Here is a 58,128-nt window from a genome sequence, read left to right on the forward strand (position 1 = left end):
ATTATGAAACAGTAAGAAATACAGAAGTTACCAAAGTTTGTCACTTGTCTATTAAAACATTGTTGTTTTTTTATGATTAATTCAGTGTTGTCTGACCAGAGAGAACATAAAATAATGTTTTAAGAAGCCACTGGGGCCACAACGCCTTGTAATATTTTCCTTTTAAAGGTACTCCTATGTGACTGCTATCCGTGAGCTTTTGAGGAGACAGGCATACATGATTTTGAAGCTTAATTCTGCATAAGACTAAGTGAGAAACGTCAGAATAATTTCCCACAACACAAAAAAAAGTACCATGAACTTCATGTTTGATGTTTGTTGCTGTATAATGATTGAATAATTGTTGAGAATTGGTGAAATCAACCTCTCAATACAAACATGTTTTTTCTGTATTGCATTCTTCTGTTCTTAACGTGAAGTACCTGTATCCCATGCTTAGATTTGAATTTAAGCGTGGAATAAAAGTGATTAAAAACATTCACAAGTTTGATTACATTTGGAAGCTTTCTGTAAATCTTATGCACCCCTGGATTCAGTTTCTTCTGAAGATTATTAGTCATACGTTCCTTTCTCAAGTGAAAAGTCAACTCATCTGAGTGAATTTTCTCATCGTCTGGGGAAACACAGCATGGGGCCGATTGGAAATTATCCTTACTGGCGTTACTGCTAAGGTGCCTTAACAACCCTGAACTAACTCAGTCCTATATGCCACACTCATTAACAACACTGAATAAACCTTTGCTTACGTTTTCCATAGCTGCTCTCTCAATGTTGGCAGTTTATTGCAACTGCTCCCCCAGCTTTTTCTTCATTTGTCAATTGATTTGTCTATTTCAAAAATGAACTATATCCACATTATCTTCCTTCAAATAACTGAAAAAGGTCAAACTTGAGGACTCATTGTACTGACCTATACAATGCTGACAGCTGTGCGCTTCAGTAATGGAGCTAAATGTTTGTTCACATTATTAGGGCAGGGCAAATTGTGCAGTCAATTAGAATTTACACCGGTCCCAGCTTACCCTGGGTGGAGGTACGTTAGGCCCCACACAGGAGGACAAACACAGAGAGACAGCCCCATACATTCACACCTATACTATAAAGCAAGAGCAATAACCACCATGTCACTCTCAGGCCTTCTGTGATTCGGTAACTCCATAATTATTCCAACAAATAATCCATTAGTAATTATTTCTCATTTATAGAGCACTTGCTATAATCTCTGTTATTGCACCTCACTAAATGGCTGTGAGATCAGCTTATTCAACAAGCCAAGAAGAAGTGACGTTCTCGTGCCATCCAAAGGAAGTGAAGGAGCCGAACCTTGTTGTTTATAAACTGATGCCACTCCTGGAGTTTGGTGGTTTTATTGTACACCATCACATCATCTCACCTGCGTCGTGCTTCATGAGCGTAAGAGCTGTGACCAGTTAGTACAGATGTATACTTGTGGTCTTACCTCCAGATCTATTTTCCATCGCCTACTCAATCTTCTCTTTAAAACGCTTTCCCCCCCCTCTTCATTTCAGCCTCAAGTTCGACGGTTTACAACTAGTTTATTGTTATGCACCGCCCTCTAGAGACGGCTGGCTGCATTTATCATGTCCTGCTCCCAGGTCTCAGAGTTCGTTGCTCCTCTACGTTGTTGTCACACAGCTACGTCTTGCCTGGTCTAAATCCACATATCCTCAGGGTCTGTGTGGTCTAATTTGGAAGTTACACTGGTATGTTAAAAAGGAGGCGATGGCAGCACAGTTTATCAACAATGTAAGACGAGATGGGACCTATTGCAGCATAATGACAGTCAGGAGCCTCAGCAGCAGCTGACGGAAACTTGGGCAAGGATGAGTCGACCAAGTGGTTATTCAGATACAGTGCCAGCTGTGGTTTGTGACAGCTTAAAGCCTGAGCATGAGAAATTGAATGGAAATCTTGCTCTACCCATCTGTGCTGTGCCAGTCTAATTTAGATAGAGTAAACTTATTTGAGCATGCAGACTCATCCAAAAACACAGTCAATGTTTTAGCAGAATACAAATAATCTATAAATGACTTTTTATTCTAGAAAAAAAACTGCAGATTTCCTTTCATCAATGTGAAATTAAGTGCATGCATCTTTTTTTTTTTAAATTACAATCTGAAGACATGCAACAAAGGAAACACTTTCAATATTTTACTCCACACTTAAAAAAATTAAAAGTGAACACTGATTAAACTCTTACAAACAAAAAGTTTAAGTTATTTTAATTCAGTATTACAAATGTTTTCATAAGAGCAGGGAGTTTCTGAATTATACACAGTTATGCTGCACATTTTCGCCAAACATACGCCGACTCTCAGGCACCACCCGACCTAATGTTTCCAATCCAGCATCCACAGTCCGCTGTACGCACTGCTGAGGCTCGCTCTCAGTCGCATGAGCAGTGGGTCCTGCAGGCAGTCCCAGGTCACCCACAATCTCTCCACCAGACTGTACTGGCAGTAGCCCATGGCCAATCCAAAGCCCACATCTGTCACATAGTGTCTGGCAAGCAGCAGTCTGGCCAGGCTGACCATGGCGGCCCAACCTACCACCAGGACCCTCATGGAGTCTGTATCCACCAGCTGGGCGAGAAAGAACCGGGCGCACAAGGCCGCCCTGGACGCGTGGCCAGAGGGAAAGGAGTAGCGCTCCACAAAGAAAGTGGAGAGGATTTCAGAGCGGTTTTGTGCAGGCCTGCGACGTCTGACCATGGTCTTCACAATCCTGACCAGCAGCAGGTCCAACATCAGAGCTGGAAAGAGAGAAAAGGAAAAACAATCTTCATTTTCATTTTGAAATACTAACCAAACTCGTTATGCTCAAAAAACAACTCAGATTCTTATTGATCTTGCTGGATTTGAGGTCTGTAGCACACAGTCTCAAATTTAAAACACACGTAAAGATTGCAACAACAATTAGAATCTGTAATACAAGTCTTAAAATGCAATGTATGGAGCCTTTCTCAGCTAACATATTAAAAAGTCTAGAAATGTGTTCAACCAATATCAAACACGTTACAATTTCTAACTTAAAAACTAAAACATCAGTTGGATACCTTTCCCACTATGTTTCTATAAACAGACATTCACACATCATTGTAACACAAAATGTATACATATATTAAAACAGTATCCATAATGTGATTTTTCTTATTTAAAAAGTGTTGGTAGAGTCACTTGCACTAGTTGCATGTGCACAGTGCATACATCAATGTATAACATCAACATATCTCACATTGTTTAGCATGACTATATGATATGTATTGTGTGATTCTTATCAATTTAACATTAGCTCAGTAAATAGAGGGTTAAGAATGCCCAAGTACATCTTTGGATCATGGAAAGAAGTTGAGGCACCTAAAGAACTAAAGGCCACTGAAAACATGCAAACTCCCTTTAGGAAAATTCCCTCTACAGGGATTAAACATGGGAAGCAAAAAAGTTATTTTTTTGGAGTAACATTGGAGTTGGAGTAACATTTCAACTCTTCTTTCAGCATTCTGTAATTTAACGATTCTTGCATATACCTGCATTTTTTTAAATCCATCTTGGCTCTGTATTCACAGAACAACTGCAAGTCTCTTCAGGGAGAGCAGGTCAGATGATGTACATTTTTGTCCATCACAAAAGCTAATAAACCTGAATTATTTTGGAGAGAAAAATCCTAGAGAAATCTTAGATTGAACAGCTAACAGAAACAGTCCCAGAGGCCCTTTCTGCTCCACGCCTGTGGAAAAGGATTAGCTGTCACTGGACAAGAATCCTGAACATCTGATATCCAGTTGAGCTTTGCAAAAGTCTGAATACATTTCCAAGGTGGATGTGATAGAGGATCCAGGGAGGAGGGAAGGTTAAGCATTGTATAGAGCAGGAGCATCATTTGAGGCTGAACTGTCTCTCTTACAAACCTAAACTTAAATACAAGCATGGTGAGACAACTGCAGAGGAGAGCTTTATTTTGCAGTTTCTGGCATTTATTTACCTCGTGCAGGAGAATGTCTAAAACTACAATGACACGCTGATGCACAAGTAAAGAGCATGTTGTTTTTTAAAACAACAGTCCGATTGATCGAGTTTGTGTGTTTTTGTACTCAACTGTATCATTAATTGCTTCACGTAAAGACTCTGGAGTTTTTCTAATGTATCTGGCTGAACACTTATTTCTACATCTGAAACAATTAAGCAAGAACAATATACAAAAGGAAAGGTTGCACCAAATGTGTTGTCCTTGGGCTCTTATAGAATGACATTTTACTAACACCCTTGACCTCATTAGTTTCTAAATTGTCTACAACAATAAGCAGTGGTACACTATCTATAGTATTTCCAAAACAGAGTGCCATTCTATAGGCTATTACAGGCCAAGAATAGCTCTGGTATTTCCCCCCCAGTACAATACAGAATATCAGCACACCACAAAGCTGCCAGTCAACGAATGTAATCTACGCCTGCAAATAAATCGTCAACTATGTCACGTGCATCACTGACAGACACCATCAACTCAAAACAGAAAACTTTCCATTGCTGTTCCCGGTTCTGGGACACGGGGGTCGCGCAATCATCCATAGGCTTTTTTTTTTTTTTTTTAATCTAACGGAGGAGGCAACACGTCTTTGACCTGCTGAGTGGAGCTTATTCAGGGGCGTCATTAGATGCGCTCTCAGTTTAACGGGAGACTACAGACTCGGAACACTGCCAAAAGTTGAATTGAATTTGGCAAGAATGTGCGTTATTACGCAGTGCCGATACACCTGCCGCCATTGGAGTGATCGATATGAATATCCCAATACAGCAAATGTGAAAACATCAAATTGAAAGCTGTGCAATTTGCTAACCCCCCCCCCCCCTGCATACAGTTGTGCTTTAATAGCTTTAAATGAATACACATAAAACCAGATGATGAACGTGTTCGGTTAAACGGAATAATAGGACAATTGATCCTGCAAACGTTATGAAAGAACATTTTCGTTTTCGTTGAAATGATAACTGATGATGCACACTGAGTGTAGAAACTCACCAAGAGCCAGGTTGAGCATGGTCTCTTGCTCCGCCGCGCTCCCTCCTCGGAGCATAGTGTACACGGTGCCGATGAGCCAGGGCGCGACGTGTCCGGAGAATTCCACCAGGCGCACCAGGGGCCGTATGCTGCCCCATGGTGACTCCTCACAGGCGCACACCCCGAGCCGCTTGGACAGCCACAGATCTATGGCCAGCAGAAAGCGCAGTGTTATAGTAAATATCGGCTGGCTCAGGCTGACTGTGAAGTCTTCCGTTTGCACTCCGGGGGAAAAGTAGGAGCAACTGGAGCTCCGGCGGCGGACATGGCACTCAGAAGGTGCCCGGCTTCCACACACAACTCCGCGGCAACTATTCCGTCTGGATGCCGCTGAGGACATTTTCATGTGACACAGTGTGTGTCCCCAGTAATTTATCCGCCCTCCTTCCTTATCGGCTACCTAAACAGTCCTGCGCTCAGACTCAACCCATCCTTCAGAGAGGAGACTCTGGTGGCACTGAAATGATGCCAGTTTACAACTGGGCTGCACTTGTCATGTGACTAAAATACCTGCAAAATTATTCATGATAGAAGTTTATTAATCTAACTGAGAGGAATGTAATCTTTTTTGTCCATATGTATATTTTATCACCGATAGTAGACATGCAAATTGCAGGTTTGATAGTGAAACATTTACTCTGTGCAGTTATTTAACTGCGGCGCTGCGACAAAGGCCATGTGTGCGTATCCGCAGCCTGCGTGCGCAACAACAACAAAAAAAAGTGTGGTTTAGAACAGTAGCGCTACTCCACACTTCACAAGAATGTTTTTTTCGTTTGTTGGTGTCTGAGGGAAGTTTCCGCCCTCTCGTCAGCCCAGTAGCCATCAGAGGTGCTGAACAAACACACACACACGCACACACACACACACACACACACATACCTCCACCTTTCACATCATGCCGGGAATCCTGCTTGGAGAGCTATTTCCTGATTTCGAGGCAGAAACCACTGCTGGGATAATTAAACTCCACGAATATATCGGCGATTCGTAAGTTAACTTTAATATTATTGGATATTTTTTTCAAGTCAGGAATCAGACTTATTGAGAACATCAGGGAAGCAAGAGAGAGAGAGAGAGAGAGAGAGAGGGGTGACAGAGGTGACAGAGGGAACTTGTACACAGTTCCTGTCACCTTTATTATGACGTCTGCTTTTAGAACATCCTGCACACGTAGCTTTTAAATCTTCACACACAACTGCACATTTGTACCATATAGGATCTAAGGCAACGCAAATGATACTTTATGATGCGGTGATGAAGAAAGTGATAAAATACGGTCTAGTGCAGAGCTGTTCAGTCGGGCTAATAATGAAACCTGCATACTGAACAAAACAGGTCAAATCTTAAAACCAATACACCACAGAGTTGTTTCACACAATCGCTCTGCTGGCCTCATGAAAAAATATCTGGCCTGTCATCATTTCAAAAATTAAAGGAAGCACTTTCAGTGTCAAGTGCATATGAATTAGTATCTTCTTACACAAAATCCAAGAAATCAGTATGATATATTATTGCAAAACCTCTCTCTTCTAAAAAAAGAAAAAAAGCATCTTCCTTCTTAAAGACGTGACAAATCCAGACTTAATCTCTTTTTATACCAGATGGGGAATCCTCTTCTCCCATCCGAGAGACTACACTCCAGTGTGCACCACGGAGCTGGGTCAAGTTGCCAGACTGAGTGGAGAGTTCACAAAACGCAATGTCAAGATGATCGGCCTGTCCATCGACTGCCTGGACGACCACCACGGCTGGGCCAAGGTGTTATCTGCAAACTGTAACCGGCTTTAAGGCAAAAGGAATTTTCTCTGCATCTCTGCATCTCTCTGGTGCTTATTCATACTAGATGTTTTGTTCGGTCTTTGAATCACAAACACAACTGAATGACTTGGAAATAAGAAAGAAAGATGAATGTTATAACACAAAGTGAAGACTACGTTCAGCTTTGAGAATGAATTTTATTCTATTCATCCGACTTTGATAATGGTTGATGTAACTCAGGGACAATTACAGCCTGGACAGGTCACCAGTCCATCACAGGGCAAAAACAGAGAGAGACAGTCACATGCACTCACTCATATAAAGGCAATTTCAAGTCACCACTTAATCTAAGATGCATGTTTTTCTTTAAACTGTGGAGAACAAAGGCCAAACGCACTGGGAGAACGTGCAACATTTTCACTAAAAGTCCCAAAAACCTCCAAATATAGTTTATGAATGTCCTGACATTGTATATTTGACCCTTTTTGAGAGAAATCCCAGGTCATAGTTTGCTGAACAAACGTTTTCATGAATAAAAGAATAAAAGAATTGCTTTTGGATGCTTTTTAGTACAGTTGACTCTCTTTACTGTGGTCAGATGAGTAAATGTATCACAGTCTCATGTTTGCAGCAGTAGCTTATTTTGAATGTTTCAGGTTTGACACCAGTCTTGTATCTGACTAGGATATCCTCGCATACAACTGTGAGGAGGCCGCCTGTTGTTCGCTGCCCTTTCCCATCATAGCGGACAGCAAACGGGAGCTGGCAGTTGCCCTGGGCATGTTGGACCCAGATGAGAAGGACAAAAATGGCATGCCGCTCACTGCCCGCTGCGTGAGTTACAAACATTTCATTTGCTTGATTTAGAAAGACTATCTTGCGTCCACATTTATTCGAAGAGAGAGAAAAATGTCACTCGTCAACCGTCCCATCTTCCTCAGGTCTTTATAATTGGTCCTGACAAGCGGCTGAAGCTGTCACTGCTTTACCCAGCCACCACAGGACGCAATTTTGCTGAGATCCTGCGTGTGGTGGACTCGCTCCAGCTGACAGCAGGGAAGCGCGTGGCCACGCCCGCCAACTGGCAGGTATTTCACAAATCAGGACTCTTCTTGGCACTAATAATTCCTGCAGTTGGTTGTACAAATAGGAGACATGGCGCTTGACAGATAGTCCCTTTATCATGTGACCCTCTTCCTTCAGCCTGGAGACTGTGTCATGGTGCCTCCCAGCATGTCTGAGGAAGAAGCTGCGTCTTTGTTCCCAGCTGGCATCTACACCAAAACCCTGCCCTCCGGGAAGAAGTACCTACGCTACACACCTCACCCATAACCTCAGTGAGAGTGCATTGATATACTACACTTACCCCCCCCCCATCCCACAGGCTGTACATGTACTGCTGTATGCAGTAGTTCTCACTCAAGCCAGGGCATGTAGTTAAAGAGACATCTCCGGGTAAAGTAAATTGATAGAATAGTAGTGTCTTGTGATAAAGAATCATTGTCATTTGACATGGTGGTACGCTGCCTTCACCAAAAGTTGCAAAAACTTCCCGCTTTCTTTTTCCGACGCGATGATGACAAAGGAATGAAATGGCCAGATTTATTTAATTTTTAAGTATTTAAATGTTTCTTATCTAGAGGGTGTCAGGATAAGGGTTTCACCAAGTGTACTTGTAGAATAACCTGTCACAAATAAAGACATTCTTTCCCTGAGTGGCAATAGACAATTTTGTGAAACCCCCCCCCCCAAAAAAAAACAAACCCTCAACCAAAAGTTGATTTTACTCAGCCATGACTTCCAGCAACAACTGCTCGGGAGCTCCTCTGTAACTTTGTTATTTTGAGCCAGCGGCAATCTCCCACCTCCTGCCCTGTTTGATCAGAAGTTAGTTTGAAGTGTTAACTCAGCTGTGCAGGATTTTGCGTCCCCCTCCCTCCCCTCACTGGGTTTACAGCATCAGTGAAGAGCTTATCAACTTTGATCTCACGTACGCCGGCAACACGCTACTCATGTGAGCAGAAGACCAGAGGACTTAAGGACAGCGGCAGAGGTGATACAAACAGGAAGGGGAAGGATGAAATACAGTCGAGAGAGGACAAAGAGGAACAGATTAAAAATGTATGTCACTATATGATTGAGGCACATTGAATTATGTATCATGACGTGTTGGGGTCGAGTGACAGGCGCACCTTTTTTTTTTCAGTTTAAAAATGTATTAGGAATGCATTTAAAAAGGACGGCGTACTTGATGGGATTTGACTTTAGAAAGGGCCGTGGAGCCATGGGCAAATCCAACAACAAAACAACTGTTGTTGCTCCAGCAAAAAACGATTCAACCTGAGTACATCGAGCCTCAGAAGCTGAACATCCTTTTGGTTCTTGAGGAAATTACAATAAAATCTGCCATACAATGAGCAGCAGCAAGGTTAATATGTTGGTTTTGTCACTCCAATGCCTGGATTTGTCATCACAGTTACGTCACAGAGAGTCATTTCCAGCTCTGTCTCCTCCCAGCAGTGCCGTCATCTCTGCTTCATGAGATCCTGGTACTCCCTCTGGTGGGAGAACAGTCGCAGGAACACCTTGTACTTTCTCTCATAGAAGCTGTTAAAAGAAAAAAAAAATTCAGAAAGTAACATAATACAATATTTCTGCGTGGATCAAAATGTCAGAGAACTAGTGTTGACTTAAGAAATGTGAGCTTAACATTGTACATTTTGGTTTCACTTTGGACTTTCAGAAAATTTAACGAAAACACTTTAACTTGTCTTTATCTTTGTTTCTGAAAAGCACATAATATACTCTACAAAATGAAGAAACTTGTCATAAAAGTGTCGTCAAAATGCATTTTTAGTGTATCAGCATGTTGATATCTGGTTATTTCCTTGAATAGATCAATTTCTCACCTCTGGAGTTCATGGGCAGGCTGAATGACTTTTCCTACTTTAGCCATTGTCTCCATTGCCTCCTAAAGAAAAGAAAAATCCTAAGGTTACTTAATAAATCATAAAGTGCATTTTCGGTTTCAGATCAGCCATGACCTAGTTATGGTATGAGTCAAAGCCAACTGCAGCAGCGCTGGTGTGGCAGACTTTATGATTAATGCATCGTGGGGCCTCTCCATTGTCTAAACCTACAAAATCCAGGCAGTTGACTATGTGCAGCTCAGAGGATCAGACACAACAACTGCCCGCTGTACTTGTGGCTCAAAGTGGGATGACAGGTGTAGCCTAGTCCAAATAATAACATTGTATATTTAGTATATCTGGCTTAGAGTCCTCGTGCTGAAAGAGATGATAATTTGACCCCACAAAAGATTAACCTACACTTCACATTTTATACAGACAGCACTCCTAAACTCATTCCTGTAAAAAGCCAGTGGAGCCATGCATGTCATACTTTATACGTCGGTTGATTGCACTCATTGTGACAGTGATTATACGATATGCCCTCTGTCATGTCTAAAAAGATTTTTTGTACTGCACTACTAAATAGCACAATTGGATTACGGACTCACATAAGTTCTGTGGCTCAGAATCTGAACAAATCAATGCATTAATTTGAGATTTGTTTTTGGGAGGATTATTTTTTTTTTTTGTAAAACTGCCTAGAAATGACTCATATTTGCTTCTATACAAATAAAATCGATCTGATAAACGCTCTTAAATTTGTGAAAAAATTCAAAGTCATCAACTAATAATGCAACACATTTTGTGTTCATAATATGCAACCATTGTCGCTTTAAAGTAATTGTCGCACAACTTTTCAATTTCTTTCCTGACACGTATGTAGCATAAATACAAAGATTTGTTTTTTTCGTCTCTCGCTTTCACTGTTACAACAGTGACTTATTTTATGTTTGGCCTTTCTTTACATCAGTAACTGAGACACGTTAAGCTTTTGGGAGGCCCGCTGTCCAACATAACATGCACAAATCACAGGGCTGTCAGAAATACAAAACCGAGAGAAAGGGCCTACTCTCTTGCAACACAGGCTTTTTTTTTTTTTTTTCTTTAGCACTGGAGGAATATAAGATTTTTATTTTACCTGCATAAATCAGCAAATACAAAAATCCACTGTGATTCTACCGATCTAGTGCCGGGATCAACAACCTTTTCCACGCTGACGGCTACTTCACGTTCACAGTTTTATTTATAATTTCTAAGAAAATCAGTAACTCTCATTCTCAAATCATGTTTTCTGTTTTATTTTCTGAGAAAATGTCCCGAGGACGTCTCACAAGGCCCCAGGCTGCCAGTTGCCTCAGGGCACCACGTTGTCTGCCACTGTTCTTAAATCCAAAATTTAAGGCAAAGCATTATTTAAAAAAATATTATTTAATGATCAAGCATCTGAATGACTTTTATGAGAGAAGTTTTGGAAGTGCATGAAAATGATACACAATCGGTGCACTTATTCCTACAGTGACAAACACTCAACAACTGCACTCACATTTGAATGTTTTGGGGAATGCTACAACATATTGCACACAATGCAGATTGCATTATAGCAATAAACTTCTTTTAACCTAAAAACTCAACAATTGAAAGAAAAAAATAAGGTTCAATTTTATGTCAGTTACAGATGTGCCACTCTACCTGTATATTGTTATGGTCTTGTGATGCACATGCACCCAGGACTGCTGCCCCCACTAACACAGCCTCCATCTGGTCTGGCAACACTACAGGCAATCCTGAGAAAGAAAAGAAGAAAAAAAAAAGACAAGGAAATAATTCATATTTTCATGTCTCATGGCCTGTTTTCAAGACTCAATGGAAGAATCTTGATATCTTCTATTTAGGTGGAAAATGCTTGGAGGTCATCAAGAAATATGTGTATCTAGTGTTCTTTTTCTACCTGTAGCATTGGCGTGAACCTGTACAAACAGAGAGTTTTTGCTCAATCCTCCACACAGAAAGAGCGTCCTGATGTCATGTCCAGCTTCTTTCATGGCCTCCAGAATATGAAGTGTCCCGAGCTGAAACCAGAAACGACGACACAAGAAGAGTTCGGGTTACAAGAAATCAAATACAACCTTCCTTTGTACTTACAGTCTCCAGGATATCAGTTTAAGTGCGGAGGAAGTCATTTGAAACACAACACAACACATCTGACTTACAGCGAGGGCTTGAACAGTGGCCAAATAGAGCAGGGCCAAGTCATCCAGCGTTTGTGAGAGGGACAATCCCACCACCTGAAAAACAGCAATCACTCAATTAACTGAAAACAGGTCAAGAGATGAAGAATCAGGAGCCTGTGATTAATTAAACATTAATTAGCCTACACAGCCCAGCTATCAATGACTTTGTTAAAATCTCCAACCATAGCGTATTTAATTCAACAACACAACAATCCCTTTCGCTTGTTAACAAGAAATTTGTATTTTCGGAAAAGTTGAAAAAACAAACACATTGTCAAAACCTACGTTGAGATGGAGCTGAATTATAATTGTGAGAATCATAGATCATGACAAACCCTTACCATGCCCTTCAAAGTGGGATCAGCCAGCGGCGACCTGTTCCCGTGGAAGTCTGGCCAGACATGAATATTTGATCCCAGCAGGTCAACGGCAGAGGCCGAGTCGGCCATCAAACTCAAGTGGTTATTCAGGTAGCTGGAGATGTTCTCACCAGTAAAGGGTAATCTGGGAAGGCAAAGCATAAAATGTAAATACAAAGCACAGACATTATTAAAAAAGATTAATAATAGCTTGTCAGTGCTGCATTGTGACCAGACAGCAAGTGTACAGTACGTTCAGTTATTAAAATAAATTACTTACACATTCTCCTCACAGACAGAATGAGGAAATTGAGCAGGGTGAACATTAACTAGGCTTTTAATCTCTCTAAAGCTCACTTAACATTATTGTGTTGGCTGATGGGAATGACAGCTGTGCAAATTATTTTTTGGTGAAGCGCGATGCTGAAAGTATCCGCTGACCTCTGCTGCGCCTGCTCCTGGAGCTGAGAGTACGCAGCGTGGCCTCTCACCACGTGGTCGATCTGAGGTCAGAGGCACAACACATGACACAGGTAATGACACAAAGGCTGCTGGTGCTGATGAATATTGTATGGATTCAATTAACTGAGTAATAATTTAATCTATAATAAGTCAAAGAATTTGATTATTCTGTCAAACCAACCATTTGGAAGGTATTAATTGTGGGAAGTCGTTTTAAAAAAAAGAACACTCTTTTTTTTTTTTTTTTTAAATAAAAGTCACATTCAGAGCAGTTTCTCTGTAGCAGATTCGACTATTTTTGGATGTACACATCAACATTCTGCAGCATTTATCAACAGATTTGTGTTTTTGTGGTAAAAAGATAAAAGTGTTAAAGGTAAACTGACCAGGCGTCCCGTGGCACTCTGCCCCCCTTCGTTGAGCCACATGCCGGGCACCATGGCAGACAGACAGGGACCCCACACCCCGGGCACAAACAGCGGCTGCTCACTGATCTATTTTTCAAATAATCAGTGAGAAGTACAACAAGACGCATTTTAAAAAGAATGGAAAAGCACTAAATAACATTTATCCAGGTATTTGCATGAATTCCCATCATTGCCACTAATGGAAACAGGGTAAGTTCAGTCTGTGTGCAATTTAAATATAAACTGACAATTTGATATATGTTGAAATGACATACAGAGCAGCTTTGAAAGATCTGATTTATCAGAGGGCTTTTAATAGACTCCATAGCTGCGTATTAATATTGTAGTTTGATTAAGTTCCACTGATGACACAAAAGCTGTCAGTATGGGATTAATCACGGCAAGGCAAGTCTGTCATGGGTTTATATTTCCAGCAAATGTGTGTAAGAGTCACAAAGGTCATAATGGACTTTATATTTGCTGTAACAACAGCAAACTTCGTAGCTAAATATGACAAACCAGGTGAACTGAATCTCACTGACCGCCATATGACAAGACGATGTCCCACAGATCATCGCCATGCGCGAGCTGATAGGCCGACCCTCACAAGGTAAGTGAAAACCTTTAACATCAGCACCGATCACGCCTGCAGAGAGACAGAAAGAAAGAAAAAAGTCACATTTATGTTTCTTCGTAAAGAGGATCCACGTTGTTATTGAAGCCCCATCAGGGAATAACTGAAGCAAACTGCAGATGAGAAGCACTAAATCCTCCTGAAGTGCTTGTGTGAACTTTGCCTGAGATTCAGAAGTGACACTAACTGCTCGAATAATGTTTGTCAAGCTGGTTTGAGTTTGAGGTGGCAGGGTAGTCGACATCCTGAGCCCAGCGTGTATATCATTGTGACACAGACAACAACCAGCAGTGCAGAGCGATTTAACCTCTGGCTGATACAGCCCTGTGTGATTGGCAGAGGTCACAGCCACTGGTCACAGGGCAGAGTTCACGAGCAGTTTAGCGCTCAGAACAAAACCAGATGGTTGGGATTTCTGTGGCCCTGATTCCACACAATGTGCTGATAAAGTGCTTTCTTAAAATGCACAGATGCATTTTAACAAATATCACAGAGGGTTTGTCTGAACATGGCAGCAGTCTATCACCCGTCTTTCTAGGCAACCCCAATTTTTTTGTATTACTTGGTGAAATCTGCTTCAAGGACTTTGTTTATCATATAGTTTGTTTGCTTTCACAACAAGATATTCCCAAAATGAGCGATCAGAGAGTCATTCAAACTTCAGCGTCTCCTATCACTCATGTTTAAGAGTTTTTGAGCAAAATAAATAAATAAATAAACATACTTAAATATGGTTAATAATGGGGATATATATTCTGTGATGAGTTTTTATATAGTCTTTATATTCTTCTGCAGGTACTACAGTTTCCTTCCTCGGTCAAAAACATGTGTTAGAGACTCACTGGCGATTTCAAATTGCCCACTGATGTGCAAGTGAGTGCATGTGATTATCTGCTTCTGTATTTGCCCTGAGATGGACTGGTGACATGTCCAGCATTGGCCCTCCGATTATACGATTAAACCATTAAAAAAACCTGTCTCACAATAATGCAAATCCTTATGCTCAACAGTTATCCATATGAATAGTTTCCTTGTGTGTTTAAATAAAAAAAAATAGTCCAATCACATCATTGCGCAGCACTGAACGATGGGATTTGTTGTCCTTTTTGTTAAACAGCCTCCATCTGAAATTACTCAGATACAAAATTAATTAGCCATCACTCTTGCGATAACAATATGTTGGTTTTTTTAAATGAGGTGCAGATCTAAAACATTGACACATAATCATTAGCATATAAAATTAGTGAGCCACCAACAAGCGATGTGAGTCAACACATCATCGCTACTCTATTTCCCTGTAGCATCTCAGGAGGAGCCGTTAAGCCTGCGTTCATGTCAAGTAGACAAGATGAAGCAGACATATTACATTTTCTTATCATTTCGTTAAATTGTTTCCGCGTTAGAATAAGTAAACAACACAAAATGTTTAATACAGAGCGCAAAACGCCAGTATAGTATTGCCAGTAAAGACCTAATGCCTTCTTTTTTTTTTTAAATGTCTTCTGAGGGATTGATCACAAATATTTGAACCCTATCATATCAAGTCATTCCGCAACGCTATTTGTATCCTGGTGACCTGAGTTCATTGTGCAATACCTAGACCTCCAGCGTGGGCGTCGATGAGGGAAGCACCAACTGCAGTTCCTGGGTTCAAACCCAGATCGTCAGCGGCCTCTTGGCTCAGGCCACGTCCCAGAGGACTTCCTGGAGAGCATGTCTCACTCCCTGGAAGACAATAGTAAAACAGAAGAAAATTATTGCCAAATCAAAACGTAAATATCCAAAGTAAAAACATGGTTTGGTGTAATATGGATTTTTGTTTAAAAACCTATTTTTGAAAAGTTGTTTTCCAGAAGGTCATCCAGTCCAATGGTAGTCCAAAAGCTGGGATCCCATCCTTCAGGAGGACAGTATGTCCATTTACACACCAGAGTGCATAAAGACCTGAACAAGATTGCAGAATAATTTAGTATGCATCTCAAGACAAACATTTGATAGAAATAAATTTTAAAAAATCAACATTTTGTTTAACATACATTTAGTTTAAAGATACCCTGTGAATGTCAAGCATTTCAATTTACTTTTAACATCTCATATGAAAAGAATGTTTCTACATATCTATGACATTATTGATATCAGCCAAATCTATTTCTTAAGAAATGTGCAACATTTTCTTTTTTACAGGTTTACAGTAATAAAACGTAAAGGTTTAAATAATCTATCATAGTCAAAACCGTAATAAAAGCTCACCTTGTTAAAGAGCCTGTTGCCTTCCAAGAGAGGAAGTCCGGCAGATCAAAAAAGTGAGCAGCTTTGCTCCAACACCTTTCTGTAAGAGTCTGAGGAAGAGACAGGAAATGTGAAATAATGGCCTTGAGATTAATTAACAGTAAAAGCAGGTAGCGTGTCCTTAAAAACAGTACACTAGTACCAGGCTTTACAACTTTCCTGCTACAAACCAAACTAACCTGAGGACATTCTGACCAACAACCGGTACAAAAGATGACAATAAAACACAGAGATGGGTGGTGGAGTGTTGACCTCGCTCACCTCTAACCTCTCACCTCTTTGAGCCAGAGGAGCTTAGGGGGTTGCATCTCTGGTGACATGACCCCTCCCACCCTGCTCAGGACCCTGTGGCCGGTGTTTGTTATACGAGCCGCCTGCTCGGCGGCGCGGTGGTCCATCCACATCACCACATTTCTTTGTGCCTCACCTGGAAAACCAGAAAAGAAAGCTAAAGATCAAACATTAATTACATATATCAAGAGCTAACGTGCACAAACCAGCCTGTATAAAATGATGTAAGATATGTATATTATCTGAGATGAATTTTGTACTTCATATGCACCTTCTTTAATTGAAAAAATACTAATTCTTATCTTCCAGCTTCTACTCTAGTAATGCCGCTGACCCTGACCTTTGACCTCACTGCAAAGGGACGAGATTTCCCTTCCTCTATCAATAAGGTAATCAATTAGCTTGAACAAAACTAATTAAAGTTCCTCAATTGAATAGCATCATACCCCCCAAAATTCTATTCCATATAAATATTCTATAATGGACAGATGCATTCTATTTAGTGATTGACGATACAGTATTTAAGACTGTGATCTGGATGTGTCGGTGACAGAAAATGCAGTGAAAATCACTCACCGTCCTGAGTTACTGGCACAGGCTGAAAACTTTGGTCCAAAACCACGAGAGAGCAGGTGGCATCAAAACCAACACCTCGAACCTGGCTTCTCTCTACACCGTCAGTAACTTTCTGTTTAAAGTAGGTCAAAGAAATCACAGTGTTTCAGTTGTAATTATCAACAGACAACACGCCATATGCTGTGTCTTATTATTAAAAATTCATAGAATAACATGACGGGTGTCTTTACTTTTTTTTTTTGTTGTTTAAATAATTGAGCTGGCTCGAAGCCAGAGGCTTTTAATTGTGGCCAGGAATGAGACTTTCGAAATGACATGTAACCAAATAAGGCCACATAGAAGTGCAGTGATGAACATTCTCACTGAAAGGTTCTTGGCTCAAGCTTAGGGTGGATTTGGCTACTTTTCTGTTTGGCGTTTGCATGTTCTCCCCACATGACAATTGGTTTTGTGTGGGTCCTTGGGTTTCCTCCCGCAGTCCAAAAACATGTGTTCCACAATAAATGGGGAAAATATATTGACCTCAACATATGACTAAATACTGACTGCTTTTGGAGTACAGTGACTCATTGTGAGCTGGTGATGTAGACCTGTGATGCCTGCGGTCCAGTGTTGGTATTTAAAGATAGCAGACAACTAAGCTTTCACACACATAGTAATTGTGTATCAGTATTTTTATGGAATATATATAAAAAATAATATGATTTGGTTGTTTTAACTTCTTCTTCTTCTTTTGGTTTGTATTACTGATGAATAAGTTTACATATGTACTATTTCCTATGAGTTATGCTGTTCTGTAAACAATAAATATATTTTGATGTATATATTGAATGTATGTATTTATTTTACTTTAAATGCACTTGTCCATGTGAAACAGACAACCAATATGTTTGCAGAGTCTGCACGTTAATGAAGGGGATATGGGATGGGATGGATGCTATGTGGTGTTATAGGCACGTAAGTAAAGCTGTTTGTATAATGTAGGTATGAGGGAAAGGGTGGCTGTATTCTCGTACAGCTAGGGGTGTAGTTATAAGGTAAAATGTTATGATTTCATGATAAAATAGAAAAGTGTAATAAAAAGAAAGTTCCAAAAAAAGTACCCAGACGTTAAAAAGAATGATTGTAACTCTAAAGTTGGTGTACTGTTGCTGAAGCCAGTAATTAACTGTAAAGAACATTGATGATATCCCCTCCATGGAGCAGCTGCAGCATGATCATGCGTGTGTCTGTGAACGTCAAAACAACAGCATACTTTAACAACCGTGCAGCACTTGTCCCAGATGTCAGTGGAGGACTGGACATAGTGGTCAGACTCTGGCTCCCAGATGCTGATGGGCTCCTGGGCGGTGGTCCTGATGACGCCCCCTCTGGTCACCAGGGCGGCTCGCACACTGGCCGTGCCCACGTCCACCCCGACATAGAAGACCTCCGCCATGAGGACGAGGGCTGCATACAGACGATCCCCGAGCAGATCATTAACCAGGTCTCACTGTCAATGTCCACACCGTGTTCATTAACCAGAAGGGCAAACATTAATATGGACTTATTAACTAAATCTGCCAGTAAAATCGAGTTTCTTGTTGCAAGACAACGGCGAGGCGGCGGCGAGACGCACAGTCACCGCTGAGATTTACACAGAATAACATTTAAAATGCACGTCGCAGACAATATCAAGCCCATAGTTTAGAAATGCTCACAAGAACTCGGAACTCACCCGGTGATCAAGCTGTTATTTTATCGCAGGACACATGAACGTTTTAGCGTTTATGTTTGTGACCAGCGCACTTTGAGTTGAGTGTTGGAGGTTGAGGAGACGGCAACCGAGAGCGGCCAAAAGGCATACAGTCGCGTTTCACAGCTGAGAGGCATATCTATCTATCTGTCTGTCTGTCTGTCTGTCTGTCTGTCTGTCTGTCTGTCTGTCTATCTATCTATCTATCTATCTATCTAAACTAATTATATGAGCAACAGTGGATATTGTCATTAAAGTGTCATAGATGGTTGTGGGTTCGAAACCAATCCAAGCATTACTGTGTGGAATTTGCACGTTTTCCCTGTGTGTGTATTTGACAAACCAGTGAACGACTCAGACGTCAAGGATAAGGAAAAAATGTTAAAGCAGACACATATGTCGGTTTCCTCTGATTTCCTCTCTATGCCCAAAACCATGCATGTACGTTTGATTGATGAGCTCAGTCAGTAGGTGTGGTTGTTTGTCTCTCTGTGTCTGTCCTGTTATAGATCAGACCCATAGTTTGTTGAGATTGATTTAAAGGAAAAAAAAGTATTTGAAAAAAATATCACTCACGCTTTGTATATTTGCATACATGATGTAATAAACTTCAGTGTTGTAAATGAAGTTGAAGTTGAAGTTGAAGTTGCAAATAGTTAGAAGGATTTTGGATAGAGCAAGCAGACCATGCCAATTTGACCACGAACTCAAGTTACTGTTTCTTTTCTGAACCAAATCTTGTTTTATTTATATTATTATCTTCTTAATGTAGAGGACATAAACAGCTGTCCAGGAGAAGCAGTTCCTGGCTGTGATCAGAATGTTTAAACCAGGAGCGATCAGCAGAAATGGAGCACAGTTTGAGAAAAAAAACCAAACGGCAGGACAGGAAGAAACAGATGGTCTTCAACAAACACTGCATGGACAGTGTTTGAAATTTCATCTGTCTCTCTCATTACTCTGCCTGTGCGTGTGTGTCCCAAGCTCACGCATGAAGGTAATCCAAACTTTTCTCTGTTGATACTTCAGCGCATAGCTTCAAATATTGCTCTTTTTTGCCCTGTTGAAGTGATGAGGGTGATTCCATGGACCTTGGAAGGTTCCCACCTCTGTTCAACAAAAGCAGGGCCTGTTGGGAAGCAGGCAGGATCAGCTCTTGATTAGAAAAGTACATGTAGTGGAAACAGCTGGTTCTTGCAGGGAGGCGGAAAAGGCTGATATCTAAAAGTGACCCGATTGGTCCAGCAGAGCGGGAAGCAGGGAAACAGGAAGCACGGCCAGGGAAAATTGGTACTTTGACAAGAAAGAAAGAAAGAAAACTCCTTCACACAGGTGTAGTACCATATACTAACAAAAGTATTTTTGAAGTATGCAAGCAACAGGATTTCACTTCAAGGTGTAAAATACTTCTCACCAGGTGTCACAGCCATGATGTGAATACTTCTCATCTCAATAGTGTTGACCTCAAGCAGCTCTGGTTATCCCAGGCTTTCTGTGGCTGTTAACTTATTTATAGTTGGCTTGAGGAGAACACGCTGAATAATACAATGGTGAGAAGGCCAGACTGCAGACTGCAGCTGTGCAGAGGCTTCAATCAGTAGTGCAGTTTCATAAATACCTCTATTAGTGAGCTGTTTGAACCACAGAGCAACATATTGGTAAGTCCAGCACAGGAAAGTTATCATGCAAGTTAATCACTCCAGAAAGTCACACTCAAATCTGAATGTGACTGAATATGTTTCATAAAGCTTTCAGCTAAATGATTTTATTCACAAACATTACTGTTGTACTTTTAACATAAAACACATTCATACCGAATGAATACAAAACAAAACATAAGATATAGGTTTTAATTGCCACAGGAAATAAAATAAAAGTGTGGGATATTGTTCTGTATGGTAACCAAGAAAAAAGAAGAAAACTATAAAAACATACAAATGGAATCATTTTCCCATGTATTGTTGAACACACTTAATCAAGGTGTTTAAAAAAAACTAGCAAAAGTACTGTGAACAAAACATATATCTTATGGCATTCAAGCAGAAAAGATATATGAAAAGTACATTTTCACATTTAAAAGAAAACAACGAATGTCTCGAGGGTTATTCTGAATGGAATCCTTTTGAACCCCCCAGCATTTCAAGGTGGCTAAACAGAATACAAATAATACATCTATTACTGTTTATGATGTATGGTTACTTAAATCGTCTTTTATATTTAGAGGAAATCAAAGTAGAATAAATATGACTCTAAAAAAATGCTTGTGTTCATTTCAAATCACTACAATTGAGGTACTTTCAGATCAGACAGACACTGTACCTCACCTCATACTTTAACATTCATTGGATTGAGAACAATAAAGCGAAACCTTGAAATTGAATTTTTAGGATGGGTTATTTGTATGCATGTCACCTACTGTAGCCAGACATCTGAATGGCCACATCTCGCCGAGCCCTTGAGGCAGACTATATTCTACAAGACCAGATCCATCACTAGATTAACTCTGCGCACAACAGGGGTGTCACTTTGCTCAATGTCAGTGGTGGACATACATAGTACTGATAGAAAATCCATTTCTTTACCCTGCCCTGTGTTGTCTACTGTCGCTTTGAATCATATTGATTGCAGGCTATGATTTCACTTTAATGAAATAGTTATGACGTTTATTTTCCTATAGCAAAATCTGTAATTATATCACGAGGCATCATGGTTTTCTAAAGCTTAGACACTGTGTTTTTATTTTTGTCAAGTGTAGCCAATTTTGTTTTATTATACAATTATGACAATATTCAAAGGAATATCCATTAGGAATGTACAGAGATGTAACAAAGGAATGACATTTTGGACAAAAAGTGCAAAGAAGTAATGACTTTTAATCTCGAGTGACATTCTACATATACATATACAGTATATGATTATGATGCGTGTGTGTGTGTGTGTGTGTATGTGTGTGTGTGTGTGTGTGTGTGTTATAATAGACATAAAAAAGGTGTAAATTATAGGACACACACAAAAAATGTTCTTGACGACATTTTTTTATCTCGATTTTTTTGTCAATCTATTTTTTTCAATTAAATGTTTAGCACCATGTTTTGTGTTCTACTCTTGAAGCAGGTGAAATTGAGGTCTGTTCCTCTCTCTTGAACGTGTTCTCTGAGCCTCGCTGCCTGATCCTCCTCTTCTTCTAACCAAGACACTGGACATTGATGACTTCACGATTTCCCCATCCAGACAATAAAGTGATTATCTGGTTTGCTCTTTTTCTCAGATTGCTGTTAGTCCTTGTGACTAGCAAGATGTTCCTCGTGAAAAAACATTTCCTAGAAGATCAGTGTGGCACTGATGCCTGATAAACTCCCTCTATGGGATGGGTAACTAATAATTGAGCGGGTAACTAAATATTCAAAAACACTACGTAATCCCAGAGTACATTGCTCCACGGTCTGCATTACCTAATCCCATAAACCATCGCGGGGGGGCGGGGACATGGCTCGTTGTCAGAGCAACCTGCATGTCATTACACAAACCGCGCCCACCAAATCACGCCCGGCCAATGGCAGGCCGTAGAAATGACATCATTGTTATTTTCAGTGGAGCTGCAGCTTAGAGGTGGATAAAGTTCGTCTCCACGTTGGAAGTGATAGAAAGTATTAGCCGTATTCAGGCCTGTTTCTTGTTGTTTTGGGAAGCAGGATATATCAAAGAGAAGAGTCAAGGTTTGTAAACATTGACGATCTGCGACGGGAAGCTGTTTTTTTTCTGTTGTTGCTGCTGCTGCTGCTGTCGATGACCGCACGACTCACAAAAGAAAAGTTTTCTCAGGACAGAAACTTGTCAAGTGAGTTGAACTTCAACAATAGACGGACTTGGTCGTAACGCACCGGAGAGCTCGTAACGGGACACATGTAAACGGCTGATTTTTTTGGGACTTTATTTTCTCACAGAAGAAACCACCCTCGCTCAGGGCGATCAAAACTTTATGTCCAGGAAAATGGAAGCGACATTCTACGACGACGCCGTAAGTGCGTCCAACTCTCAGCGCGACGGGGCGGCGGTGTACGGGTTCAACCCTAAAACTCTCAAACAAACCATGACCCTGAACCTAAACGACCCGAAAAACTTCAAACCCCAGCTGGGTGCCAAGGCCCTGGACATCCTGACGTCCCCCGACGTGGGCTTGCTGAAGCTGGCCTCGCCGGAACTGGAGAGATTAATCATCCAGTCCTGCACCGGGCTGACTACACCCACCCCGACCCAATTCGTCTGTCCCAAGAACATCACCGACGAGCAGGAAGGCTTCGCCGAGGGCTTCGTGAAGGCGCTTGCGGAACTCCACTATCAGCAGCAGGTCCCCGCCGCGCACCCTGACGCACAGACCGGCGCCACCGTCACCATCGCGTGCAGCTCCGCTCCGCCCGAGAGCGGAGGGATTCCCTACAGCTGCACGGTGCGCCCCGAGCCGCCGGAGTACACCAACCTGGGCAGTTTCAGCCGGGCTGTGAGCTCCGCGTCCGCACCTGCCGGCGAAAGGCACCCGCCGGCGGGCTACCACGCCGCTCCGCAGCCGTCCCACAACCACATGGACGCGCAGCTGGGAGCGGCGCAGCACTCGCGGCTCCACGCGCTCAAAGAGGAGCCCCAGACGGTGCCCGAGATGTCCGGGGAGACCCCCCCGCTCTCACCCATCGACATGGAGAACCAGGAGCGCATCAAAGCGGAGAGGAAGCGCATGAGGAATCGAGTGGCCGCGTCCAAATGCCGGAAAAGGAAGCTGGAGAGGATCTCGCGGCTGGAGGACAGGGTCAAAAATCTGAAGAGCCAGAACACAGAGTTGGTTTCCTCCGCTAACATCCTCCGGGACGAGCTGGCTCTGCTCAAGCAAAAGGTCATGGACCACGTTAACAGCGGCTGCCAGCTCATTTTGACGCAGCAGCTCCAGGCTTACTAGACTGTCGAGAGGAAAAATACCAAGGGACACAGCTTGGGGACCAAATGCAGCTTATAGTGGCCTCTGAAGGCTTTCAGGGAAGTCCCTGCATCTCAGCGCATTTTCCACCAAATTACCCGCACGGACTGTACCCACACGGAGGATCACTGACAAGATTATTGTGATTGGTCAGTATGGCGCGACACAAGTCACCAAACTAATTGCACAGAAACACAGTTCAGGGGAAACATTTGCTCTGCGTGTGCCTCGGATGAGACTTGTTATACACATTTATTGCAATTTTATATCTCGTTTCCCACTCAAAACTTTTTTCTTTTTTTTTCTCCGTCAAACTGGGATGTTATGTCCAAACATTAACTCTTGGAGTCGTGCACCCTGACCGAAAGCCCCTGGAGGCAAGTGTGGGATGGAACTGTAAACAAACCGAAAGACAATGTGAAACCAGGCCTTGATCTGCAAATTCTCCACTTTTGTCAAGTAGCATTGTAAGCATATAGAGTTGAGTCAAGCACTGAGTAGCCCATGCACCAGCAGCGACTATGTACAGAATAACACTAACACTATCACAATTTCCACACCTTTACGCACGGACTTTCAGGTGTGTTCAACGTTTGCTGACAAAACGGCCTTACTTTCTTAACATCTATGTTCATACAACTTTGTGATATAGTTGTAACTAATGTTAGTCCTGAAATAACACTTTGTATAATATTTGTACGCAGTATTTTGAGCACTTAACTGTAAATATGTCGAAATAAACGTGATGGACACGCCTGATGTGTGAGTATACGTTTTGTGCCTGTAATTAAGAATTAATCATGAACAGGCAGGGTTTTTATTTTCGGTGGGGGTGTCTTCATTGGGGGGGTCCAGGGGGTTGTTGTTGAAGGATCTGGGGCAGACGGGAGATTGAGTCACCCGAGTCGTGTGAGGCGCTCGTCATGGTTGGCGAATCTACACGGACGCTCATTGGACGGGAAGGCGTCGGAAGTGAGCTGCAGGAGACCAAATAAGGCAAAGACGTCCCGAGTGCGCAGTGGGACGGGTGTGTGCGCTCATCCCGACTCTGAATCACAGTCTCCAACTGCTGCTGCGCATCCTCAACAAGCCAGGGGTAGATCTGTTTACAATCTTGGGGAGCAAATAAAGAATACATTCATTCAGTACAAAACGTATTTTATTATTTGAGCTACAGTTTGTTGTATAAATAATCAACACTGTGTAGAAAAAGTACAAAGTATATACATTCAACCTGAACAAATTCAAGTGATAGTTAGAAAAAAAAACACACACACAAAAAACGAACGTTATCTGTACAGAAACTGAGGACCACCAATGCTGACACCAGGAACCAGTAAACATTTTAGGAATAATTATGAGGCCATTTCTTCATGAGCAGGCAGACACCTGGCAGAGTTTAAAGACTTGACCCAATTGCTGTAAACCTACACAGGTGTTTGTACTGACTGCTCCGAAGAGCTCTCCAGCTGGACTGTTTCCATCGCTGCCATGTGCTGGTGCACAGGAGGAGCACAGATACCTCTCATAACAGAACCACTCACTTTAAACTTGAGGTCTCATTGGCAAATTCACAAAAGCGCCAGCAGAAAGAGTCCACTACCTGTATAACTGAACATTTATCATCTTGTGGTGCCTATAGTCTGATTTGATCTGATCTCTCCAGTTTCAAGTCTTTGAGATTTGTTTTAATCGACAGCTGAGGTTCATATGTGTTAACATGACAAGATGATCATGTTTGAGTCTACTTTCAGGACAATCAGTACTAGAAAGCATTTTGCACATTTGAAGTCATTGGAAGGAGGAACGTTTCAAAAATAAGGATTTTCTCTGGGTAAAAGTGGACTCTTGTTTCATTTCGCTTCACTCACCCTCTCTTTCAACTCAGCACACCTCTACAATTATCTATTTTTACTTTTCTCAACTCTTTCACACCATCCTTTCTTATATGGAATTGTTTTTGGTTCCTGATGATATACGCAGTCCTTGCAGTCTTGTGTTGGTTGTTCTCAGCTGACGGGCATGCCTTCTTTCGCGGCGAGACGTTGCCGGTGCACGTGGTCCTGTTCCAGCTCTTCATGGCTGGGGTGCCAGAGGCGGGACAGAATGCGCTCCATGTTCAAGGCGTACATGGTGTGAGAGGGCATCACGCCATGGTGGACCTAGATCAGACAAAACATCCCAGAGGTGATTGAGACATGGAATAAACTGGTCAGACGTCAGGATATAAACACATCGACTGATGACCAGAGTGAAACTTAAAACATCCAACATATAAATATAATTTTGAACACAATCGAAGATTTAATATTAAAATCTGACTTTGACTGTCAGAATGTTCCAAACATCTAATTTTCTTGTCCAACCAACACACAACAGCCACAATATTAAAACAATAGACACCAATTGTTCACAGACGAGTCAAGCGGCACAAAATATTCTTGAAACACGACTTATTGAATAATCAAACTCCTTAACCTCTGCCACAGATTACACAATATCAACTTCACTAGGACACAAGCTTCAAATAAAAGTTTTATGATGTCTTAAAGATAAGGGAAATAAGCATGCATGCAGGCTGCACAGTACAAAAGTACAACAACAACAAAAAAAAACCTTTGTGAAGTAGCTTTTGATTGGTAATCTCAATTTATGCCCCCCCCCCATAAATACCCATAAGGCAGCCAGAGTCAAGATGTTACAATCAGACACACACGCCCAATATTTCTTTACCTGCAATGCTTCAAGGATATCAAACATACTGATTGGAGGGAGTGGCGCAGGAAGGCTGTCTGCAGAACAAGCCAACAAGTGAACAGCTTGTTGCTCAGCCTCATCAGGCGACACCTGAGGTGGTGGGCCGGCAGGAAGAGAAGCACTGGAGGGCGGACTAAAAGAAGAACATAGAAATTGTATCTAAAAATAAATCTGTACATACTATCCATCTTAACTGACAGCAGAATAGAGCTGCTAATTGTCAAGCGGACAGCGCTTATCGGGGTAAGCTGTATACTTACATCAGCAACAGTCTCAAGCAATAACCAAACGATTAATCTGAATCAAACGTTTTCTATTATATCAAACTTGCCCAATATTTATGAGGCAATCAAGTCTTCCCTACCATTCAGTGACACTGTGGTAAGCAGCAAGACTGTTTTTCAGATAAGGTTGAGGCATGACGTCACTGCCAAAAGCGTAGGGGAAGTGACCGTCTCGTAATCGATATGCTTTCCTCCGGGTAATTACAGCAGTCAGGACATCTTTCAGGTGGTGCTGCAATAAATCAGAGCACTGAATTACTGCACAGTCCCAATGAAATCCACTCATGTTGTTTTGTCAAGAGAAAAGGGCTCATTGACTTCCAACGTGACCTTCTTGGTCTCATACATATGTAAATCTGACAAATTTACATATGTAAAGGAAACAATCTGCAATGTTAAGTCAGTCTGAGAGAAGTCTTTGAAATTGCCTTAATTATTCATATGACCGTGTACTATGAATTACTGATAAAAAATAAAGGTGCACAACACAATAGAAAGAATCCTAATTTCTCGGACAGGAAATGCTGTGTGAGCCACGTTTAGGTGGAAATTTACCGAGTTGCAACTCGGCACACTGCTGTTTGAATGATAGAGAAGACGGCACACACTTCTGATGTTGCAACCCTTTTTCTTTTTTTAAATGCAATTTCCTGTGGTCTCTGCTTTTTTTTCACACCACAACGTGAAAAAAACTCTTCAAGTGCCTTCTGACAAGTCAGTGTTGTGGACTATATGACGCAGGAAATGAAAAAAATCTACATTCAATTTTGACACGATATTAATGTTGTGAAGCGAAAAATGTTAAACTTTGGGAATGAGAGTTGTCTTTGCCTGTTGTCATTGTCCTTAATAATTAATCAATACTTTTATAATGCCCGTCTTCACAGCCATAATACTGAGGATGTCGTTTTGGAGAAAAGTCTAAGAGGTGTCTAAAGGTCATATTGTTTAAAAAATACACCTTGATCATTTGCTTTAATGCAATTCTGCATTATTCTTTGGAGGTAGTTGTTTGAAAAAACAAAAACATGGCTTGAATCGTCTGCTGGAAAGTTACTACACACCTCGACAGCATAGATCATGGTGCTGATGGCATCGTCTGTGATGTTGTCCAGTCCCAGCTCAAATGCAGTCACCATCATGCGGGCCTCCAGTTGGCCTCGTGTGGGCAGCAGCATAGTGTGGGCGCTGAGACGTAGCTCCTCTTCCTCACTGCCAACCTCTCTCGGGCTGAACGGCTGGGCGGCACTCAGAGGATTCTGAGGCTGGAATCGATGCTGAAAGTGCAAATAAGATATTCAAACAGCAGAGTGAAATCACTTTTCAAACATTTTTCAGTGAGCATCTGAAAGCCACAAATCATAAAAAAGCACTACTGGGAGAGTTAGGCACTTAGTACAGTTCCAGGGCTAATATTGAACTGATCACATTCTTTTTAATGTTAAAAAAAGAAGTACTTACATCAAATTTTTGTCTGGATGGAAATTTTTTCTTCACTTTGGGTTTTCCAGGCTTGGATGAACAGCTGCTCTGCCACTGTAATGGTCCTGTGCCCTCTACAGGCCATAAAGAAACAACATCAAAGGCAATGGAAACTAATATTGACACTTTTCACACATAGCATCACTGTGAACTTCAATTTAACTTTAACCAACGCTCCAGTGGACGACACATGTAATTATACTACAAGCATAGTCGCATAAACTGATACTATAAATATAAACATACAAACAGGGGTGGAACACTTGCACAAGCCAATCGGCTTCGTGCATCACTGAATACGTGCGCTAACTAAATAAATGAAATGAAATGAAACATAAAATCAGCGCCTCGTGGTACTGTCATTTTCTTTCATTTGGTCGACATTCCTAACGTACGTCTCAACAGAAGGCGTCCAAACACATTGCGTTCATAGAAGACTTGCATGTTCAGCAATGTGTGACATATTCAGCTCATAGGCACATCCTCTGTATGTTTGCAAAGGACATACCTGGTGTGGAGACGATGATCTGGCATCGTGTGAGGATGGCCAGGAGAAAATCATTGTGGACATGCACTGTGGGGGAAACATGAAACGTAAGTCTCTCCACAAAGAGCATCATAAGGCGGTTTTTCTGTGATGCTCACCATTCTCCTGTGCCAGCAGACGACGAGCCTCAACGTCAAACTCCTCCTTGCTGATCTTCTGCTTGAACCACAGCTTCAGGTTGGCCCAGTAACTGCACAGACAGACGAGAGCTAGCCACATGCTAATCCGCGCGTTGTATGATGCACTAACGTGTATAATTCTGCATTTCAGTGGAAGTACGTGATTCACCATCGATACCGCAAACGAAACGCACACATGTAGACAGTCTACTTACTGCTTGACATTATCTCCGATTGCTTCGGTTAGATTCTTCTTTGCAATCTCCAGCTCGCTAGCATGAGCCGCCATTGTATTCAGGGGCGCGACAAATGCGTCATCATCCAGCGACAAAGGCGTATTAATATTTTTATTTTCTTTTTAATCAAAAAGAGGTTTAAAACACTACTAATACAACAACAATAACGATAATAATAATAACAACAACAACAACAACAACAACAATAACAATAATAATAATAATAATAATAATAATAATAATAATAATAATAATAATAATAATAATAATAATAATAATAATAATGATATTTACATCTTCATAAAGATACTAAGATATAAGTCATTTCAAAATGGATTACTGGCATATTTTCTAATTGAGTTTTCTCTGGGTTAGGGAGTTTTAGCTTATTCCACATTGTCCAATCTCGTGAACCTGCGTCTGGGCTGTTGTAAGTCCACCTTCTGCCCATCTGTTCTGGATTTGGCCCTCAGTGACACTTTCCACTCTCACTCCTGGGACCCATGGTCCTATATTTTAGTTGCCTGTATCTTATGCACCTTATCAAAACGAATGGATTACTATCAAGCTCTGATTATGCTTTATTATGACCAATCCATTTCATTACTTCTGATTTTGTAGCAGCGTCATACCCAGTAATAATGTGTTACTTTTTATGAGATATGTTCAGGATTAAAAGAAATCTAAATAATGAAGGATAGTGTATGCTCAGGACCAGAGATGTGAAACACAGCTCCGTCGGGTAAAGTTTATTCAGGCTGGTGATAGATGGATGGTTTATGAATTAGAGAATATGTTTTGGTAGTGAAACAATACGACCACTAGATGGCGAAATGGATTTAGCCTGTTTGAAGCAGGTCTATTTGGTTCAGGCCAACACAGTACAAAGATGAGCTTGGTCCTTTGAATAAATTACAAGTTCTGACCATACAGCATACAAGAAGATACATTTAAGTCTATGATAAAGAAAGCATGCACTATTTTTTTTTACCTCGCTGTTTTGTAATTTATGTATTTTTTTCAGATTCAGCTGTTTTTATCAAAAAAAGTGAACATGGAACTGAAACCTGAGCAGATGTGAACGAAGTAGTCCATAATAAAGTTACTGCATTTAGCGGAAAGGAAACGGTGTTGCAAATGTTGCCAAAAAGGTTACAGCAATTTTAGTTTGTCCTCAATTTACAGCTATTTGATGCTTCGCAATGTACAGTTCATTAATCTAAAGAAAATGTTTTGGGTTACACAACTCCACAAGTAGCTGTTACTTTTAACGTTCTCTATAACGTCGTTCCAGCATGAAGAGTAAACATCTGTCAAGATCTGACATGTTTAAATTGGATAAACCTGCTCAGTAAAGTATTTTCTTTACAGTTTCATTTTCACAAGTGAAATCCATACTGTGGAACATAAAGTATAAACTGCAACCTCTGCATGCTTATGAGTTATTAAAAGACACTGTCTTCTTTCTATCTCCTAAATACAGCCGTCTAAGTTCTAAGCCCACTTCTCCATTAGACTGGCTGTGTAGCATTTCTGTGGTTCCCTTTGTTATCTTTTGTGGCTCTTAGGCTCATAGCTCTCTCCAACAAGTATAAGCAGGGGGCCCTTTTTGTTTTTCACTGTTTTAACTATGGTGGAAAAATATTGGAGTAGTCAGGGTGATCGCTCTCTGGCTCTGTCTCCCCAGGTGGTCAAGAAGCCTTAAACAGACCTCCTTGACTCATGCCATTCATCTCAATAAGTGGAAGCATATAGCCAGAACACGAAGAGTTAAATCCCACTGCGGCCTCCCGTGGGTCCTCAGTTAGGTAAGTAATGCCGACTCCACAGTGTTCTGAGTTCATGTGTCATTACATGGAAATATTTTTGATTAGGTGAAGGTTTGAGGTATGAATAAATGTAAATAAAGGTAAGGAGGTATGAATAAACATACATGTCACGCCAACTACAACAACGGTGAAAACAATCTGAAAATTAGGTCACTGATAGATGTATTTAACAGACCAAATGCCTATTAATAAGCAACTGAATCTCAAAGAGTGCACCTCTCATGACTGAAATGTTGCCTTTGTTTATTATTTCTGGCTTGTGTTGGTTCTCTGATTCACATATTTTGGTTAAACAAAAAATGACCTGAAAACAAATATCTTTTTTATTTTCTTTTTTCGTACTTAAAGATGAATACGATATCACTCTCGTGACTATTTTTAATCAGCATGAGTGAGTGGAAAACTATGAAGCTGTCTCATAGAAAGTGAGCCTACCCAGAACTCTTTAGAAAAGCTACTACATTTCAAATAAGTGTCTGTTAAGCTTCACATGAACATAGCACTAAAGAAAATAATTGGTCATGGAGTTGTTTTGCTGTCCCAGTTGGGGTAAAAGTGGTCAGTTCTTAAAAGAACAAAGGCCGACATCCTCTCTGTCGATTTGCTTGACACTATTGACATTAACTGAGCTTTTGACGGTAAATGAGTCACACTCCAGATGTTCTTTTAGCAAACACTGGCAACATGTCCAGACAATTTTTCAAGCCTGGTGGTGAAACCCACAGACTGTGAAGTTTCTCTGGGTGTCAGTTGAGACTTTCACCTGAGAAATCTGCAGCAATTCCCAAAAGACCACACAGCTGGAGCCAAGGAGGTCATCAGCAAGTGGATTGGCCAGAATTTGGTTTCTGTGGGTTAATTGGCATGTCTGTATTTCCCTTAAGGAAGCTTCAAATATGACGATTCGGTGTGTATCCTGGACACAGTGAGATTTCTGTTTCTGCTCACCCTCATGTGGGGTGACTAGAACATTTAGAACCAGATTTGTTGACAAGAGGAATGCTCGTCATGCTGTTTCATATCCATGATTAAGCAGAGACACTGGGCATTAAAATTAAGGAAATGCACTCATGACATTTTAAACTATGAATGCATGTGAGGTTGGCCCACCATCCCAATCCTAATCTAGTTGTGCATGTTATTCCTAGAACACTCATGTATGAATGAAAGGTGCAGACTTTAAAGCATACCTTAATGTCTAACTGTATGACAAGTCATGTTTATTTGTGTTACAGCCAGTGTACCACACAGAGTTCTACGGGCCACCTTTATAATTTTTTTATACAGTTGACTTGACATTCAAATACTGAACCTTTACATTACACTAAAACCACATAAAGCTTCTCGGACACTGTCCAAATTGTTCAAACCTTTTAGTCAGTGAGTTCGATTAGTTGGCATTACATCTTTAACATTGCAGTTTGTAACTAGTTAAAAGTAATTCATTCTCTGCAAACATAACATGATCATCTTAGTAATGTTGCTTAACTTTTAAGATCTGTTTGTATCCATACATACATACATACATACATACATACATACATACATACATACATACATACATACATACATACATACATACATACATACATACATACATACATACATACATACATACATACATACATACATACATACATACATACATACATACATACATACATACATACATCCTTTTCTCTAGCACTTGGGATGGGAGGGAGTTGAGTACTTGGGTAAAGGTAGGGTACACCCTGGAGAGGTCACTCGTCCTGAATAAAAACCACATCAACAACATACAGACTATAGAAAGAGAGGCTCCATGCACAGAATCAAAATAGGAATATTCTTTGTCTGTGTTTCCATGAGGAAATAATAACCAACAACTTGCAGATCATTTTGATGGTGCTACTGAAGTGAATTTTTAAAACTTTGTAAAGACCTCACTGACCTTTTGCTTCCTTTGTTATTGCCAACATAAGCCGATTGTCTACTGGCTCTTAACATGTGCCACATTGCATGTTCCTAGAACATGTCATTATTCTTTTATGTTAAGTATGGAGAACATTTGTGAGAATAGTACTTTCAGCTTTGGTTTCAGGATAACTAATGTATCATTGCTTTGCAAGAAAAATAAAAATCTTGGCTCTTACTTAAAAAAAAAAAAGAAAAAAAAAAAAAGAAAACAAAAGTAAACCTAATCCCGAACAACAATACACATACCAAGACGATTTCAATAATGATGACAGTCTCTTGAGTCAAAAGGAGTGTACAGAATATGGTGAGACCAAATTTATATCCAGAAGAATGAACTGTTCTTTGACATGCTCTGGAACAAAAGGCATAGATGATGCTGAATAAAAAAAAAATACTGTTGTGTAGTTCAGGCGGTGAGATTTGAGTTGACGACTTGCTTTCATCCAGTCATGCACAGAAATGTGTAACCACTTGAAGAAGAGAAGAAGGTCTTTGTGATGCATTTGTCTGTCTGCTCATGATTTCTTTCACATTTAACTCAAAGCTTACACAACTGGGCACATTCACACACGCAGTTGTAGCAGTAAAAACAAATGACTCAAGAGTTCAGTGGGAAAATCTCCTTTGAATCTCTTTCTGTGATGACTAAAAATATTATTTTGAATCAAGTGCATTGACGGCATGACTCACACCACAAAGACTGGAATGCACATTTAATATTAGCAAAAACAAGTCCAACAATGTAAATCAGCGCAGCAAAGTAAAAAAAACAAAACAAACAACCATGTTAAAACCTGATAAACAGGATTTCCCCCTGAAGTGACCCAACATATTCTCCATAGACTAAAGCTACTGTATAATAAAGCCCTGCCAAGTCGTGTGACTCATCAGTTTCAAGTTTTATTGCTTATTAATTTCAAGAGTATAACTCCATTTTTATAAGTTGCTGCTTTTTACATGTCCATAAACATGTTTTCATGTCCAGCATGCCTGTTTTATGTTTTTTTTTTGCTTTGTAAGTCTTTTAAATACATGGGTGTGGGGACCATTGTGGTCAGTAAGAAAATTAAAGAAAGAAAACCAACTGGAGAAAACTCGTCATTTCTGGGGTCACAGACTGAAGGCTGTTTGTCTTTCATGTGTGATATGGATGCTGTGTTGTTGTTGTTGTTGTTCAAAGCACACCCACTGGTTCATCTCTCTTTTCTTCCTTTGTTTTCATTTCTCCTCAATTATGCTGTTTTCCATCCATGTTGGTGATTGCAGGAGGGAAGAAACGCAGACTTTGTCAATGAAAGAAACTTTTTTTTTTTTTTTTTTATGAAAACATACAGTTCAAGCACGTTTCTGTGGAAAGAATGTACTTTTCTGTGTATTTGAAAGGAAGATTGGGGTGGTGGGGGTAACGTGGAAAGAATAACTTGGAAATTTGGACCACTTCCATACAGTTCATCCCCTCCCCACTCTCCTCTCTCCTTCTTTCTCCATCCTGTCTGGTTTTCAGAAATGTGCTTCTCGTCGTCTGTCCCAAGGCTCAAAAGTCTCAACATGCTTGGCCAGCATATTTTTTGGTTCTAAACAATGTGCAGTCCCAGCTTTTGTTCAACTATAATACTTGTATTTCATGAAGTCATACTTAAATGTAATGAACAGCCAAATGAGAAAAACATACAACAGAAATTTCCATATGTGTAAGCACACGCTGAGAATGATTGTCATGTACATATACCAAGGAGGAAATTAGCCCTTTTTTCTATAGGATCATTTACTGTTCCCTAAGGACACCTGGCCCTTTTCACTGTTATGATAACTTAATTATAGACATAAATTATCTTTTCTGGTCATCAGTACTTGTTGAAAGTATTTTAACAGATGGAATTCAGGTCTTTGTAAGTGTAGGTATATAAATTAAAATAATTTTGGCTTTTTGTGCGATAAAATGTGCCAACTCCAACGTTGTTGCTGTGTTGGCTTTTTGATACAGAGTCTCAATAAATCTATACAAGTACTAACAACATATATTTTACAAATCCCAGAAAATATAGCAAGTTAAATAGAACATATGAAAGTTTCCACCAGACATTTATCTTGGCGAGGTAGAAAAAGCGGTAATTTGATCTTGTGACACTGAAGGTTGGTTATTAAATTGTACCACTGAAGTTCTTTGAGAATGTTGCTCCCCCAATACATCACGTTAAGTTATAATGAGGGAAACCAAATCTTTTCTTTCTCAATCACTCACCTGCTTAGTGTTGGCAGTTACTCCCAATTTTCCTTCAACCTAATACATATTGGGTGGTTACTGGAGCTGTATAGCCCACTATAAATAGTTATACCTCCAAATCCCCCTATATGTGTTTCTACTAAAATACGAAAAGAACAGTGTCCACACAAAGTCCGCCTTTGTTACAGGAGGCAGTTCAAGTCACTATTGCTGGTTGGAAATCTTCACTGTTGAGGTTCTTCCATCAAGGAACAACCAGATACGGTCATGATCAAATACGTGTGAGGTTTAACTTTGACCTGGCCTTTGTAGCTACTGCCAGAGTGAATAACAGTATCTTCTCAGTCGATCGGCCTGATCATCATGCGGACAGCCTTCATGGAGTAGAAACCTCCGCCATAGTCAGCCCAGAAGATTCCATCCTGGAATTTGCTGCGATAAACACCTCCGGCGTACCAGACACCATTGAGATTGGCCTGGCCACAGGCGTTGTACCACCAGCCTCCTTTGTGGAAATGGGCACAGTTACCTAAGATCGGGGGGGAAAAAAAGCAAAAAAACAAGAGGAGGAAGATTAGCTTGATGAATATTTTGTTTCTTTCAAAAGAGAGAACATCAACATATTGCATACATTTTTCATTAAATGTAATTTTTTTTTAAAGAACAATATTGCCGACTTATTCCTCGCCTACAACTTTCTTTCCCCAACTATTGTCATGTTGAGTCAAGTTGCACCTTTGTTATAGCTATAATCAAAAGTGGAATCGAAGAAACAACAATTATGGTGTAAATTTGGTCTGGTGACAAAAAGAATAAATTAAAATCAACAAACATGCGATTGTTACCCTGGAAACTTGATTGCCTGTCCGTTGTTCGCGTTCGGCAGGTTGTCCGCTCATTAAGGTGTGTTAACAGATAAATATGTGTCTCCCCCAGTACAGGGTGGGCGCTCTAAAGTGTCCGCTCATCAGAGGTTCTACTGTTCAGTGGGTTGATTTTAGTTTCTTTGGCTAATAACAAATACAATGCCACCATTATAAGCTTAGGGTCAGTTTGGAAGTGAATCCAGTTTTAGTTTCTGACTGATCTGGAAATTTGTGAACTTACTGAGTATGGACCTTAATATAAATCATAAGCCATGAATTGCATGACACCCAAATATTTAAATGGGATAAATAAATACTAACAAGCAAGCAAGTCTTTGCACTGTAGACTTGGTTAGTTTTCATGCAGCATGCCCTTCCTGCCATAATCAGGAGTCTTTCTCTGGTCCCTCATGGTCAAAGTCAAGAATTATCCCAATGTGCCACCAGAAATTACAATATGAATATGCACTAAATACGTTACATATATAAAACAATAAACAGAAGTAATTTATGTTTTTATTCAGGATTTTTGTGAAATAACTGTGACAAATCTATCATTCAAAAAGTCTTGTTGCAAGCATTGAATCTTTCCTTCTATAACTGGTACGAATCACTGCAGAATGTAATCATTTGAAGGCAGAATAATGACAGTGAAAATTCAAATGTCTATATGAAATACTGAACTCCAAGGAGGACTGCACTCCCACTCTCACGGAAAGTAATGCTGATTTCAATTACCTGAGAAGACATCTTTGTCTCGATCCAGAGTGGTAAACTGTTTGCCGTTGTGGCTGGTGAGTGAGTCCCCAGCATTGCCTTGGTAGATGCCCAGCCGCAGACGGTAGCCCTCGCTCTCTGGCTCCAGGTGGAAGCTGTTGTACTGAGCATACACTTTCTTGCCCATCCAGTCCTCTAGCTCCACCAGTAGTTTGTAATCTCCCTGCCTCCCCAGCTTGTAGATGCCTTCCAGGCCAAGCCAATATTCTCCGTCTATGTTTCCGAAGCCGCTCTGAGTCAAACAGAAGATTAAAACAATTTAAACAATAAAATATATTTATAGAAATGCTCTGAACACTGCTTATTAAGTGGAAGACATTATTATTGGTCTTTGAACAGACAATTATGGAAATTTCTCTTTTCATGACAATTTGGTCGCGGTCGTGATGTTAACAAAAAGAAAAAGCCTTTCAACTTCAAAAGAAGAAAACATTGTTGCCAAATACAAAAAGCCACATCGTCTTTAAAATTCCTCAGACAGACATGTTGCAGAGTTTCTGCTGGAAAATAGGCATTTATCCTCAGGTTGCCGGTTCACAGAGCAAACCCCACAGATTTCTTGGATCTGAGCTAATGGCAAAACCGGCCTGGTACTTGTGTTGAAAAACCACGAACCATCTACGTCTGGCCTTGCGCCTCCAGAACACTTCACTTGGAAGAGGAGGTTGAGGTTTCTGATTGTGGATTACCGTAGTTGGGCGAGCCAGCAAATGATGAACGATGTCGGGTTTCATTTCGGGGCCTCCTCCGCGGTGTCCTCTGTTTGAGTGTGTGCACTTGGTGGCTTTGTGGTACAGCGTGGAGGCAAATCAATGTTGAGGGGAATAATTTGACTTGCAGCCACAAATGCACAAAACTGGCTGGGCTGAATGGAACAGAGGATTGCAGAGGCTGCCAGCAGTGATATACTCCACCTCATTCTCACAGAGCGATGATGAGAAGGCTCAGTACAGTGTGGTGGCGCGAGCCAACCAGCCATCCGTCCAGGAAGGCACCATAGCCGTGGTGGTTTCGGAAAGAAATGCCGAAGATTGAGCTGTGGAACATACCTTCCTGGTGGGGGATCTAATGTTTCATAATGGGAATCTCAAAGAGCTTGAGCAGTGCTGCTGACAGGGCGTTATATTTTACAGTCAGTGAAAACACAAGGATTTAAATTCAGGAAATTGTACCAAAGACCCCAGATGGTTCCTCTTGATGGGCAATATAACTGCACCACTGTTGGGATAGTATTCTGAGATCAACTCAAGCGAGAAAAGGAAAGAGAGAGACGAGGCAGGAAGGGCTCATTGTCATCACCTTGTAGCTATCCCAGTTCCTGAAGAAGTTAACTGAGCCGTCTCTCCTGCTCTGGATAACGGTCCAGCCTCCGTTGTCCATATTCTGTTCACACCAGACCTGTATTGGCCGGTCTGTTTCATCTGGTTTGATCAGGTACATGCCATTGCTGCCGTGGCCAGCCTCCTGTGCCCCGAGACAGTCTCTGAAAGGGCCTGTAGGAGAGCACAATATGAGCGGTAATCAGGCAGTAAAAGAAAACGGGTCCAGATGGATATCAAAGAGCACAAACACAAACACAATTTCTTAGAAATAAAATAATCAGAGAGGATAAAGTGCTTTGGTAAATACTCACAAATTGTAAACATTTAAAAAAAGAAAAAACAACTTTGTAAGATGTTTGGATAGCCAATGAAACCTAAGCTTGGCGAATTAGCTTCGAGCAGGATTGAATGTCTGGTGTTTCATTTAACTCCAGCCCAGTTGTTATGATGCACCAAACTGAATTAAGAAGTGCAGCATAAAATAGCATTTTTCATGAGCAGAAACAAGTGAAGATGAAAACCATGAGGATTCTATCCTTTTAAATGAACTTCTAAGTATAATGGAACCAATGTGACAACAAAAACGTCATAGCTTATTTTTTTGTTTCACTCAAATACTACAGTCCATCAAGCTGAGCATTTGTGCAAAACAAGAGCGCATTCCCTTGAGGTTTACCAGAGGTATTATATTCATGAAAATGAGCAAGCAGTCACAGGGACCTTGAACTTTTAACTCCGACCACCAAAATCTAATCGAGAGTGAATGAGCTTCCTAAATAAAAAAAAAAAATAAAAAAAAAGAAGAAAGAAAACACCTCAAGCTGTTACTGAGTCTTTGCATTAATGAGAAGCACAAACAGCCTAACAACACAATACTGGTGTCTTTTTGTTGTTGTATGAGAGAAGCATAAAAACAGCAAATTACCTGTTAGCTTGAGGTAAGACTATATTGGGAATATGTATTCATGTATTCTTTGCAAATTATGCATTTATGCAGCAAAAAAGCCAACTCGGTTTGATTATCACTTGACATAATTGAATATATTTTCATTTTACTTGACTAAATTTAGTAACTTGTTATAACACGAGACAACATCCATGAGTTCACATTTCTACAAAAAAATAACATTGACTCAACGCATGGCAAACAAATAGGATAAACCAATAAACAAGGGAAAGAATCCCAGAAGCTGAGAGATAAATGAGAAACACATGTTTTTTCCACGTAAGTCTAGACTTGGCAGTAATGGCAACAGACTGTTCCTGTAAGTTCACTACAGTATGTGGCTAATTGTTCTGAGATGGTGCATATCCTGCTGAGACATTCTGCAGCAAGGTGACATGATACAGATTTACTGAGCTTGGAAAAAGAAAAAAGATATTTAGTCACTGTATTAAGACACTACGGTAATTTATTTGAGTTAAAGACAAATATATTGATGACTTGCCAGCCCAAATTGTTATATAATAATAATAATAATAATAATAATAATAATGATAATGATAATGATAATGATAATGATAATAATAATAATAATAATAATAATAATAATAATAATAATAATAATAATAATAATAATAATAATAATAATAATAATAATAATAATAATAATGTAAGGGCCCCTTCACAAAGTATATGAGAGTTGCTGCTACTTTGTGGTTTGTAGGATCCTTACCATGCCATGTCTGCATTCTGTCAACATCCCACATGCAATGGAAAAGTCTCATAAGATCCTGAATGCCCTGAAATCCTACACACTTTATTATTCTTGGGCAAACGTGATCTCACGCTGTCAGGAAATTCTGTCGATTAGCAGAATCATGCCGGTTGGGTCTTTCTTTGCTTTGCTTGAAGTCCCTTGCCTCAATTCAGACATTACCACATTTATATTTCCACCCTGGTATTTGTTCATTCTGTGGAGCGGGGAGCAGAGTTCCAGCTGAATTTGCAAATCTTTAACCTTTGAAAATGAGGCCACTGGCCCACCTGCAGCTGCTTTTAAAGTCAGAGATTTTTGTTTTGTTATGGTTGGCCGGCAAAGTTAATGCCTGCTTGATGAATGTGGGGTTCACGCTCACTACGACTGTGTTGCATTTTCAAGTTGGATGACAGAATTGCATTAAGAAATAACAACAAACGGATGTATGTATGAATAAATGGCTGAATGGACAACTATGAATGTTGTTCCTTAGCGGTTATCTTCATGAAAACACTGGCCACATGATTAGTGATCTCTCTTCAGAGGATGAATATTGCCAGCTGAAATATGTACTGAGGGCCAGCTTTTCTATGAGGAGTTTGCATTTACTTCCTGTGTATATGGGTATTCTTCGGGTACTCCAGTTTCCTCCCTCAGTATAAAACAATGCACTTGAGGTCAATTGATGATTCTTAGACTGTGAAAACTGTGTAAATGTGTGGATGTGGGATTGTGTGTTTGATGACCTGTCCAGGGTATCTGCTGCCATGGATGGATGGATGGATGGATCATTTTCTAACTGATTCTTTCTGACTCACCTTCGGTACTGAAGTTTCTCTCGGGTGGTTTCTGGACCTCCAGAGTCTCGCCTGTGGGCGTGGGTCCTGATCGAGAGCCCCGTTCTCGAGGAAACCCTCGGTTGTTGTCCGTCTGGATCTCGTTGGTGAAACGTGGCACACTGACTGGAATGTTCTCAGGAACCACCTGCACAAGTGGAGGCCCCATGGGTGGACGTTCCTGCCCGCTGCTGTACACCTGCATACAACGCTCCTCCAGGGCTCCAATCAACACCGACTGGTTGTTCACTACTGCAGACAGGGCTGAATATTTGGCCTCCAGTTCTCTGTATCTGGAGGCCAGGCGGAGTGACTCCGTGGTGGCATTGAGGACGCGTGTCTCCAGCTGAGCCAGTTCAAGTGAGTTGTCTCTTTTCCTGATGATCTCGTGCAGCAGCTGCATGTACAGCTGGGTGACTCTCGAATTCATGTTTCTGCTCTCTTTCCTCAACAGCTTCATCTCATTTACCAAGTTGCCATCCACGTCCACAACCAGCTTCAAAGTTTCCATCTCACGACGCTGCTTTGACAGAAGGTCACGCACCGAGGCCACATCCAGACGCGTCACTCGGTCCTTGTCAGTTGAGTAACCGCGGGCGGCACAGATGGGGCCTGTGATCTTCTGCTCTGGGACCAGAAAGGTGTAGGAGCACTTCTTGTTTTCTCCGTTGGCCTCTGGAGCCCTACGTATCCGGGAGAGGATAGGGTTCTTGGTGAAAGCTTGGCTGTTACTCCAGAGAGACAGAACAAACAGAAGAAATAGGTTCCACATTCCAGGTCCCATGGTTCCTCCTCTCTTAGCCATCAAACAAGTTGGAAATCTAAAAAAAGGAAACAGAAGTGCACAGCAAACATAAAGGATAAGACCAGTGTTATTCCACATTTTACATGAAAACCCTGAATCAGTTCCTTCCGAATTACATGCCATAGATTACCCACTCTTCCTCAAACCCACTTATTCCTATTAAATGTGTAAATTCTTATCATGCCCTTGAAGTCTGTAGCTTTACTTCACCTTTATTATTTGTCCCTTGAAGTGTAATTTGTCTTGCAGAAGTTACAAGATTGTAAAAAAAAAAAACCCACAGTGAAACATTCATAGCACACAAACATAGGATAGACAGAGGCCTGAGCAGTAATTATCAAGTGTAGTTCAGTGTAACAGTCACTCAATTGTTGATGACTTTGATTATCAATGTTATTCTGTTAGGTGAATGTTGCACCTTGGAAGTATACATAGAAACATCAAAACATGACCCTTTGGATGGATTGTCACACAATTTGGTATACGCTGATGAGCTAATAGGAAGGAGTCCAGGAGATCCCTACATTAAGCCCACCATTGATGCAATACTACATTTTTGAGTTTGAACATATGCGCATGTGTGGCTTATAACGCAACACTCAATTGCGCAGACCTGTAGCGTCACCTATGTTCTACCTGACTGTTATACAAACATCCAAAATCTGAGAGTGCAGTCACGTTTTTGTCACATTTAGTAGTCGAGTTCACTTTACGAAAAATCTATGCTCTTGTGTTTTCTGCCGATGTATTCTGTTCAGTTATAATCCACTTTAATCCAGTATAACTGCTTTGTCTTGCTAAACTTAAATAATCAAAGAGAAATTGTTGGCACGATTCATGAAAGAGTTCCCCATAAGACTCGGTATTAGCCTCCTGGTTAATTATTAAGTAAAGCAGCATTAAGATGTGAAGTGAAAAGTAGCAGCGCTTGGCACAGATACAGTTGGATGTGTACGCCAAGAACTCCAGACAGGCCTGCCCTTGGCGAGACGTGCCTCCCGGTATGATCGTGCTGGAGTAGCAGTAGTTCCGCCCACTCACCACAAATCTGTTATCTTAACTCAGATTTTCAATACATTCCCTCATGGGCTCCTTGCCATGTCTGTATCAGGTGTCCGGGTGTGTGCACATGTTGGGATCTGTTTTTAATTTTTTCTGTACCTCATGTGTTAGACCACTAAGACTTTCAATGACGTGTGTGCAAAATTAGGAAGTCAAATGCCCTCTGTGTCACGTAGAGAATTGTAGGAAAAAGAAACATACCGTGAAGCAAATGAAGTCGATGCGTCATTGGTGGAATCATGAGTTGTGGCAATGCATATTTCACTAATGAGCAAAAATGACATCAGCTCACAGGTGGTTGTAATTTAGGTCCAATTGCAGTTTCTACTTGGCTGGTACGAGCCCATAAATCAGAGATTGGTGGCAAACAACAGAAACGGATGTTTACGAGGAGCCACTGGGGTAACAGGGAGCACTGGTTTATGAGCAATGTTGTCTGGAATGTATTTTTCTTATAATGAATGCTTGTGTTTGGACTTTATTGGCTTTGTCAGCACAAAGAAAACAATAAGGATGGGTGCTTGTTAAGCACAAGCTGCTTCCTTCCAGACACAAGCAACATTTGGATCAGGAAGTGAAGCTACAATTAATGAACCTACTGAATTTGGCAGTCAAGGCAAATCCAACCAAAGGGCAGGCTCGGGGAATTGACCAGGAAGGTTGGGTAACTTTCCAATAACAAGTCTGATGGGCACATAATCTGACCCGCTTCACGTTGGTGCTCTTCAAAACAAATCCACAAAGAATTTTAACAGATGCAGAATCAAGTCATTCCAAAGCAAAGAGAACCTGGGCTTGAGCTCATTTCTGTGGTCTCATCTTGATGTTTAGTTGCACTGAGGAGTCCTGACCACAGCAAAAGGGATAAATCCCAGGGCATTGCCTGAGTTCAAACTGCTGCTGTAGCAGAATAGTTCCACTGTATCTCTATCAGATGAAAAAAATATGCTCGCCTCAAGAGAAATTAGTATTGTATATTTATGTAGGACAATAACCTATTGATAGGAAGAAAGTATCTGAGGCTAATGAACATTTTACAGCCATATTGTTATGCAGCACGAAGTTTCGCTCTAATTTAGCTTCTCATATATTATAAATCATGTGAAAGCAATAGCCCTTAAAAGTAAATGGGCCATATGTCAGACCTCAGAGACACCTTTGCACTGTTGTCAGCTATTACTACCGTGAGAATGCTTTTGCTTTACTTTCTTTAATCACAGGTGGCCTCCCTTTCATAGCTCAGTCTCAGCAATTGGCACGTCTGCCCGTCTCCAAGTCCACAATGTGAATCTCACAGGCTGCAGCCTGACAGCAGTGACAGTGTTTACACAGAGGCTCCTCGGCCAGGGCTGCGAAAGCCATCTCAGTAGTTATTACCACCAGGTTTCTCTCTGTCGTTCACACCCTGCTGCTCTTCATCAACGTGGCCAGCAGCCGTCTTTTTTTTGGTTATTGACTTATTGAAAGGATAATTTTTCTTCTCCTTTCCTTGCACAGAGCCAGACCTGACTTGATCCAACCACGTCACCTATATTAATACAGTCCTCACTGTACACAGGTCAAACTTTGTGGTCGCCAGTTTTCCCAACCCAGAGGAACAGGGGGACTCTGCCAATCCGACTAAAAGTGCCACCATTGAGCTTCAACCGTCTACTAGGAAGCTTCTACATTTATAAGGCTTTCTTTTCCATGAAGAGCCACAAAAAATAAACCCCTTTAGAACACAGGATAAAGTATGAGTCCGCTGGTTTCTTTCCACTGTGTAATTCAACAGAAAGAATGCATGCATTGCCAATTGTGAATTTACTCCTTTTCCAGTCGAGCTTTGCTGTGGTTTTGCTGCCAAAAGAAATGTAGGAATGTGCCAATTAGCCCACAAGTTATACTCATGGTGCCACTGATTAGGCCCATCTGCTGAGGAGACGACATGATCCATGAGCTTTGTACACTGTGACTTTCACCAACAGGTTTACATTAGCCTTACATATCGTGTGCTCAGCCAGTATTGCCAGTTTCTTATAAGGAACCAGTGACGAGCTCAAGAGCGTAATCCTTTTTGTTAAAAAAACAAAACAAAAACAAAACCAAAGCTCTGCCAATGGATTTTCATCACATCAAATTACATTTTTAAATCTACATGACCAGCAAGGAAAACATCCAGCATAAGAAGTTTCAACATTTTTAATGGCACATCAAAACAACAGACATACTTGCAGTTCAAGCTGCCGTAAGCACGTGAACTGATCAAAGGAACATAAAAACAAAAGCTCACCTGTTTCGGTGACTTCAGTCAGCGGTCCAAGAAGTGTCTCAGTGGCGTCTGCTCAGTAGGTTCATGCTCTTCATTCTGGTTTCCTCACTCTCACTCTGCCTTTGCTCTCATTGAGAATGAAGGCCAACACACTCTGCTGTGACACCAGCAAATGCAGGAGAGAACAGTGGAGGGTGGTCCAAGTACAGAAAGAGGCAGGCTAGATGGTGTGATTTCCCCCTGTAGTTCGAGCACAAGCAAGACTTGGCCCTGCCTTCCTCCTCTGATGTCACACAAGGTTTAGGAAGAAAAGAAAGCCTCCTGTTTATATGAACTTTCACTATATAAATAAAAAAAAACAAAAAAAACTTATTATGAATCTGATTGGCAGGGAGTGAGAGAGTTGAAAGGGAACTCAGATCAGTCTATCTTTTCATTCTTTTCAGATTTTGTTGACATGTTTCTATTTTCTGTCCCTCAAGGAAGAAGTATGTCAGTCAAGCTTGAAGAAGTTGGCGGACTCTTTTTCTTTTGCCGTACACTCACAGGCTCAACTGTCAGCTTCATTCATACAACAGTAGTTGCTCCTCCTCACAAATGTGTTTCCTATCAGCTTCAATCTAATGACTGAGTGATTCTGGTGATCCAAGAACTTCCACCATAATAACAAGAGTGTTTTTTTGGATGCGTTCCTCTTGCATTTATTGTGTGTGTGTGTGTGTGTGTGTGTGTGTGTGTGTGTGTGTGTGTGTGTGTGTGTGTGTGTGTGTGTGTGTGTGTGTGTGTGTGTGTGTGTGTGTGTGTGTGTGTGTGTGTGTGTGTGTGTGTGTGTGTGTGTGTGTGTGTGTTTAGCCATCCAAGAGCTGTTGGCAGCTGTGTTTATTTGGTTATGAGGACAATATGCTCAGGGCTAGCTGACAAAGCGCACGGCCCCTGAGCTGAATGTTTGGGATTGAGGAGGAAGCGCAGGCTTTGAAGCATGGAGATCCTCTGTGTGGGGAGACATACTTCAGCATGTGGGAGGACAGTTTTCTTATGAGCAATCAAGATACAGCATTAATAATGTAGAAGTGTTAGTGTTCGCATTTCAATCTGACACATTGTGAGATCATATGTAAGCATGAGTGTGATTGAGCGACTGTGTGGTGGGTGGTTGTATATAACCAGGGTCGTCTAAATTAAATATGGTAGATCTGGAAATAAAAAAAGAACAATAGGTTTCAGGTACTGTTTTGTTATGTTTCTCCGAAATTGTGTTTCTTCCCTTACAAGCTTTAATGCTTTAAAAACATTCAGGTGCGGAAAGAAAGCTCTACGACAAACGGTACACAACAGTGCTTCAATTATGCAAAACAATTTGTGCTATTACACAAATTATTTACCAAATACTAACCCATTTAGTCAACCCATTTACCACATAATTTACCACTTATTTTATCTTGCTATTAAGTGGTAACTTCTTTTCTTTAAAAGGAAGGCTCGAATAGCACAACCGAACACATTGTTTAAGTTGTGCTTAAAATGTTTTTACTTCAACTTTTTTCAACATTATGACTAATGTCAATTCTATATCTGGAAAATGGTAAAAGTATTTCACTTATATAGAGCTTTTGCCAGAGCACCATACAATATCAGTGACATTCACCCATTCACATCAGTGGTGGCATGGAGGAGCTCGATCAATCCATTGGGAGCAATTTAGGGTTCACTGCCTTGCTCAAGGACAGAAATCAAACCTCGCAAATGAAAGGCAACTGCCTCTATCAACTGAACCACAGCAGACCAATACCCGAATAACTGAGAGTCTTCACAGAATGAAGAACAAATAGTGTTTCAGCATTTTATTAAAAAAAATTGATATATATATATAAATAACATCTACAATCCTTCTGTCTCATTAGAAATTATCGACTCGATGTGGAAAATATCCTTCATTTGCGGAATTCAGTAGACTTCCCAAACTTCACTGCAATGTTCATTCTCAGTGTTGAAACACTGCAGGTGCCAAGCTTCTTTGTCAAACTTCTTAATGTTGAATTGGACCCAGACCAGTTTCTGAACTTTATTTTCAATGGCGACAGAGAAACTTTCCCCCTTTGCCACATGAAAGTGAAAACAGATTTCTATTCTTGAACTCTGTACAAGGATAAATCTGCATAGACAAACCCAAACATTCACTGCCAAAGCAAGAAGGAAAACTTTAACTTTAAAACGTAGTGTGAAAGATCTTGTGGCGCTGAACAGGGTAGTGACAGATTGTATAAAGGAGACCCCACACTCTATCAATCTTTAAGACTTTTTGTATTCTTTTCAAAAGAAACAAAAATTGAACAATTGCAGGCCACCGTCACTGATAAATGTCACATTTCAACAGCAGTGTCATACTGCTTTTAGTTCCTCGTATCAATTTGTTAGATACCCCTGCACTATGACTATAAAGGGGATCGTTTTTGTCTTTTGCCCTTTTAACTGTGTCCTGGCCCTAATTCTGTTGACACCACTTCTGAGTACAGACATCCTTCTTCATTCACAGAAATATAAACATTTAGGAACAAATGATCACTTTTCTCTATTTAATCCATTGCTCGTTGTCAATCCCTCCTAAACACTTTATTTCCAAACTTCAGTGCGGCATGTGTTGCTATTGCATTGTTTCAATCCTTGACAGGTAGATTTTTTTTTTTTATTACTTAATTTCTAACAACACCTAACACAGCTGAAGTCACACAGTTCCTGCCAAAATAATTTTACAGTCAGGAAAGCTCATAATGAAGGAATAATTATTTCAGAGCATTCATTACAAAAGCTATATTTTACAGCGGTATCTTTCTCAAATCTGTCTTTCATAAACGTTTTAGCAGGATACGTTTTATGGATACGTTTAAAAGTTGTTTCAATGACTTTATTTCTAATGAAATACCTATTGGGGAGGAGTCAAACTTTTTTCATCAACAAATCTATTCCAATAGAGAAATAAAACAGGTTAAAAAATATTTTTGGGGTAATGAAAGAGGAAGAACTCGTGATGACGTCACGTACACGGACCAATAGGAAGCGCGAGGGTGATACTTGACGCTTGAGGATCAGCCGCGCGACTTCAAGCAAAACAGAGGAACTCTTCTTTTTGTGTATTATTTTATTTTTCTGTGATTTAAATGAAGGGACGTGATCTGTAATCAATATGATGATGCGGCCGTGTGTGTTAAGCATTTTTTTTAAATGACATGTCGCGGCTGTTTGTTTAGATTTCGCTTTATTTCACTTTTCAAACATGGTGAGTTTGACCTCCGTGCCTCTTTACGAGATAGCGCCGTGCCTCTCTTTCCTTGCACGCCTTGTCCTGGTGACAGACCCGCTGTCATACGCTGAAGTCGCAGTTGCTTTTGTCCACTTTGCCCTACAGGGAGCGGTTGGATTAGGTGATTTAGACGGGCTTTGCTTATGTGCTGTGGATAAAATTAGCCTCCTGCAGAGTGAGAGATCCTGTGTCACTGTGCGTCTTTTGAACCGAGAGGCGACTGTCAGTTGATGAATATTTTACATGTAAACAAACACCTCTAAAACCATAATTCCAGGATAACATCAAAGCCGTGTTCCATTTATTTATTTATTTATTTTTAATTTTTAAGTTGTGTGGTTGCAGCTCTCAGGCTGATCCCCGATGTACCTGTGACAGGCAGCTCTTTGAAGTGCAGTCATGTGGTGGTGATGTGTTGCAGGATGCTGAGGGTCCCCAGGCGCTCTCTGACCTCTGCTTGGCTCAGGTGTGCAGCAGCTTGGATACTCTGTGCTCCGCGCGTGCGGATGGCTCCATGAACCTCATCTGGGCTCCGCTTTTCCCACAGGAGATCGCCGATCAGCTCCTGCATAAAATGGCGAAGAAAGGTAGGTCAGGAAGACCAAAAATAAATAAAAAGTAAAGCTACCAACTGATGGCAGAAAAATTTGCTTCAACACTGAAACCATAGGTTGATGTAAACCATTTTGGGAGGTTTCCTTCACAAGCAAAAGTAATTCAAACTGTCATGACCTTAGAATTAATGTCGTTGGTGTACTAAAAAGAAACTTTGCACTGAGTTGAGAAAAAAAAGGGGGGGTGGTCATTTATTCCACGAACATTGGTGTGACTAAATTGCTTATTTTTTCTCCAACAAAACCCTCCATTGACTGTTTCTTCCACCAGGTATACTGAATGACACAAGTGTTGGGATTTTCCAAAACTGCAAAGAACTGCGCCTCCGCAGGGCCTCGGTCCGCGGCTGTCCAGTGTCTGCCGAAGCTTTCCGCCTGGCCATCTGTCCACACCGACTTCTGGAACTGGATGCCTCCTGGGTCTCTGGGGGTATAAGTGGGGCTGACGTTGTCTCAGGCTTGTCCTCCAACCCGGAGTGCAGGTCTGGCCTGCAGAGGTTGTCCCTGAGCGGGCTACGAATGGATTGGGATTCCCTGAAGGAGGCCGGTGTGACCCGTATTGGCTTCAGCTCACTCCAGGGCCTCAGGGCACTCAACCTTTCCAACACCGATATAAGCGATGCCGTCTTTGAAGATATTGGTAATCTCCCTCACCTGGAGACACTAGATATTTCCTGCACGGCTATTTCGAAACTCACTGCCCTTCTCGGGTGCAAAAACACCCTGAGATCTCTAATCGCTCACAAGCTGCGGCAGCTGGATATGTCGCCTGCCAGGCTGCTCTTTGTCTTTAGCCGTCTTGATGCTCTCAGGCATCTGGACTTCTCAGACGACCACTTTGCTGGGGATGACAGTGATGGGAAAGATGGAGACGAGATGGTGCGGCAGCTTCTGGAGGGGAGTCCCCAGGTCCTCCCTTCACTTGTTTCTCTGGATTTGTCTGGGCGGAGGACAGTCAGCGAAGCAGCAATTGCATCCTTTGTGGAGTCCAGGACGGGTCTGCTTTTCATGGGTTTGCTGGCCACTGGGGTTAGCTCCTGCGATGCTCTTTCTTCACAGAGAAACCTAAAAGTAAGGATCAACTCCATGGCATAGCAACAGGAATGCAGTTTGTGGAAAATGTCAGGACATCATGGGAATACAATACAAGCAGGCATCTGAGCCTGATTATTGTCTGTTTCGTATTATTGTTTACTTGAAGACTTTGTGTACGTTCTGATCATGGTCGCTGCATTTCCGATTTGTCTTGACAGTGCCGATCTGCTGTTTGTGTTCAGGTAACTGGAGACGCTAATGAGGACCAGGTGTGCGAGGCTCTCACAAGGTACAGAGAGCGGGAGTGTTTCATACGAGAGGCCCTCGTCCATCTCTACAATCTAACCACCGACACCAACAAGCCACAACCAGACATGCTGAAGGTGCTGCGGTCCGGTGCCTCCCCCGATTGCATTCATGCCAGTCGGCACATCACACAGTACTGCGTAACACCTCATTGGTTTTCTTCGGTGATAAATGACATGGGAGTGATTACAGGGAGAAAAAATTAATTCCAAGCAATATGCAAAACAAGTTTTACATTTTCAAATACGAAAAAAAATGCTGCAAGTTTCCTTCTAACAGTAAATTGAATATATGGACATTTTACAGTTTATTACTACTGTCACTTAAGATTTCAGGTCTGAGCCATTGGTTTGGATGACAATATAGCAATAATTACTGTTAGGAAGTAACTACAATAATGTGCTGAGCAAACTGCAGCAGCATAGTGGTTAAACTTTCTCACCTCGACTCTGTGTGGAGTTTGTATGTTCCGAGTACACCGATTTCATTCCTGCAGTCCACAAACATGCATGTATGGATAATTGGTGACGAGGAGTTGCTTGTGTGTGTGTTTGCCCTGTGTTGGGCTGGCGTCGTGTCCAGAATGTACTCTACCTTCACCCACAGTCCGCTGGGATTACATCCAGCAACCCCACCACCCTGAAGTGGATTAAGTAGTATAGAAGATAGATTGGTGGATTAAAGAAATGACTGAGGAAAACATATAATTCAACCATCAAAATCACATCATGTGGACGTATAACTGATGAAAGTTCATCCCTTGTTTAAACTCCGACACTATCCACAAACAAACAATTTCATAAAGTTTTGTACAATAATGAATCTTCTTGTCTGTGAAACGGTTGGGTGGTAGTAGCGCCTTAGAACAGAGTGGGATTTTAAAACCTTTATGTAAAGACACTTCTAAACCAGTGTCCATATAAACTATAAATCTGTTAGATTTTATGCCAGCCTCTTCAGTGGTCGTGTCATTTTTAAGAGCAGTGGTGATTGCTGGTTTATAACAGTTTTTGTTTTGTATATCATGAAGAAAAAAGGGAAAGGGTAATGTTTGGGAATCCCTCCTATGTCCAGGGTCATGCTCGACACAAAGTGAAGGATGTAATGATTTATTCTAAGTCACTGCTGTTTTTATTTTATTTTGAACACTTGTCACAGCTGAAGCTCAAATATCCTGTTTTGATTTCTGTGGCCACTTACTGTAGATACAATAGCAATTTTAATCCAACGCATCTGCAGAGCTGGATTGGTGAGTAGTCTGTGTAAGTAGCTGACAAACTAGTTCCCACAACTCCAGTTTCAAATGGGTTTTTGTGAGGCTATCGTAACGGTACCGTTGACTTCTTGTTCCCTGCAGTTGGTGGTGAGTGGGATGCAGAGCCACCCCACGTCCCTGCATGTCCACCTGGTGGCCACAGCGTGTGTGTTCAACCTCACCACTCAGGACCTGGCAGAGGCCATGCCTGTCAGCCTTCTGAGCTGCACTGTCACGCAGCTGCTGTACGCCATGAAGACCTTCCCCAACCACCAACAGGTCAGAGGATACGCTCGGGATGTCTCTGATTTCACAGTCGTATGCTGGAGCCACACAACAGCAAAACATATTGGGTTTCTGTTGCTCTCCCGTTTGTCTGAGGTTCCTCGTTCTGCCACATTCAGGGCTATTTGTACATGCTCTGTGGTAGCTCATATATATCAATATATTTTCTTACATCCATATGTTTCTTCAATTTATGATTATTTCCATCTCTCCAGGTGCAAAAGAACTGTCTGCTGGCACTGTGCAGTGACTACATCCTTCAGGATGTTCCTTTTGACAAGTTCGTTTTCTTTCCCTCACTTGTAATATGACTTTCAAGTCCCCGGTTTCACGGTAGCCAAAATAACCAGAGTGGCACTTTTTTTTTTTCTCCAACAAATTGAAATCCAGCTGAAATGTGTTTTCTCTTGAAATGTAATTGCCAAAAGAAATACCTCTTCCAGATGTTAGAAATTTAGAACTGAACTCAAAATTTCCCCAAGGCTTCGTCTCTGTATAACTGGTGTATTTTTGTCATACTGTGTTCCTTATTTCCAATGCTGTGATCATGGTTCAGGTATTTAGCAGCCACGCTGGTGATTAACTGGCTGAGCAGCCACGAGGATCCGACCCTTCAGAGGATGGCCGTGGCTGTCCTCTCCATTCTGGTGGCCAAGGTCAAGACTCCGCTCACTTATCGCGCGTTAGTCCGCCGCAGGGAAAATAGCATGGCACCTGTTATAGTCCCACTTGTTGAGATCTCCTTTACCTTTGTGACACTTCTTCAGACAACTGCCTTTATTGTTTCATTTCGTGCAGCTAAATGTGGCCAATTTCAGTTTTCTTTTTTTTCCCCGCCGACTTGACATCTCGGAAAGCGGGTGAAATTTAAAGAAGCACTCATCTGTTCGTTTTATGTGCAGTTGTCTACAGAGGAGACCGCGCAGCTCAGCAAGGACGTCTTCATCATGAAGGTACAATAATAATTGTGAGGTGTTCAGTTTCAGACTTGAGCAAAGTCCCGGGCTCAACACTTGATATGCATGAGTGTCTTTCTAGTTCTCTTCCTGTCTCTCCTTTTACCTTCCTCACTTGCTGATTTTCTTTCCCCCATTGAAGCGACTCACTCTTACGCATTTAATTAACAGTTTCTCACATCTTTTTATTCTGTTCTCCAAATGTCACCCCCGCCCCCCCTTTTGTTCGATATTTAATGTCACATATTTTATCATTGCATTTCTCCAAACGCGCGTTTTAGTTCACCTGCATTTAATTTCGCCGGCTCTTTCTCTCAACTCCCACATGTTATTTTGTTGTGCTTGCCTCGAACAGCAGCTGCTTGCTATCGTGCAGCAAAAAGCCACGGTGGGTGTCGTGGACTCCACTCTAAAGTTTGCGCTGAGTGCTCTGTGGAACCTGACGGACGAGATGCCCGCTGCAGCCCGCAACTTCATCGAGTGCCAAGGCTTGGAGCTGTACGAGGAGGTTCTGGAGGTAGAAACTATGTCAGGGACTTTTAGACAGAAAATTCCCCCTTACAGATCAAAACTTACCTGTTTTCTTTCATCTTCTCCCCCTTTTTAAATTGCAGTCGTACTATAATGAACCTTCCATTCAGCAGAAAGTTCTGGGCCTTCTGGTAATTCTTAGCTTAATCACCCCATAAAATAAATTTCATCTGTTGTATCACATTTGCCTCACATTTTCTTAATGCAATATTTAACGCATTTCGTGGCCTTTTTCTGCTTCTTGCAGAACAACATAGCGGAGGTGGAGGAGTTGCAGTGTGACCTGATGGAGGAAGACCTTTTGGAGCATATTCTCGGTCTCCTGCAGGACGTCCAGCTGGAGGTGGGGGTCCGTTACTTTGCAGGTGGCCTTTTGGCACAGATCACCTCCAGACCTGAGGTCTGGGTGTTGGATGAAGAACTCCGCACCAACATAATTCAGCAGCTGGTGTGTATATTTTGGATGCCTTCATTGTGGTCGACACATAAAGCGTGGCTCCGGCTCATTTCAATGCACATGTCTTTCTCTGCAGCATGAATCCATACTAACTTGGACACAGCCTGAGAGAGAAATGGTATCCTACAGGTGAGAATGAAGAGAACTGGACAAAGCAGATTTTTTTTCCTTTTTTTTTGGGGGGGGGGGGGGGGGGGGGGGTGACACCATTATTTTCAAGTTATTTGAGTCATTCTTTCTGTAAAGTGCAACATGAAATCAAAGGTACATGTTGCATAACACATTATTTATAATTCTATCTATCAATTAGTCACTGTACTCTGCCGCTGTAATGTTCTTACATAACACTTTTTTTCCCACTTTTTCACATATTTACTGTAGCTATTTTGGTGTAGGTAATACATGTGACTAGACATTTTAAATGTGCTTACAATAGATAGAGGGTTCCACCTTACTCACCTCTGTCCGTGAGCTGATTGGCGATGTTTGTGTTTCAGGTCATTTCATCCATTTTGCCCTCTGCTTCAGACGCGTCAGCCCTCAGGGGTCCAACTGTGGGGGGTCTGGGCCATACATCTGGTCTGCAGTCAAAACGGTAAGACACAAAGAAAACGCCCCTGTGGAGATCTGTCTGGTTTCACTATACGGAAACTCTGGAGTAAATCTTAGGGTGACTCTGGGTATCACAGTTGCTAGTTTGAAAAAAATCTCCTCAGATTTTTTTTTTTCCCCCCATTATATTTCAGTATAACTTAATATGATGCGCCTGATTGATAGGCCTTCTGGTTTATTAATAGAGGTGGTGTTAAAAGTTGGCATCTGTTCCTTTTTTGTCTTCTTCTAAGTGCCTCTCTCCTCTCATCCTCTAGCCTCACATTACAGCAGCATGCTGGAGAGAGAGGGCCTGATTGAACTTCTAAAAGCCTTGGCTGCACATCCCGACACACACAGCGATGTTCGAGGACTTTCAGACAGCATATTGCATTTGGTAGAGCAGCATCAGAGTCTCACGGGAGCCTTCAAGAGCCAGACTCGAAACTCTTGACAGAAGTGTAAGAAATTGGTTTTGATTTAATGTCTTTGACAAGCTGCATCTAAAATGTGTCTAATCCATAAAGTACAAAGGTGTATAAACAGTACATGTAGAGAAAGTTATCACATTTGATTTCAGCGCTCTCTCCATTTATGTTAAATAAATTATGTACTGTTGGCTGTATATTTTCTTGGAGAGTTTGGGTGTATTTTTGTCATTATTAACTTGAAAAGCAGATATCCTGATCACTTAGTACAAAATATCCAAATTGCAAATGGACTTGACGCCTGAGCTTCAGTAAATGCAACAATTTAAGGGAAGACTAAATCAAGTATAATTTTCAATCTGAACACTGGAGGGCGCTTCAGTGCTTTTGCTTTGGGGCTGTGTCGCTCATATCTTATGTGATTTGTGTAAAATATTCAGTTACTAGATGAGTGCATTTGATCTATATCCGTCATAAGTGACAAAATCCCAAAGCAGCAATAATCTGCTGTGTCTGTTCCCCTCTGCCTTCCTCCTCTTGCTCCCATTCTCCTTTCTCTCTCTCTGGTATCCTAGATGCTGATTTCATTATATTTTATGTAATTCAGCTGGAAGTCTGAACCACTCATAACCGGATAGAGTGTCTATTATAAGTTTTCCTATTAATAATTCCTTCTGGAAAGTGGATTACAAAGCTTGTATGAATCATGTTCCACTTTTACGGACCAAATCCGCCTGCTTCACTTTATTGTTGTTACACAGGAGGTCGTTCAAAAAAGATCTTACACAATATGGCTTCACATGCTTGTGATTCAGCCTGGTTAGTAATTTCCCTGCCAGTGGGAGACGTATATATGTTCAGTAAGAGCAGAGGTAGCTGGTCAGCATTTGAAAAGCAGCTCACCTCCAGCCAACATGAAACTGACTATGGCGGTCCCGTAGGATTAAAGGTCAAGTGAACATGGTGTGATGTTACCATGAGACGTTCAAGTCACGAGAGGTGTGGGAAAGCAGCTCTGCTTTCCAGGGGCTGCACTCCATCCTGCTGCATGCAACCTTGCACTGGTGTCAGCCGTGTACGTGGAATAGATGGCACGTGAAGCGAGGAGCTGGTGGCGTGCGTTGTGTTAATTAGGTCTTGGGTTTCTGTCTTTTGTTTAAAGAGCTAGTCCACGTTAAAGGAAGAGAGACACTTGAAAAGACTATGGGATCGTAAAGCAACGAAATAATAAAGAGGAGGGGAGAAATTATAATATTTTCAACTTGCACCTACATGTCTGAGTCGTCTGCTTGCAAAATATGAGGTTACAATTAGTGGATTTTAGAGTTTAATTTGAACAGAGTGCAGTAACACGTACAGCTTTAACTTGTGGACATAACGATGTTCAACTGCAGCCAAACCTTTGTCCTGATCCCAATATATGAAGAACTTACTATAGCTTTTTTTTGTTTTAAAGGTTTGTTGGAGACTTCATTTTGCATCCAACTCATCTCCTTGGTTTAATTTGCCAGTCTGGATCAGACTGGCAAGAAAATGTAAAATGACCTTGAATAGCTAGATCTAAGGAAAAGGGAGCAAAATACTCATTTATAGAATCTGGAGATGTGATGAATGTTGAATTGTTGTTATTTTACCCATGAGACAGTGTGATATGATTTGATTCTACTTATGCTAACCATATTATTCTAATGCTTCTCTGAACATGTAAAATAAGCTTGTCTTGTCACACAACTGTACAGCGCATCTCTGCAAAGCCCACCTGCTTCTAGTAGTCACTTCTCTTTCCACTTGCATCAGAGTGGTTCACATGAGGTAATTTGACTCCTTTTCTTAAACTTTATATCCACATTTCATAAAGTGTTAAACAAGAACAGACGACTGCTTAAAAAAAAAGAAGAAGCCAGAAATAGACTTGTCTATAAGGAAAATGACAGGTGCAAAAATAGGACTTATGGCCAAAAATATTTTACAGAGTGATAAATGAAGCAGGAGGGGATGAAGAGAGACATGCAGGAGATAAAAGGAAGCCACTGCGTCGTAGGAAATTAAACTCCCTTTCATGCTCCGCAATTGTTTGTGCAAAAATACCACAGACCAATTTGCAGAATCTGTCTCAGTCTGAAATATCATGGAGCTGCTTTTGAGTTGGAGCTTAGCGTGAGCAAGCATCCCTTTATCTCACTAGTGCAGCCAGCTCTGTTGGATTACCATAACTGTGAACTGGTCTGGGCGCCCAGAATACACCACAACAGAGTACAATGCAACACATCACCAGCTATGTGCGTGTAAACATGTGTGTGTGCTGTAACTTCCACACTGTAGAGGGGTTTAGTTTAACACTAGCTAACTTTCTAAATACCCAGAGAGCAAAATGGGAGAAAGTTCATTGAAGGAGCAGCAAGAGAGGGTGAACAACAAGACAAAAAACAAAAAAAAACCCAAAAAGCAACACTTCTCCAGGCAGATATGTGACGCACAAAAGGACACACCATCTCTTCTCCAATGACCTTTTATTGCAGGGGAAGGATACAGAGATGGCAGGCCCCGCAGCCTGTGTACAGATATGCAACAGCAGTAGGACAGTCCTCCTCTCTGCCATACGAAGGCTGGGGCTTTTTCCTCTTTTCCATCAATCAATAGCCACTTTCCCAGAGGAAGGCAAAACAGAGCTTGTCTAAATCAAGGCTAATAGAAAGGGTACAATGTGAATCAGGTGACCGAATGTAATTATTCCCATAAACCCAACAGCTGAATAATTTATGATAACAATGCAACCTTAGCATCTTGTTTCACCGTGATGAGAAACGAGCCTAAATGACTGATAATTATTTCAAATGTGAATTAAAAAAAATGAGTGCTCATAATGAATTGCTTGTTTATGTGTATTTGCACGAGAAACACAATTAACTTGATATAAATCACAGCAGCTCCTCCGTGCTTCCAGTCGACGCGTTCGTCTGCAGCCCTTTGAGAGACTGCAGACAGTACTTTTGTGCTGTCATCCGTGTGTGGTAGTGGTTAATGATGACATATCTGTGAAATAACTGAAACGCAGACACCATTTTGCACCAGTGCAAGTGGAAAATATATCCCCCATCTCTAACTTTGGTGTAAGTCTTTCCATTACTCCGTGACTAAAGGATTTTCTTCCCATTTTCTCTCCGTGTGTGTGTGTGTGTGTGTGTGTGTGTGTGTGTGTGTGTGTGTGTGTGTGTGTGTGTGTGTGTGTGTGTGTGTGTGTGTGTGTGTGTGTGTGTGTGTGTGTGTGTGTGTGTGTGTGTGTGTGTGTGTGTGTGTGTGTGTGTGAGCCTGTTTATAAGTAGATGTGTCAGAGGGCTATTACGGTCGGTTAGAGCCACTCTTACTTGATGTCACATCTCTCATCTGCAGGCATTTTACAGAGGCCAGTTTGCCTTCAGCTCAGCGAGTGCACACAATGGTGCAAAAATACGAGTTAAACAACTGCGGGCAGGAAAGAAAACCGCAGGAGCTTCTGGATTCAATAGCTGTGTGCATTTCCTCGTCCATTCGATGCACTGGCTCGCAGCCACAGCTGTGCTACTGATGTGACCATAGCCAGCTGAGTGCATCTCTGTCCTGAAGCACATCCTGACCACTAC

General features: G+C 41.3%; 7 protein-coding genes across 9 annotated transcripts; 3 read left to right on the top strand and 4 right to left on the bottom strand.

Annotated features, from left to right (window-relative positions):
* Nucleotides 1–2,351: 2,351 nt before the first annotated feature.
* On the bottom strand, nucleotides 2,352–5,416 carry LOC308135387 (polyisoprenoid diphosphate/phosphate phosphohydrolase PLPP6-like; the record flags this gene model as incomplete). The annotated part of the gene is made up of 2 exons (XM_080503345.1): nucleotides 2,352–2,773; nucleotides 5,038–5,416. 2 exons carry the CDS (start codon nucleotides 5,414–5,416, stop codon nucleotides 2,352–2,354), a joined length of 801 nt encoding a protein of 266 aa, XP_080359471.1.
* A 558-nt stretch (nucleotides 5,417–5,974) lies between these two features.
* On the top strand, nucleotides 5,975–8,176 carry LOC308135209 (peroxiredoxin-6-like; the record flags this gene model as incomplete). The annotated part of the gene is made up of 5 exons (XM_080503087.1): nucleotides 5,975–6,066; nucleotides 6,681–6,837; nucleotides 7,522–7,671; nucleotides 7,779–7,925; nucleotides 8,041–8,176. The coding sequence occupies 5 exons, from the start codon at nucleotides 5,975–5,977 to the stop codon at nucleotides 8,167–8,169; spliced, it is 675 nt and encodes a 224-aa protein (XP_080359213.1). The 3' UTR covers nucleotides 8,170–8,176.
* Nucleotides 8,177–9,273: 1,097 nt separating this feature from the next.
* fggy (FGGY carbohydrate kinase domain containing) lies at nucleotides 9,274–16,550 on the bottom strand. The gene is made up of 13 exons (XM_080503086.1): nucleotides 16,407–16,550; nucleotides 16,093–16,181; nucleotides 15,671–15,786; nucleotides 15,439–15,567; nucleotides 13,751–13,854; nucleotides 13,188–13,295; nucleotides 12,781–12,842; nucleotides 12,322–12,484; nucleotides 11,960–12,034; nucleotides 11,698–11,818; nucleotides 11,439–11,533; nucleotides 9,747–9,808; nucleotides 9,274–9,444 (listed from the first exon to the last, which is right to left on the bottom strand). The coding sequence occupies exons 1-13, from the start codon at nucleotides 16,533–16,535 to the stop codon at nucleotides 9,363–9,365; spliced, it is 1,335 nt and encodes a 444-aa protein (XP_080359212.1). The 5' UTR covers nucleotides 16,536–16,550; the 3' UTR covers nucleotides 9,274–9,362.
* A 5,797-nt stretch (nucleotides 16,551–22,347) lies between these two features.
* On the top strand, nucleotides 22,348–24,454 carry LOC308135032 (transcription factor Jun-like). Its single transcript, XM_080502906.1, has one exon. The coding sequence runs from the start codon at nucleotides 22,713–22,715 to the stop codon at nucleotides 23,679–23,681; it is 969 nt and encodes a 322-aa protein (XP_080359032.1). The 5' UTR covers nucleotides 22,348–22,712; the 3' UTR covers nucleotides 23,682–24,454.
* A 419-nt stretch (nucleotides 24,455–24,873) lies between these two features.
* tada1 (transcriptional adaptor 1) lies at nucleotides 24,874–29,181 on the bottom strand. Its single transcript, XM_080502883.1, has 8 exons — nucleotides 29,104–29,181; nucleotides 28,868–28,959; nucleotides 28,731–28,796; nucleotides 28,202–28,296; nucleotides 27,805–28,017; nucleotides 26,821–26,972; nucleotides 26,433–26,589; nucleotides 24,874–25,861 (listed from the first exon to the last, which is right to left on the bottom strand). Exons 1-8 carry the CDS (start codon nucleotides 29,175–29,177, stop codon nucleotides 25,709–25,711), a joined length of 1,002 nt encoding a protein of 333 aa, XP_080359009.1. The 5' UTR covers nucleotides 29,178–29,181; the 3' UTR covers nucleotides 24,874–25,708.
* Nucleotides 29,182–33,607: 4,426 nt separating this feature from the next.
* Nucleotides 33,608–44,912, bottom strand: angptl1b (angiopoietin-like 1b). Its single transcript, XM_080503786.1, has 5 exons — nucleotides 44,774–44,912; nucleotides 40,617–41,455; nucleotides 38,076–38,269; nucleotides 36,738–37,008; nucleotides 33,608–35,662 (listed from the first exon to the last, which is right to left on the bottom strand). The coding sequence occupies exons 2-5, from the start codon at nucleotides 41,437–41,439 to the stop codon at nucleotides 35,475–35,477; spliced, it is 1,476 nt and encodes a 491-aa protein (XP_080359912.1). The 5' UTR covers nucleotides 41,440–41,455; nucleotides 44,774–44,912; the 3' UTR covers nucleotides 33,608–35,474.
* A 2,923-nt stretch (nucleotides 44,913–47,835) lies between these two features.
* LOC308135344 (protein zyg-11 homolog) lies at nucleotides 47,836–54,694 on the top strand. 3 transcript variants are annotated; one of them, XM_080503271.1, is made up of 15 exons: nucleotides 47,836–48,026; nucleotides 48,472–48,516; nucleotides 48,598–48,637; nucleotides 48,936–49,735; nucleotides 49,942–50,082; nucleotides 51,363–51,539; nucleotides 51,761–51,825; nucleotides 52,102–52,201; nucleotides 52,448–52,498; nucleotides 52,857–53,018; nucleotides 53,116–53,163; nucleotides 53,280–53,480; nucleotides 53,566–53,618; nucleotides 53,987–54,084; nucleotides 54,359–54,694. In XM_080503271.1, the coding sequence occupies exons 1-15, from the start codon at nucleotides 48,024–48,026 to the stop codon at nucleotides 54,532–54,534; spliced, it is 2,160 nt and encodes a 719-aa protein (XP_080359397.1). In that variant the 5' UTR covers nucleotides 47,836–48,023; the 3' UTR covers nucleotides 54,535–54,694. The 3 variants fall into 3 exon arrangements, with proteins under 3 accessions (XP_080359397.1, XP_080359395.1, XP_080359396.1); XM_080503269.1 differs by having other exon boundaries at nucleotides 48,472–48,637; XM_080503270.1 differs by having other exon boundaries at nucleotides 48,472–48,637; nucleotides 52,860–53,018.
* The last annotated feature ends 3,434 nt before the right edge of the window (nucleotides 54,695–58,128 follow it).

Source organism: Blennius ocellaris (assembly GCF_963422515.1).
Source record: "Blennius ocellaris genome assembly, chromosome: 10".
Classification (NCBI taxonomy): domain Eukaryota; kingdom Metazoa; phylum Chordata; class Actinopteri; order Blenniiformes; family Blenniidae; genus Blennius; species Blennius ocellaris.

What these genes read in the sequence shown, in the direction of transcription:
- LOC308135344 (XM_080503269.1), top strand. An exon ending in CCTTCCCCAACCACCAACAG is followed by an intron (nt 51,540 to 51,760) that starts GTCAGAGGATAC and finishes CCATCTCTCCAG; the next exon opens with GTGCAAAAGAACTGTCTGCT. An exon ending in AGAAAGTTCTGGGCCTTCTG is followed by an intron (nt 53,164 to 53,279) that starts GTAATTCTTAGC and finishes TGCTTCTTGCAG; the next exon opens with AACAACATAGCGGAGGTGGA.
- tada1 (XM_080502883.1), bottom strand. Translation starts at nt 29,177, where the DNA reads ATGGCGGCTCATGCTAGCGAGCTGGAGATTGCAAAGAAGAATCTAACC. An exon ending in ATCGGAGATAATGTCAAGCA is followed by an intron (nt 28,960 to 29,103) that starts GTAAGTAGACTG and finishes CTGTCTGTGCAG; the next exon opens with TTACTGGGCCAACCTGAAGC. An exon ending in TACCACAGTGTCACTGAATG is followed by an intron (nt 26,590 to 26,820) that starts GTAGGGAAGACT and finishes TTCTTCTTTTAG; the next exon opens with TCCGCCCTCCAGTGCTTCTC.
- LOC308135032 (XM_080502906.1), top strand. Translation starts at nt 22,713, where the DNA reads ATGTCCAGGAAAATGGAAGCGACATTCTACGACGACGCCGTAAGTGCG.
- angptl1b (XM_080503786.1), bottom strand. Translation starts at nt 41,439, where the DNA reads ATGGCTAAGAGAGGAGGAACCATGGGACCTGGAATGTGGAACCTATTT. An exon ending in GGAACTGGGATAGCTACAAG is followed by an intron (nt 37,009 to 38,075) that starts GTGATGACAATG and finishes TGTTTGACTCAG; the next exon opens with AGCGGCTTCGGAAACATAGA. An exon ending in AGACAAAGATGTCTTCTCAG is followed by an intron (nt 35,663 to 36,737) that starts GTAATTGAAATC and finishes CCCCGATCTTAG; the next exon opens with GTAACTGTGCCCATTTCCAC.
- fggy (XM_080503086.1), bottom strand. Translation starts at nt 16,535, where the DNA reads ATGTGGATGGACCACCGCGCCGCCGAGCAGGCGGCTCGTATAACAAAC. An exon ending in GCAACAGGCTCTTTAACAAG is followed by an intron (nt 15,787 to 16,092) that starts GTGAGCTTTTAT and finishes AATCTTGTTCAG; the next exon opens with GTCTTTATGCACTCTGGTGT. An exon ending in AAGACCATAACAATATACAG is followed by an intron (nt 9,809 to 11,438) that starts GTAGAGTGGCAC and finishes TCTTTTCTTTAG; the next exon opens with GAGGCAATGGAGACAATGGC.